This window comes from Scyliorhinus canicula, chromosome 20, assembly GCF_902713615.1.
Source record: "Scyliorhinus canicula chromosome 20, sScyCan1.1, whole genome shotgun sequence".
Taxonomy (NCBI): domain Eukaryota; kingdom Metazoa; phylum Chordata; class Chondrichthyes; order Carcharhiniformes; family Scyliorhinidae; genus Scyliorhinus; species Scyliorhinus canicula.
This window is the reverse complement of record NC_052165.1, coordinates 81,640,894-81,701,841: the sequence shown is the minus strand read 5'-3', so window position 1 is coordinate 81,701,841 and position 60,948 is coordinate 81,640,894. Positions and strand designations below refer to the sequence as shown.

General features: G+C 48.9%; 1 protein-coding gene across 2 annotated transcripts; it reads right to left on the bottom strand.

The window, feature by feature from the left end:
• Nucleotides 1-260: 260 nt before the first annotated feature.
• mrps33 (mitochondrial ribosomal protein S33) lies at nucleotides 261-33,944 on the bottom strand. Of its 2 annotated transcripts, XR_005458345.1 has the most exons (4): nucleotides 33,818-33,944; nucleotides 27,771-28,008; nucleotides 444-2,066; nucleotides 261-405 (listed from the first exon to the last, which is right to left on the bottom strand). XR_005458345.1 is itself a non-coding variant. In XM_038780711.1 (3 exons), exons 2-3 carry the CDS (start codon nucleotides 27,983-27,985, stop codon nucleotides 1,964-1,966), a joined length of 318 nt encoding a protein of 105 aa, XP_038636639.1. In that variant the 5' UTR covers nucleotides 27,986-28,008; nucleotides 33,818-33,944; the 3' UTR covers nucleotides 261-1,963. The 2 variants fall into 2 exon arrangements, 1 of the variants encoding a protein (XP_038636639.1); XM_038780711.1 differs by having other exon boundaries at nucleotides 261-2,066.
• Nucleotides 33,945-60,948: the final 27,004 nt, after the last annotated feature.

Here is a 60,948-nt window from a genome sequence, read left to right as displayed (position 1 = left end):
CCCTGCACTATCCATGGACATTGATCAGGCCCAATCCACCTAATCAGCTTTGGACACTAAGGGGCAATTGATCATGCCAATCCACCGTCATGGTGGCACAGTGGCTAGCACTGCTGTCTCACAGCGCCAGGGACCCAGGCCCAAACCCAGCCTCGGGTAACCACCAATGCGGATTTTACTTGTTCAGATAGATATTTTATAATAGGGTTGAGATTAGGGTTCTTCAGTTTCACAGCAGACAAAGAAATCAGACAGCCCAACACATTTCAGCATTTATTGCAACGGTTTTGAACTGAGGTCAACCATCCATTCTGATCACAATACTGAGTCACACTGTCCGGGAGTCTACCAGTTAATTACACACACGTCTTTAGATGGTGGTTACAAACTCTCATCAATCACCGGCTACGCATGCAATTATTGCATTCAGAACAATTCACAACAGTTAAACCTTCCAATTGAACCCACCTATTGGTTGACGAGCTGCCTGGTGCTCAACTAGTTCAAAAGCACAGCACACAATATTTCTTCAGTATGTCAAACCCGTCATCCTCTCTGCCTTGTGTACCTAATGGTGAAGGGGGACATGGGACTGCCATTTACAGGCCTGAACTGATGCCAGGGCCGGTTAGCTCAGTCGGTTGTTGAATTAGGGTTCAATCCCCTCACCAGCTGAGGTAGTTCTTTGGGCTTGCCTGTTCTGATATCGTGGCATTGTTGAGTCATGATTAGCAACCCTCAGTTAACTAGGATGCTATATGCAGAGAGGGAGAGAGAGAATATATTGTATGGGGAAGACACAGACAATGAAACGGGAAGGTGAGTTTTGTCTTGCCTCCCAAAGTTGCCCAAATGAGATTGGAATGGGAGAACCAGATCAGAATTGCTAGAACCCTGGTGCAGTCAGATTATGCTGCCTCAGGAAGCTTTCATTTTGTTACTGTTATGCTCCACGCACTATCCCCGACATCGATCCATTGCTGCCCCTGGCTGAGTGCAGCCTGATTCTTTAATCTCTTCTAAACCAACCTGGGGTCCTGGCATCGCACCCACCTTACCTCACCGCGAGGTAGTGAGGGTAGTGAATGCTGCTGGGCCAATACGACCATAGGCAGAACCAGACCAATTCTGCCCCACCCCACACTGCTCACTGGTTAGTAATCAGGGGCGTGACCTCTGCCAAATGTCTGCAAAGCCTTGAGGCAAGAGTGCCCTCATCAATGGGCCTGGAGTGAAGTAAAGCTACCCGAGCACAGAAACCTGGCAGTTTCTACTCTCTGTGTTCATTAGCTGCCTGTCCGTATCTCATTATGCGCATGTCTGCGTATCATGACATCTCCCCTTTTGAAATGTTTTTCTGTGGCATATCTGAAAGTATTTACATGTGTAGGCTGAAAAACTAACTTAATTACATACACTGGCAGATGGGAACATATGTTCAAGGCTGTGCAGACATATGTACATATGAAAACAGGTGTCTAATGTGCGAAAACAAAACAAATGTTCATAAGTCCAGTCTCTGGGGCTTGCATCGGGATTGAAGCCGGACTGGTGGCCTCGTGGTTCAAAGTTCAGGAGGTGGCACAATAACAGATGGAAACAACAAAAATGTGGTCGTTAATAACCTGCACCCAAATAACCACCAGGGACAGGGAGAGACCGAGTAGTTTGGCTTGACTTCCTCCTTTATAACCAAGAATTGATCAGGAAATCTGTTGCTTTGAGAACTGCAGATAGAACAGCCCAAGCAATGCAAAGAGAGAGAAAAAAAATGAAAAGTTTGAGCGTGAGGACATGGAGAAAACAAATTCAATTTTATATTTTTACAAATAAATTTCCACTTTGCACGAACAATAAAGTTCTATTATTATTAAAAATACTCAGAAAGGGAGAGATGAGAGAGAGGCAGCCAAGTGTAATTGACCATTGCGAGGGTGAGTCTGTAGCCTGACCAAAGGTGCCTCTATTTCTTCAAGGCTCGCTTCCCTTCTCCTTTCTTTGGCTTCCCTTTGCCTCGCAACTTCCTGAGTCGCCTCATTTCATCTTTGAAATCTTCATGCTCATCTCTGTGGAGACAAAAAGTGAGAGAGATGGGGAGGGAGTTGTCATGTTAAAAGCACACTGAGATAACATGGGCTGCAACTGGATGCAGCTATAACTGAAAATACTCCATACCTTGAAGTTAGTTCAATCTAATTTATTGAAGCTGTCACACAGTTAGCTCATTTCTCTGTGAGTTCGACTCTCTGCTAAACTAAGTGTGATTACTTTGTTTGACTGATCCAGACTAGCTCTTAGCCATGTGCTGTAGGTGTTACGTGATATATACACCCTGACTCACTCTGTAGATGTCCCCAGTGGAAAGAGGCGGAGTGTGCCTCGTGCCTTTTATAGTGGGGAACCACCCCCAAGTGTTCTGCCTGCTGATTGGTTATGTCCTGTTCTCTGTGTTCATTAGCTGCCTGTCTGTATCTCATTATGCGCATGTCTGCATATCATGACATCTCCCCTTTTGAAATGTTTTTCTGTGGCATATCTGAAAGTATTTACATGTGTAGGCCGAAAAACTAACTTAATTACATACACTGGCAGATGGGAACATATGTTCAAGGCTGTGCAGACATATGTACATGTGAAAACAGGTGTCTAATGTGCGAAAACAAAACAAATGTTCATTAGTCCAGTCTCTGGGGCTTGCATCGGGATTGAAGCCGGACTGGTGGCCTCATGGTTCGAAGTATCAGGAGGTGGCACAATAACAGATGGAAACAACGAAAATGTGGTCGTGGACGGGCAATTGTGCGCAGTTTCTCCGCACAACAGAGCCATCAGCCATACGTACAACATATGACCGAGGAGCAGCCTGCCGAACAACAACAGTTGGAGCTGACCAGCCTCCATCAGGTAGCTCGATCGAGTTTCTGCACCTTCTGCAGCACTGGGAGGTGATCCAGATCAGGCAAGTGTATGGCTGGAAGAGTCGTCCGCAGGTCCCTGTTCATCAGGAGTTGAGCCGGTAACATGCCGGTAGACAGAGTGGTTGCCCTTACGCAAGCAGCGCAAGGTTGACGTCAGAAGCAGAATCTGCGGCTTGCAGATGAGCTGCTTCACTATGTGCACCCCTTTCTCAGCCTTCCCGCTGGGCTGGAGGTAATGTGGGCTGGAACTAACATGATGAAATTGATATAACTGGGCAAATCTTGACCACTCTTGGCTGCTGAAGCAAGGACCGTTGTCACTCATGACAGTGAGTGGAATACAATGCCTGGAGAACGTCTCCTTACAGGCCTTGATGACGGTCTTGGATGTGAGATCCGAGAGCTTAATGACGTCTGGGTAGTTGGAAAAATAATCAATGATTAACACATAATCACGACCATTGGCGTGAAAGTGGTCGATGCCCACCTTGGACCACGGGAAGGGCACGATTCCGAGTTGCTGGAACGTCTCCTTGCTCTGTGCCGGCTGGAAGCGCTGACAGGTCGGCCAGTTGAGGACCATATTTGAGATGTCCTGACTAATCCCAGGCTAGTAGACAGCCTGCCTGGCTCTGCGTCTGCACTTCTCGACACCCAGATGTCCCTCGTGGATTTGCCGGAGCACCAAGCTCTGGAGACTGAGTGGAATGGGTCCAGCTTGAGGAGGACACCATCAACCACCGTCAGGTCATCCTTCACGTTGAGGAATTGAGGGCACTGCCCTTTTTGCCAGCCATTGGCGAGGTGACGCATGACACGCTGCAAGAAGAGGGCCTTTGGCTGTCTCGTCGCAAATGCAGATCATCTTTTCATCCGACGCCGGGAGGCTACTGGCCCACAGCTGCACCTGTGATTCGATCTGTTGGATGAATGCCGGCGGGTCAGCGGGCAAGGTTATGGAGTGGGACAAGGCATCCGCAATAATGAGCTCCTTGCCAGGCATGTACAAGAATTCAAAGCCGTACCTTCTGAGTCTGAGGAGGATGTGCTGCAGCTGGGGCATCATGTCGTTCAGGTTCTTGTGGATAATGTGGACCAGAGGCCTGTGGTCCGTCTCGACAGTGAACGTCGGCAGGCCATAGACATAATCGTGGAACTTGAAAATTCCAGTGAGAAGGCCCAGGCATTCCTTTTCAATTTGGGTGTACCCCTGCTCGGTGGGGGTCATCGCCCATGATGCGTAGGCAACTGGTGCCCAGGATGAGGTGTCATTGTGCGGAGCAACACCGCGCCGATACCGCCCAGGCTCGCATCTGTCAGGGTCAAAAAATGCCAATAGAGGTGCAGTGGTGAACTTGGCTTTCAGCTCCAACCAGTCTGCTTGATGAGCTGCCTGCCACTCAAAGGCAGTGGACTTTTTCATCAGGTGTCTGAGGGCCATGGGTGTGAGGCCAGGTTTGGAATAAACTTGCCCAAAAAGTTTACCGTGCCTAGGGAGCGCAGCACCGCCTTCTTGTCTTCAGGGATCTTCATGTCTTTGATCGCCTTGACCCTGTCTGTGTCCGGGCGCACACCCTGCTGAGATATCTGGTCACCTAAGAACTTAAGTGTCGCCATGCCAAAGCAACACTTGGACCTGTTCAGCTTGAGGCCATTGGCATGGACACGGCTGAATACCTGCTGGAGACAAGAGATGTGCTCTTCGGGGGTTATGGACCAAATGATAACGTCGTCCAGATACACACAAACCCCTTCAATGCACTCCATCATCTGCTCCATGATTCTATGGAAGATCACTGAGGCCGAGACAGTGCCAAACGGTGTGTTGAAGGTGCAGAGCCTTCTGCTTTAATTATCTAGCTGGATTTGCCAGAATCCATGTGACGCATATAACTCTGTGAAAAACCGGGCGTATGCCATCTCACTTGTGAGTTCCTCCCGCTTCAGGATGGGGTAGTGTTCCCGCATTATATTCTGGTTGAGATCCTTGGGATCAATACAGATGTGCAGCGCCCCTGAAGGTTTTATTACACAGATCATCGAGGTGACCCAGTCAGTCGGTTCTGTAACTTTAGAGATGATGCCCTGGTCCTGACGATCCTTTAGCTGCGCCTTCAGGCGTTCCTTCAGTGGAGCTGGGACCCGGCGTGGTGCGTGGACCACAGGCGTGGCATCAGGCCGTAGCAGGATTTGTACCGATATGGCAGCGTGCCCATCCCGTCAAACACATCCGGATACTGAGCGAGGATGTCGTCAATGCCGGCTTGAAGATCCACATTGGGGGAGGTCATTGTGTATACCCGCTGCATAAGGTTTAGCTGCTTGCATGCAGGATAGGGAGGCGCGATCTGGCTTAACGATTTCAAACCTTAGCCTTGCGTGAATGCTCCTGTTGGAGACGAGCAGGTGGCAGGATCCCAGTGCGGTGATGGCATTGCCGTTATAGTCCAGGAGCTGGCAGGCTGCTGGAAGGAGCTTGGGCGGCTTCTTGATGCGGTTGAAATCTGCCTGTGACAGGAAATTGGCAGAAGCACCTGTGTCCAGCTTGGACGGGATAGAGCATTAATTTACTTGCATCACCACACACCACAGAATCCACAGTGAGGATGGGCAGGCTCCGTGATGATGCCGGTGAGGCATGTTCACGTGTGGTAGTGATGCCCACATGGTAGGGGGACTCCAAGCACGTCCTCTGGATCCGTAATGCTGCCAGGATCAGAATCCTGTAAACCTTGCAGGACATTCCGAACGTGCCTGCATTGGAATTGGGAGTGCTGGCCCTTGACTGGTGGTGCAGACCTGCACAAGGCTGCATAGTGCCCAGGCTTTCCGCAATTTAAACCTCACCTGCCTCTTGCAGGGCCGTGTTTCTTTAAGTGGGCGGTGCTGCAGTTTGGGCACGTCATGACGTTGTTACGCTCCGTGCGTCGTCGCACATTCGCAGTCCGGTCGGCAGACGTTAGCACCTGCGCAGTGTGGTGATCGGCCGCTTCATTATCCCATTCGCATCGCGCATGCATGGGGCTCCGGGAAGAACACACAAAATGGCTGCTTTCATCAATACTGAGACGCTGCATCCGGGCGATGGCCTGCACACTCTCTGCCTCATGGGAGGCAAGTTTCTCATTTTCAACTGACTTGTATTGGGAATCCCGATTTTTGGGGTGCTCATGCAGTGTACATGTTTCAATCGTGACTGACAGGGTCATATGCTTGATTTTTTTTAAAGCTGCTCTCTCAGAGGATCAGACTGAACTCCAAAAACGATTTGGTCTCTGATCATGGAGTCAGCAATATCACCAAAGTTACAGGACAGCACTAGCAGGCGGAGGTTAGTTAAGAAGGAGTTGAAAGATTCATCTTTACCTTGCAGGCGTTGTTTGAATTTTTAGCGCTCCAAGATTTCATTGGTGTCCACTTCATAATGACAATCAAATTTGTCTAGGATGGTCTGAAACTTTGTCTTGTCCTGGCCTTGGGTGAAGTTAAACGAGTTGAAGAGTTGGGTGGCTTGATCCCCGCAGTTGAGAGGAGAAGCGCAATCTTTCTTGTCTCAGACGCACCCTCGAGGTCTGATGTTTCGATGTACAGCAGAAACCTTTGCTTGAAAGTCTTCCAGTTGACACTGAGATTGCCGGAAGTCCGCAGCTGTTGAGGAGCCTGGATCTTCTCCATGGTGCCGGGATACATTTGCTGGTCGTCGCGGAACAGATTGAGGTAAACCAACTAGGGATAGAAGTCTTCTGGTATCATGTCGTGTTAAGCACACTGAGATAACACGGGCTGCAACTGGATGCAGCTATAACTGAAATATGCTCCAGATTACTTTGTCTGACTGAACCAGGCTAGCTCTTAGCCACGTGCTGTAGGTGTTATGTGATATATACACCTGACTCACTGTAGATGTCCCCATTGGAAACAGGTGGAGTGCCTCATGCCTTTTATAGTGGGAAACCACCCCCAAGTGTTCTGCCTGGTTATGTCCTGTTATCTGTGTTCATTAACTGCCTGTCTGTATCTCATTATGTGCATGTCTGCATATCATGACAGGAGACATGGCATTGTGGCTGAGCAGCAAGCTTTCACTCCAATCCTGTCACGTAATTCCCTGGTCAGAAATCTGGACTCAGTCTATAGTCACTCTGGATTCAGAAATGCCCGGCTTTTGCTGTTACTGTGTTTTTACACCAAAGGCTCCTTCAATTTATACAAGTACATAGAACATACAGTGCAGAAGGAGGCCATTCAGCCCATCGAGTCTGCACCGACCCACTTAAGCTCTCACTTCCACCCTATCCCCGTAACCCAATACCCTTTTTGGATGTGGAGATGCCGGTGTTGGACTGGGGTGAGCACAGTAAGAAGTCTTACAACACCAGGTTACAGTACAACAGGTTTGTTTCTACTAGCTTTCGGAGCACTGCTCCTTCCTCAGGTAAATGAAGTGGTGGCACCACCGACACCTGGCGCTGCCAGTCCTGGAGGTCGACTGTGGTATCGTCCAGGGTCTGAACATTCACAGTGATGGAGCGCAGGGAGTACGCCATCCCTGTCAGGGACTGTGCAACCTCCCTCTGGGCTTGTGCAACGCCATCCAGCACGTGTGCAAGGCCGCCAATGCTCTCAGCGATGGCCTGCTGAGACTGGGCCATGGCCTGCTGAGACTGGGCCATGGCCTGCTGAGACTGGGCCATGGCCTGCTGAGACTGGGCCATGGCCTGCTGAGACTGGGCCATGGCCTGCTGAGACTGGGCCATGGCCTGCTGAGACTGGGCCATGGCCTGCTGAGACTCGGCCAGACCACGGAGTGCGGCGGCAATGTCGAGCTGGCTCTGAGACATGGCAGCCTGTGAGAGAGCAGCCCTGTCCTGGGCCACGGATGACGCGTGCACATGAAGCCCCACGCCTTGCAAAACCTGATCCATGGCCGAAACCGCTGCCCCCATTGCCTCCATCGCAGACGCCACCCGTGCGGTGGCGGCCTGGGTGGCAGCCATGACCTGTACCACACCCTGCTCCTGGACATAGATGGACTCCTCCAACTGCGTCTGCAGATGCTGGAAGGCGGCCGTCATCCCGTTGTCTACCCCCTGGGTTTCCAAACGCATCGGGTCTGTGTGTGGGTCTGGTAAGTCCAGGAACCCGGAAACCATCTGGGCGGCAGCTGGGTGTTGCGGCTGGGCTGCCCTCTGACCGTCCAGCCCCTCCACCTGCTGTACCGGAGCGGCTGTGTGGTGTGCACCAGTCAGTGTCCAAGAAACCTCATCACTAATGTGCCCAACTGAGGTGAGGGTATCTGCGATGGTGTAGGGTGTGTGTGACAGCAGTGAGGCAAGGTCCATGTCCTCATTGGACCCCAATCTGGGGTCTCCTGTCTCCGGCCCATGTGAGGGGCCGTGTCCGGTCTGTCCAACATCTGTTTGGCCGTCCTCTGTGCGTCACTGTCCTGAATCCCCGTCCTCTGTGCGTCACTGTCCTGAATCCCCGTCCTCTGTCCGTCACTGTCCTGGCTCTCCGTCCTCTCTTAGTCCGTTTCATGGCCGTCGTCCTGACTGTCAGTCCTGTGTCCGTCACTGTTGTTTGTGTCGATCCTCTGTGCGTCCGTTTCCTGTGCCCCGGCTTCGGACGAGGTCCCTGCTGTTCGTCATCTTTCCCCTCCCTGGCGTGCTTCCCTGTGGGCGGATGGACGTGGACCTGGCCGGCGGTGGCTCTCTGAGAGGTTCCGGGATGATCGTCGGCTGACCCTGGAATACACAATAAAGCATGTATCATTAGACACACAGAATCGGGTGTGACGGGCTGAAGGGGGCAGTGTGAGGGGTGGAGGCGGCAGTGTGAGGGGATGGTGAAGGGGGAGTTAGGGGGTGGAGGGGGCAGTGTGAGGGGGTGCAGTGTGAGGGAGCGGGGGGGGAGGGGGAAGGTGAGGGGCTGAGGGAGTGTAGCCAGGCAGGGGAGTCTCACTTGGTGCTGCGCCTCTGAACTGGCATGGCGCTACCTCCTGGGTGGTGGCTCCCCCAGCGAGGTCCAAAGCCTTCTGCTCATGGACAGTGAGGGGGTGCAGAACAGGTGATTCCCCCTCCGGTTCTTGCACGCTCACGATGGTTGTGGGCTGTCTTATCCTGGGGTTGGGGGAGAAGCATCAGGGTTAGGCGGTCAGCAGCAAGACGCGCAGAAGTTTATGGCTGGGGAGGGGGGGGGGCACTGGGCACCACGCCACGGCGGCTCACAAGGGGGGGTGCGGTGGCCATATGGGTTGGGTGGAACGTGGTGCCCCCCCCTCCGACGTGGGCGTGGGGGGGCGCAACATGTGGTTGGGAGGGAGGGGGGGGGGGGTGTGGCCCGGGGGAACTCTTGGGGTACTTACCCTGGCTGCCCTTGTGAGGTCATGGAGCTTCTTGCAGCACTGCTCTCCATCACGTGGGGTGTGCCCACAACACGCCAGCTGCGCCTGACTTTGCTGGCCGGGTGCCGGTGGCCATGTCTTGGGCACAGGATCGCTCTCCGCTCTTCCACTGCGTCCAGCAGTGTCTCCAGATATTTGTCCCGGAACCTGGGGTGGCAGGGTGGGCACAGCCATCCCTCTGTGTCGGGGCCTGTGCGCGCATTGCGCACATAAAATGACGCAGTGCTGCATTATCCGGGCGTTGCGCGATGATGGCGCCTCTCTGGCGCCACACCCACCGTTTTTCTCACGGCCCCGCTGTTGCAACGGCGTTCTCGACGGCGCGGACACTCTGACTCGCCATCGGAGAATCCCGCTGCTGGTACTTTGTGCAAACAAGTCACTTTGTTTCATAGGAACAGCAGCAGCCCCTCGGGTCGATTCCACCAATCACTCGGATCAGGACTGATCTGGATTGAAACTCCATCTACCTGCCTTGGTTCGACAACCCCCAATACCCTTGCCTAACAGGAATCTATTGATCTGCAAGGAAATTCCAGCTGCCCTCTTGCCTCAGCAGCATCTTGGGGGACTTGTTCCCAATTCTCACTACACTGTGTGAAGATGGGCTTCCGGTCTTCAGTCCTGAATGGTTTCAACCCCATTTTATGGTTATGCCCTCTTGTTCTGGGGGTCCCTCCCTCCCTCCCCACCCCCACCATGAGGAAATAGTATCTACCCCATCAATCCCTTTCATCATCTTGAACACCTCACAGTTCTCTGTTACTGATGTTTTCCTCGCCTCATCCCTGGGTCTGTTGTGGTCTGATAAGATTATTCTCATTATATCATGTGAGTACCAGGATGGCAGAAGGTGAACTCGATAAAGCTTGGTCATTTTACACCTCACAAACCCTGGGCGGGATTCTCCGATCCCCCACCGGTTCGGAGAATCGCCGGGGATCGGCATGAATCCTGCCCCAGCCGTCCTCCGGATTCTCCAGCCCGCCAAAAATCGCCCCGGCGTGAATCACGCCGCCCGTCTCGGAGAATGGCGAGGACCGGCGCGACTGGGGCCCCCAGAATTATCCGGGCCGCGATGGGCCTAAGTCCCACCTGTTTAACGAGGGTCCCGCTGACGTAAATCAAGGTAGGTCCCTACCGGCGGGACCCAGCTCCATGGGCGGCCTCCGGGGTTCTCGGGGGGAGGGGGCGCAGGGGATCTGGCCCCTGGAGGTGCCCCCACGGTGGCCTGGCCCGCGATCGGGGCCCACTGATCCGCGGGCGGGCCTGTGCTGTGGGGGCACTCTATTCCTCCACATCGGCCGCTGTGCTCCTCCGCCATGGCCGACGCGGAGGCGAACCCTCCCTCGCATGCGCTGGGGATGACGCCAGCACACGCTGGCGCTCCCGCGCATGTGCCAACTCGCGACGGCCGGCGGAGGCCCTTCGGTGCCGGATGCCGTAGCCCCTTTCCTGCTGGCCGGCGGGGCACAAACCACTCCGGGGCAGGCCTAGCCCCTGAAGGTGCGGAGGATTCCACACCTTTGGGGCGGCCCGACGCCGGAGTGGTTCACGCCACTCCTCGGCGCCGGGACCCCCCGCCCCGCTGGGTAGGGGAGAATACCGCCCCCTATGTTTCTGATTTATCTTGGAACAGGGTTCACCGCTTGGGTAAAGCTCCTGTACAACGCTCCCATGGCGAGTGTACAGACCAACAATACCAACTCCCAATACTTCCAGCTGCACAGGGGCACCAGACAAGGATGCCCACTGTCCCCGCTGCTGTTCGCACTAGCAATCGAACCGCTAGCAATCGCGCTCAGGGCAGCAAAAAATTGGAGGGGGATCCGAAGGGGAGGTAGAGAGCACAGAGTCTCACTCTATGCGGATGATCTGCTCCTCTATATCTCGGACCCACAAAGCAGCATGGACGGAATCATCGCGCTCCTGAAAGAGTTTGGAGCCTTCTCGGGCTACAAACTCAACATGAGCAAAAGTGAGATCTTCCCAGTACACCCGCAAGGGGGGGGGGGGGGGGCAGCACTAAAGGGGCTGCCGTTCAATCAAGCCCGACATAAATTCCGCTACCTGGGGATCCAAATAGCCCATGACTGGAAAGGGATCCACAAATGGAACCTCACCAGCCTGACGGAGGAAGTTAAAAAGGACCTGCAAAGATGGAACACACTCCCGCTCTCCCTCGCGGGGAGAGTTCAGACGATCAAAATGAACGTACTGCCCAGGTTCCTCTTCCTGTTTAGATCCATTCCGATCTACATCCCCAAGGCCTTTTTCAAAGCGCTGGACAAACTCATCATGGCGTTCGTATGGGGGGGTAAAAATGCTAGGATCCCAAAGAAGGTCTTACAAAAAACAAAAACCAGGGGAGGGCTAGCCCTCCCGAATCTACAATTCTACCACTGGGCAGCAACAGCCGAGCGAGTAAGGGGATGGATCCAGGAGCCAGAGGCTGAGTGGGTGCGTGCGGAGGAGGCCTCCTGCATGGGAACCTCCCTCCGGGCCCTCGCCACGGCAGCACTCCCATCCCCACCCAAAAAACACTCCAGCAGCCCAGTGGTGACAGCCACCCTCCAATCCTGGAACCAACTGCGGCAGCAACTTGGCCTGACCAAAATGTCGAACAGGGCTCCCATCTGCAACAACCATAGGTTCACACCAGCACTGACTGACGCCACCTTCAAAAGGTGGAGGCAGGACGGGGGGACACTGACAGTCAGGGACCTATACACGGACGACAGGATCGCAACACTGGACGAACTGACAGAGAAGTTTCAGCTAGCTGGGGGGAACGAGCTACGGTACCTGCAGCTCAAAAACTTCCTACGAAAGGAGACAAGGACGTACCCACAACCGCCACGACAGACACTACTGGAAGACCTACTGGACGCAAGTATCCTAGAGAAAGGGAACTGTAGTGACATGTATGACCGACTGGTAGATAGGGACGACACCGTACTGGACGCAACAAGAAGGAAATGGGAGGACGACCTGGGGATGGAGATAGGGTGGGGACTCTGGAGCGAAGCACTGCATAGGGTCAACTCCACCTCCACGTGCGCAAGGCTCAGCCTGACGCAACTAAAAGTGGTACATAGAGCCCACTTAACAAGAACCCGTATGAGTAGGTTCTTCCCGGAGGTGGAAGACAGATGTGAACGGTGCCAAAGAGGCCCGGCCAACCACGCCCACATGTTCTGGTCTTGCCCCAGACTCGTGGAGTACTGGACAGCCTTCTTCGAGGTTATGTCCAAAGTGGTGGGAGTGAGGGTGGAGCCATGCCCGATAGTGGCGGTCTTCGGGGTTTCAGAACAGCCAGATCTATTCCTGGGGAGGAGGGCGGACGCCCTTGCCTTTGCCTCCCTGATCGCCCGCCGTAGAATCCTGTTTGGCTGGCGGTCAGCAGCACCGCCCAGAGCTGCGGACTGGCTGTCCGACCTCTCGGAATCTCTCCAAATGGAGAAAATCAAATTTGCCATCCGAGGGTCGGACGACGGCTTCCACAGAACGTGGGAGCCATTCATGCAACTGTTCCGGGACCTATTTGTGGCCAATGTACAAGAGGAAGAATAGTCGGGGGAAGGTAGCGGGAGGGGGGGGGGGGCTACAGGTTCGGTACGGGGGTTCGATGGCTAGCTAAGGCCCAAAACCAAACTAAATAAACATGTTGAGGGGGGGGGGGGGGGGGGGGGGGCGGGCGCAGTTACTACTACGAAGATGCTTACCTGTAAATATGTATGTTAATTTTTGCGTGTTTGTTTGTTGTTTTTTTTTTGTTCTTTTTCTCTCCTAACAATTTGTAATTTGTTCAACATAAAATATGAAAACTGAATAAAAACATTTATAAAAAAAAAAAAATGTTTCTGATTTATCTTTTCTACCCTCTCTCCCCGAGTGAGAGGTTGACTGCAAAGCCCCAATTGAGACATTGCTTGGACAGGTGGCTTAGCCCAGCCCAGGGACTGAATCTAGTACCCTACAGTCTACGTTGCTCAGCCGCACACTAGCCACTATGTTTATCTGGAAAGACACAAGCTGTAGTCCCTTTAGCACTGAACATGGACCATATTCTTATTTCCTTGCTGTTCAGTGTAAATAAAAATCTGTGACAAATGCATACATTCCAATCACTCCCATTCAGAATCATAGAATCCCTACAGTGCAGAAGGGGACTATTCGGCCCATCGAGTCTGCGCTGACCCTCCCAAAGAGCACTCTACCTAGGCCCCACTTCCCCATCCTATCCCCGCAACCCTGACTAACCTGCACATCTTGAGAAACTAAGGGGCAATTTATCGTGCCCAATTCACCTAACCTCCACGTCTTTGGTCTGTGAGAAGAAACAGCAGCACCCAGAGGAAACCCACGCAGACACGGGAAGAATGTGCAAACACCAGACAGATGAGGGCAGCAGGGTAGCATGGTGGTTAGCATAAATGCTTCACAGCTCCAGGGTCCCAGGTTCGATTCCCGGCTGGGTCACTGTCTGTGTGGAGTCTGCACGTCCTCCCCCTGTGTGCGTGGGTTTCCTCCGGGTGCTCCGGTTTCCTCCCACAGTCCAACGATGCGCGGGTTAGGTGGATTGGCCATGCTAAATTGCCCGTAGTGTCCTAATAAAAGTAAGGTAAAGGGGGGGGTTGTTGGGTTACGGGTATAGGGTGGATACGTGGGTTTGAGTAGGGTGATCATGGCTCGGCACAACATTGAGGGCCGAAGGGCCTGTTCTGTGCTGTACTGTTCTATGTTCTATGTTCTAGATACCCAAGGCCGGAATTGAACCCAGGTCCCTGGCACTGTGAAGCAGCCGTGCTAACCACTGTGCCACCCATCAAACACGACATTGGAAACATAATAGATCTGCATCTAATTTTCCAATGTTGTGTCGAATGAGCAAGAAGCATGATAGGCAGGAAGTCTCATGGCACGGGCAGTTTTGTAAGGACAGTGACAAGGTGTAATATAAAATAGAAAGCGTTATTACTATAAGAAGGCAAAGGGGGGGGGGGATATTAAACGTAGACAGGTGCAGATTCACACTAGGAACAGTAATCTGCCTGTGCAAAGTCTGAGGCTTTCCGCAAAGGCACAAGTCTCTGACAGAAGCCATCTACAGTGATGTGTCAGACACACAAAATAGGGTTAATCCTGGTCTTGTAAATGTTATTTTTTTATGACTGTATTTATCCTATTTCAGTGATGGGCACTCAATTTAGTGTAAGCAGCAGAGTGAAACGATAATGGAAACATTTATTGCAGCATCATGTGCCCAGGTGAAAATCAATTCAAAGCACTCCACCAGGTGACAGGATAAACACGAACATACAGCAAATCTGAAGTCAAGTACAACACAGCAGGTACAAACAGTGTGATCTTTACCACAACAATTAAATAGCAATGACAAACATGCTCAGTGTTACTTGCCATGTAGCAGCACCACCTCAAGTGACGATAGTGCAGGAAATATTAAAATGCTCCCGTTAATGATGTATTTTAAGCTTACTGAGACAGTGGGAGGGTTTTATACAGAATTCCTATAGTGCAGAAGGAGGCCATTTGGCCCATCAAGTTTGCACCAATCCTCTGAAAGAGCACCCTAACTAGGCCCACTTCCCTGCCCTATCCCCGTAACCCCACCTAACCTTTGTTTTATAATTCTAAAGTGCCCAATTATTGGGAGTTACGGGACGCTATCCAATGTTTCCCCGCAACCTGATTTCTCTGTGGCTGGAAGGCTTTCAATGCCGATTGGGCCTTGGGTTGATGGGTCCGATGCCGTGGCGCATGCCATCCCCCGTTCGGCTGTTGGCAGCTTCGCCCTGTGTGACTGGTGAGGGTGTTGGGCCGGACATTATGCTTGGTGGAGTATCTGCCGGCCCGTCCTTGCTTCCCCGTTTGGTGGCGCCTTATCAGAACCAATCTTTATTTTTTGGGGTTTGTTGTCTGTTTAACGGTTTAACAATAGGGATGTTCTTGAAAATACAGAAAAATGTGTCATTTGAAACATGGGAGTCTGGCAATATCTGGTCTGACAGGATACAGGGAAAGATCCCACAAATGTGGTCCCTTTGTTCAAGAAGGGGAGTAGAGATAACCCAGGTAACTATAGGCCTGGTGAGCCTCACGTCTGTTGTGGGTAAAGTCTTGGAGAGGATTATAAGAGATACGATTTATAATTATCTAGATAGGAATAATATGATTAGGGATAGTCAGCATGGTTTTGTGAAGGGTAGGTCATGCCTCACAAACCTTATCGAGTTCTTTGAGAAGGTGATTGAACAGGTAGACGAGTGTAGAGCAGTTGATGTGGTGTATATGGATTTCAGTAAAGCGTTTGATAAGGTTCCCCACGGTCGGCTATTGCAGAAAATACGGAGGCTGGGGATTGAGGGTGATTTAGAGATGTGGATCAGAAATTGGCTGGTTGAAAGAAGACAGAGGGTGGTGGTTGATGGCAAATGTTCAGAATGGAGTTCAGTTACGAGTGGCGTACCACAAGGATCTGTTCTGGGGCCATTGCTGTTTGTCATTTTTATAAATGACCTAGAGGTGGGCACAGAAGGTTGGGTGAGTAAATTTGCAGACGACACTAAAGTCGGTGGAGTTGTAGACAGTGTGGAAGGATGTTGCAGGTTACAGAGGGACATAGATAAGCTGCAGAGCTGGGCTGAGAGGTGGCAAATGGAGTTTAATGTAGAGAAGTGTGAGGTGATTCACTTTGGAAAGAATAACAGGAATGCGGAATATTTGGCTAATGGTAAAATTCTTGGTAGTGTGGATGAGCAGAGGGATCTCGGTGTCCATGTACATAGATCCCTAAAAGTTGCCACCCAGGTTGATAGGGTTGTGAAGAAGGCCTATGGTGTGTTGGCCTTTATTGGTAGAGGGATTGAGTTCCGAAGCCATGAGGTCATGTTGCAGCTGTACAAAACTCTGGTACGGCCGCATTTGGAGTATTGCGTACAGTTCTGGTCGCCTCATTATAGGAAGGACGTGGAAGCTTTGGAACGGGTGCAGAGGAGATTTACCAGGATGTTGCCTGGTATGGAGGGAATATCCTATGAGGAAAGGCTGATGGACTTGAGGTTGTTTTCGTTAGAGAGAAGAAGGTTAAGAGGTGACTTAATAGAGGCATACAAAATGATCAGAGGGTTAGATAGGGTGGACAGTGAGAGCCTTCTCCCGTGGATGGAGGTGGCTAGCACGAGGGGACATAGCCTTAAATTGAGGGGTAATAGATATAGGACAGAGGTCAGAGGTAGGCTTTTTACGCAAAGAGTGGTGAGGCCGTGGAATGCCCTACCTGCAACAGTAGTGAACTCGCCAACATTGAGGGCATTTAAAAGTTTATTGGATAAGCATATGGATGATAATGGCATAGTGTAGGTTAGATGGCCTTTAGTTTTTGACTTCCCATATCGGTGCAACATCGTGGGCCGAACGGCCTGTACTGCGCTGTATCTTTCTATGTTCTAAAAGCAGCTGCAAAGAGCAGGATTATAAAATGCAGATTCTTGCTCACAAGCAGGCTTATCAAACACACAGGTTTCATGTGGTAAGCTAAAACAATGGCTCACAACTTCATGGAATGCTCAGGAAGCATCTGGAAAAGCATGGATGAGAGCTTCAATTGAATTAAGTGACGAATGTTTAAAGCAGGCATGTCTTTCAAGTCATAACCAAGTTAAATTTTAGCATACAGCTAAAAGCAAAGTCTCACACCTTAATTGAAATAAACTCTCTTAGTAAACAGCTGGAAAGGAAAGGATGATGCTCAGTCGAATTTGGTGTCAATTCTAAAGTGTAAAATACTACGAACATCAAGTCAATTAAAAGAAAATTGGAGACGACCTGTCTACAAGAGACAGAATTTAAAGTCAAAATCAAAGGCAAAGTTGTGAGCTGGGGACAATTATAAAATTTAATTATTCGAAAGACAGAAATTAAAAGTAACACCTATTGAAACCAAAGGAACTTTGAACATCACAAAGCATTTTTGTAATCAGATCTGAGAGGTGACGTTATGCCCAAAATGAATAATTAGTTGTATTCAAATGTTTACATCAAAGATACTTTTTAACAGTCAAAGTGAAACAAGCTCATTTACAATAAAGTCGTTAAAACTTAATAACTCTTCAAGAGAATATAAACTAAGGGAGCAGCAACAGAAAAAGAAACAGCAACAGGAGAGAAGTGGAGGAGAACTCAGAGAGAGAGAGAGAGCTCGGTCATGGGAAAGACAAGGCAAGCAGCCGAGTTTAAACAGTTATACATCTAAGGAAGACTAGAATTTAAACAGGAGTCAGAGTCAGCTTAGAGATAGCTAGCAAAGTTAACTCTTATAGCTTAGTACATGGATCAACAAGACACAGCAACAGAGCTAACCAGCGAATACATCCCAAGAAGACCAGATTTTAAAGAAGATTGAGTGTCAAGGTGGGCCTGAAGGTCCCTACAACCAACCAGCAGGATCCAGAAGCAAGATCTTTTTACCTTTCTGTAAAGAAAGTGTTTGCAGCTTTTAAAAGAAAAAATATAATAATAAAATAACTTAACTTAACCTGAAAAAGTGGTTCATTCCTGAAAGTCTACGTTACTTACTTAGCAATGCGGGACCCAGGACATCGATGCTACTAAGTGGTAAGTAGATAAAATCTTCGGTGAAGGTATGGGTTATACCGGGGGATAACTTGAAAATATAGTTTGACCTGAATGGCACCCACCGAAGCCTGCATCAGAGTCAGGGAGTGAGAATCCCTGTTCACCATTTAGAATATTGGCCCTTTTTGGTATTGGGGAAATTCTAAGAATAGTGGTGAGTTTTCAAAAACACCACTATGGGGTTTGCACCCGTTTGGTCCTCTCCTATCCTCTCTTCCTCAATGGTCATCCTTGTGAGGGATTTCGGACTTTGTGGGGGGGGTCGGGTGAGGTGTGTAATAACCTGCACAGGACTCACCCAGCTGGGGATGATTGTTCCCCATGCTCAATTGGACTAAGCACTAGCATAAAAAGCCGGCAGCTGTAGAGCCAGCTAAAAAGGTACGAGGACCCGGTGAAAGGTAACCGGGCCCTGTGCATGCATGATGCTGTTGCTGAAATAAAGGACTTTTAAGAAGCTCTTTGGAGTCCCCTCGCTTTATCACAAGGATGGTATACTGCCTCTCATGCCAAGGTTAAGGGTATCAGTAAGCTGCTGCAGAGCACCCGTAGGGAGGGAGCGGGTGAACAGCAAGAGACTGTGGTCCACATTGGTACCAACGACATATGTAGAAAGAGGGATGACATCCCACGGGCAGATATTAGGGAGAGAGGAAGGAGGCTAGCAAGCAGGCTCTCAGATGTAGTAATCTCCAGATTCTTGCGGTGCCACACACTAATGAGTGTAGGAATAGGAGAATACAGCAGATAAATGGATGTCAGGAGAGAAGACGCAGGAGGGAAAGATTAAAATTCCGGTGGTTTGGGAGACGGGATCCGATGATTGCACTTGAACAAAACCGAGTCAACGTCCTCGCAATACCATTTGCAAGAGCTATTGGGGAAGATTTAAATTAACTTGGTGGACGATAGGAACCAGGAGATAACAATAGGAAGGATAGGCAAGGTGCACAAAGGATTAGGAGAAGCAGATAGCACAAGCATAAGAAATAATAAGGTATTACCTGTGGTCAGAGTAAGGGGAAATGAAAAAGCTGCAGGTACAGAAGTCAAATGGAAATATGATGCGGTGCCAATAACATAGACCTGGCTCACAAAAAGTGGTGAGCACTGCTGCCTCACATAGCTAGGGGCCCGGGTTCGATTCTGACCTCGAGTGACTGTCTGTGCAGAGTTTGCACTTTCTCCCTGTGTCTGCGTGGGTTTCCTCCGGTTTCCTCCCACAGTTCAGAGATGTACAGGGTGGTGAACTGGCTGTACTAATATTGCCCGAAGGTGGGGTTATGGGATAGGAGTGGGGAATGGACCTAGGTAGATGCTCTACTGGAGTAAGGGCCGGGGCAGACTCGATGCGCTGAATGACCGCATTCTGCACTGTAGGGATTCTATGAAACGGTAAGGCTGGGTACTAAATAGTCCTGGATACAAGTGTTCAGGAAAGAAAGGAGGAGCAGAAGTATTGATTGAGGAACATATTAGAGTGCCAGAGAGAGAACGCCCACGAGGAGTCAAGGGCAGAAACAATAGACGTACCATTACACCATTGGGTGTGTTCTGTCGTTCACCAAGTAGATGGGAAAGTTCGAGAGGAATAAATGTGCAGGGAAATTACCAAGAGGTGCAAAAGCTAGAGAGCATTTATAGTGGAGGACTATCCCAATGTAGAGGGATACTGTAAAAGGCAGTGAGGAAGAAGAGTTTCTGAAGTCAATTTTCAAGATCAATACTTTTCTTGCTCAGTAAGGGAATAGTGATAATAGCATCATAACATTGAGGTCAGCAATGGAAAAGGGCAAGGAGAAATCCAAAATAAAAATACTTAACTGGAGGAGGGCAATTTCCATGGGGTGAGGAAAGATCTGGCCCAGTTTTATAAAGGCCACAAAGAGTCCACACCGAGTTTTGGAGAAACGAGAACTTACTCTATTTACAACTATTATTATGTGCAGCTCCAGTAGCTCCCTGCTGGGTCTTCCTTAGTTGGTGCCTTACTGGCCGGCTCTATTTATACAAAGCCAGACATTGTTAGAGGTCCCCATCCCCTTATCGGGGGAGCTCGTATTCTGCAAGGTCCACGGAGTAGTTAATCCCCACCCCATAAGACCCGTGCAGGTTATAATACTCGGGTAAATTGGAATCAAGATTGAAAGGCAAAAGTGCAAATGAACAATGGGATGCTATTAAAGGTGAAATAGTTTGGGGACGGTTGAGGTATATTTCATTGAGGGGCAAAGGAAGAGCAAAAAAATCCAGAGTTCCCTTGATGATGGAAGCGATAAAAGTGAGACAAAACAGAAAAAGAGGAATGTAACGGACGGCAGGTAGATACTACAATTGAGAACCAAGCTCAATACAGAGGGTTTGGAGGGGAAGCGAAAAAAGTAAATAAGAGAAGCAAGGAGAAGTTTGCAAAACGACTATCAGCTAACATTCAAGGGAATCTTTTATTAGAATATTAGAACAGTACAGCACAGAACAGGCCCTTCGGCCCTCGATGTTGTGCCGAGCAATGATCACCCTACTTAAACCCACGTAACCCGTATACCCGTAACCCAACAATCCCCACATTAACCTTACACTACGGGCAATTTAGCATGGCCAATCCACCTAACCCGCACATCTTTGGACTGTGGGAGGAAACCGGAGCACCCGGAGGAAACCCACGCACACACGGGGAGGACGTGCAGACTCCACACAGACAGTGACCCAGCCGGGAATCGAACCTGGGACCCTGGAGCTGTGAAGCATTGACGCTAACCACCATGCTACCGTGAGGCCCCAATCTATAGACATATAAATAGTAAAAACGGTGGCATGAGGATGTTGCCTGGTATGGAGGGCATTAGTTATCAGGAGAGGTTTGATAAACTCGGTCTGTTCTCACTGGAGGGCTTGGCTGAGGCACTAAAGGAATAATTCACTCCTTTCTTTCCCAAGGAAGATGATGTTGCCAAATGTGCGCGTGCGCGCACACACACAAAAACAGACAAAGGATGGGATATAAAAGGATAGAACGTTTCGGAAGGGGACCAGGGATTGGAGGAGCTGGAGCAGCAACAGGGGAGAGGCAGAATCTGTGAGTGGAGGAGCAGTTCCTCACAGATGCGGTCTCCCGTGCTTGCTGCTCTGCCAGGTAATGTCATTGGGTTTTTAGGGATTATTTGTGAGGTTTCCTGGGCTAATTACCCCCACTGCCCCTGTGTATTTTGATCTGTGCTGGTCAGAACGATTTAAGGCATCGCATTAAAAAGGACGTTGTTGCCCTTTGCCGAAGTTGGCTGAGTGACAGGAAGCAGAAAGTGGTGGTGTGCGAGGTTGGAGGAAGATATACACTGGGGTTCTTGGTAGTTGTTAATGGATCACTGCTTTTCTTGATCAATATTAATGCAGTGCACAATTTTAAAACCTGCAGATTGTCATGAAGTTACAGCCCTTTATATTTTTGAAAACATATTTTTTTAAAAACTTTGAACTGAAGTCCTGGAATTTCAATGACACACAGGCCGCTTTATAATGGGACGTCATTTTCCAATGTGAAGGTGAGAAAAGCCAAGGAAGTGTGAAAAGTGTGTGTTCCCCGTGTGTGTGTGCCCCGTGTGTCTCTTTGTCTGTGAGTCTCTGTGTGTGTGTTTGTGTGTGTGTGAGTCTGTGTGTGTGTGAGTCTCTGTGTGTGAGAGTCTCTGTGTGTGAGAGTCTCTGTGTGTGTGAGTCTGTGTGTGTGTGAGTCTGTGTGTGTGAGAGTCTGTGTGTGTGTGAGAGTCTCTGTGTGTGAGAGTCTCTGTGTGTGTGAGTCTGTGTGTATGTGAGTCTGTGTGTATGTGAGTCTCTGTGTCTGTGTCTCTGTGTGTGTGAGTCTCTGTGTCTGTGTGTCTCTGTGTGTGAGTCTCTGTGTGTGTGTCTCTGTGAGTCTGTGTGTGTGAGTCTGTGTGTGTGAGTCTGTGTGTATGTGAGTCTCTGTGTCTGCGTCTCTGTGTGTGTGAGTCTCTGTGTCTGTGTGTCTCTGTGTGTGAGTCTCTGTGTGTGTGAGTCTCTGTGAGTCTGTGTGTGTGAGTCTGTGTGTGTGAGAGTCTCTGTGTGTGAGAGTCTCTGTGTGTGAGAGTCTCTGTGTGTGAGAGTCTCTGTGTGTGAGAGTCTGTGTGTGTGAGTCTCTGTGTGTGAGTCTCTGTGTGTGAGTCTCTGTGACTGTGCGTGTTTCTGCGTGTGGGTGTGTGTGTTTCTGCCTGTGAGTGTATGTTTCTGCATGCGAGTGTGTGTGTTTCTGCATGTGGGTGTGTGTGTTTCTGCATGTAGGTGTGTGTGTTTCTGTGTGTGTGTTTTTGCCTGTGGGTGTATATGTCTCTGCGTGTGTTTGTGTCTATGTGCCTGTGTGTGTATGTGCGTGTATGTGCATAAAATGTTGTACCTTTTATTATTTTTTTCCTCAGATTTAGTCGCTAATAAACGTGCACTTTCCTTGACTCAAGAAAATCTGGTGATTGGCTCCTTATTGATCATGGCAGATAATAAAAAAAGAAACTCGGATTGGGGAAAATGAATTTTAAAAACCTTTTTTGTGGCCAATCGAGGAGGCTGAATAGAAGCAAACCTGTTCACTTCTCCTCACCTCTTTGTAACACAATGAGACACCAAGCGGTATAGTGAACTGTGAGGAAGATAATGATAGACTTTTAGAGGACATTGACAGACTGTTGGAATGGGCGGACATGTCACAGATTAAATTGAACTCAGAAAACAAGGAGAGGCAATATAAATGAAAGGACAATTCAAAAATGGGTGCAGGAGTAGAGAGGGCTGTGGATATAATCACAGGTGCAGGTTGAGAAACTGGTTAAAAAAAGACATTCGGGGGCCTGGGGTGTATAAATAGAGGCGTAAAGTACAAAAGAAAATAAGTCACGGTGAAATGCTGGTTCACCCTCAGCTGGAATATTAGGTCCAATTCTGGTCATCACACTTCAGGAAATGTCATGATGCCTGACCAGACCCCGGGATTGGGGAGAGATCCAGTTAGGAACCAATAACCTTTTGTTTAAAGCTGATAAAGGTTGTGATTCCAGACTCTTGCTTTTGGAATAAAGCTGCAAGCTTCCACGGTTTTTGAACAAACAAAAGACAAACTTTACTGTACAAGTTCAGAAAGATAGAACAATTTACAGTCCGTATCTTAAACTCAGGGTAAGAATGAGGTGGATGTAACAGACAAGCTGCGGTCAAACGCTCCACAGTGTAATTCAAATGTCAGATGCTGTGAAGACAGATCCCACAGATTTGTCAAGAACTCAGGGACACTGTGAGTCACCAAATGTCATTAAAATTCTGTCTCCTTCACAAGGGATTCCAATTCTTTACTTTCAAAGATCTTATGTCGAAACTCTCTCAAAGCTGCTCTGACTCGGACTGCCTGAACTACTGCTCACTTCCCAGGGTTTGAAACTCATTTCCCGAGATTACATTCCCCAGTCTGAACTCCAGCCTTTAATTACTGGTGTAGTTTCAGCTCCCCGGGTCTTCCTCCAAGCCCTCGCTACCTGGAGCCTACCCAACTCACCTCCTCAGAGCTTGTGTGGAACGAGTCATCTTCTTTAACGGCTGCTCCTGACTAACACTTTCACTTAACCTTACTGGAACCCGTTTTGTCCATCTGCCTCTGTGACACTTCTCGCCGCAGACTGTCTCAAAGCTGACTGACGTTGAACTGCTTTCCGCTGACCCTTTGAACTGATCTGTGGAACCTATCAATACGCTCACAGCGGCTCCTACTCTTGTTAATGCCAGGGACCACTGCAACATCATAGAACGTCCTGTCCTTTCAATAGAACATAGAACATAGAACATAGAACGATACAGCGCAGTACAGGCCCTTCGGCCCTCGATGTTGCACCGACATGGGAAGTCAAAAACTAAAGGCCATCTAACCTACACTATGCCCTTATCATCCATATGCTTATCCAATAAATTTTTAAATGTCCTCAATGTCGGCGAGTTCACTACTGTTGCAGGTAGGGCATTCCACGGCCTCACCACTCTTTGCGTAAAAAACCCACGTCTGACCTCTGTCCTATATCTATTACCCCTCAATTTAAGGCTATGTCCCCTCGTGCTAGCCACCTCCATCCGCGGGAGAAGGCTCTCGCTGTCCACCCTATCTAACCCTCTGATCATTTTGTATGCCTCTATTAAGTCACCTCTTAACCTTCTTCGCTCTAACAAAAACAACCTCAAGTCCATCAGCCTTTCCTCATAAGATTTTCCCTCCATACCAGGCAACATCCTGGTAAATCTCCTCTGCACCCGTTCCAAAGCTTCCACGTCCTTCCTATAATGAGGCGACCAGAACTGTACGCAATACTCCAAATGCGGCCGTACTAGAGTTTTGTACAACTGCAACATGACCTCATGGCTCCGGAACTCAATCCCTCTACCAATAAAGGCCAACACACCATAGGCCTTCTTCACAACCCTATCAACCTGGGTGGCAACTTTCAGGGATCTATGTACATGGACACCGAGATCCCTCTGCTCATCCACACTACCAAGAATTTTACCATTAGCCAAATATTCCGCATTCCTGTTATTCTTTCCAAAGTGAATCACCTCACACTTCTCCACATTAAACTCCATTTGCCACCTCTCAGCCCAGCTCTGCAGCTTATCTATGTCCCTCTGTAACCTGGAACATCCTTCCGCACTGTCTACAACTCCACCGACTTTAGTGTCGTCTGCAAATTTACTCACCCATCCTTCTGCGCCCTCCTCTAGGTCATTTATAAAAATGACAAACAGCAACGGCCCCAGAACAGATCCTTGTGGTACGCCACTCGTAACTGAACTCCATTCTGAACATTTCCCATCAACTACCACTCTCTGTCTTCTTTCAACTAGCCAATTTCTGATCCACATCTCTAAATCACCCTCAATCCCCAGCCTCCGTATTTTCTGCAATAGCCGACCGTGGGGAACCTTATCAAACGCCTTACTGAAATCCATATACACCACATCAACTGCTCTACCCTCGTCTACCTGTTCAGTCACCTTCTCAAAGAACTCGATAAGGTTTGTGAGGCATGACCTACCCTTCACAAAACCATGCTGACTGTCCCTAATCATATTATTCCTATCTAGATGATTATAAATCGTATCTTTTATAATCCTCTCCAAGACTTTACCCACCACAGACATTAGGCTCACCGGCCTATAGTTACCGGGGTTATCTCTACTCCCCTTCTTGAACAAAGGAACCACATTTGCTATCCTCCAGTCCTCTGGCACTATTCCTGTAGCCAGTGATGACCTAAAAATCAAAGCCAAAGGCTCAGCAATCTCTTCCCTGGCTTCCCAGAGAATCCTAGGATAAATCCCATCCGGCCCCGGGGACTTATCTATTTTCACCTTGTCCAGAATTGCCAACACTTCTTCCCTACGCACCTCAATGCCATCTATTCTAATAGCCTGGGTCTCAGCATTCTCCTCCACAATATTATCTTTTTCTTGAGTGAATACTGACGAAAAGTATTCATTTAGTATCTCGCTTATCTCCTCAGCCTCCACACACAACTTCCCACCACTGTCCTTGACTGGCCCTACTCTTACCCTAGTCATTCTTTTATTCCTGACATACCTATAGAAAGCTTTTGGGTTTTCCTTGATCCTACCTGCCAAATACTTCTCATGTCCCCTCCTTGCTCGTCTCAGCTCTCTCTTTAGATCCTTACAATGTCCATGGACTACAAACTTACACAGCACGCGCACACACAAACACACACAGATATGACAAACTGAATTCGGAACAGAAGGATGTGAGGGCATTCGAGAGGGTGCAGAAAATATTTACCAGAATGATTCTGGGGCTGAGGAACTTCAGTTAGGTGGATAGATTGGAGAAGCTGAGGTTGCTCTCTTTGGGATAAAGGGTGAGAGATGATTTAATTGAGGTATTCAAAATCGCCTAGACAGTAGATAGGGAGAAACTGTTCCCATTGGTGGAAGGGGCCAGAACAAGAGTACACCCATTAAAGATGAATAGCAAAAGAATCAGACAGCACGAAGGAAATGTTTTCACGCAGCGAGTGGTCAGGATGCACGACCTGAGCAGGTTCAATCAAGACTTTCAGAAGAGAGAACAAGGAGCTGCACAAAAAACTCACAGGGCTAGGGGTAAAGGGAAGGGAGTTAGACCAGCTGAGCTGCTTCTGCAGTGAGCTAGCATGGACATGATGGGACAAATGGCCTCATTCTTTATTGGTCATCTGTCCCAATATCACCGTAGGTGGTTTGGAATTAAACTTTATTTCAAACCTGTGCAGTGGGATGTTGGATATAGCAACTATATAAATACAGGTTTTTGTTATTAGAATTCGATCAGCTATTCTAACAGTGCAGGCTGAATATTATCCCAAGGTGGAAGGAGAGGGCATGAAATTACTGCATGAACTACTGTGCCTTCTTCAACATAGTTCAGCATTAAAGTTGCTTAACTTGCCATAACTTGCTTGGAAGTGGTAATCAGTGTCACATTCACACTCTGTACCAACTTAGCTGTGCCAAATTTCTTCTGTGCCTCCCTCACCTGACTTACCAAACTCAGGTCAGGCGAGATCCAGGCAGCACAGCTGAGACCCAGCGTTGAAGTCTAAGTGAGTTGGAGTGAATGAGGACAGCCCCCTTTTTTGTTGCGGTAGCTACTGTAAAGCAGGTAATTCAACAGTCTGATTGAAAATGACAGGCCAAGGAGAAGGGGAGAGGATAGGATTATCATGGTGGTGGGTGGGTCGGACATTGGGGGAGGAGCGGACATTGGGGGAGGAGCGGACGACATTGGGGGAGGGGTGGATATTGGGGGAAGGGCGGACATTGGGGGAGGGGTGGACATTGGGGGAGGGGCAGACATTGGGGGAAGGGCGGACATTAGGGGAAGGGCGGACATGGGGGGAAGGGCGGACATGGGGGGAAGGGCGGACATGGGGGAGGAGCGGACATTGGGGGAGGGGTGGACATTGGGGGAGGGGCGGACATTGGGGGGGGGGGCGGACGACATTGGGGGAGGGGCAGATATTGGGGGAAGGGCAAAGATTGGGGGAGGGGCGGACATTGGGGGAGGGGCGGTCATTGGGGGAGGGGCGGATATTGGGGGAGGGGCGGACATTGGGGGAGGGTCGGACATTGGGGGAGGGTCGGACATTGGGGGAGGGTCGGACATTGGGGGAGGGTCGGACATTGGGGGAGGGGGCGTCTTTGTGTTGGAGGGTGGAGGTTGCGTCGGGGGGGGGGGTTCCGGTTTTATCGGGAATGAGAGATGAGCCTGGGTTGGTGTGGGGGGGGGGGGGGGGGTCATGTTTGACTGGGGAAAATCCCATGGGGTCAGGATAGTTAGTCAGGGGTGCCCCGTGTGGAGATTAATATGGGTGTTCAAAATAGTTGCCCATAAGTAAAAGGAAGTGTTAATTCTTCTAACTTTTTCAGAGTAATTGTTAGTGTAAACCATCTGAAATTGCGATTTAAATCGCTTGTTTGGATGGGTCCTACCACAGCGCAGGTGCCCAGAGGAAGTGAGCACGTGAGGGCCATTGCAGTGTAAAACCTTTACCTTGGAGGTTCTGAGAGGGACCCCTCCCCCCCACCCTCTTCAAATCCGATGCTGGGGAGCGTGGACATCAAGGTCTGATGTGTTAAATAATCATCTTTAGTCTAACCAGCAGCTGCTGAACGACAAAAAGCACCTGCACACTGAAGCAGGCGCAGAGCTAATCAAGGAAATTATAAAGAGAGAGCAAGAGAGAATGGAGGACAGATACCTGTACAAACCCAGGAGTCGCACCTTCTTCATCAGGCTGTAATATTGGTTGTGTTGTGGGTACCAGTCGTACACCTCTTTCCGCAGTGCCAGCGGCTGCTCGCTGAACAGCTTCACCACCTTCATTGACCGGTCATCAGTAGGTCGGGCGACCTCCTGAAAGATCTGTGCACTGAGCCGCGCCATGCGCCGGGCGTAATTGGACAGCGTCGACATGAGAGCTTCACAGCTGTCAGCACCTGCAGGAGAACCAGCAGAAACATGACAGTGATGCCACCAGTACTGCAGACACATTATACAGTGACAGACCAGTCCCCACCAGTACTGTACCCCAGTGTTATACAGTGACAGACCCGTCCCCACCAGTACTGTACCCCAGTGTTATACAGTGACAGACCTGTCCCCACCAGTACTGTACACCAGTGTTATACAGTGACAGACCCGTCCCCACCAGTACTGTACCCCAGTGTTACACAGTGACAGACCAGTCCCCACCAGTACTGTACCCCAGTGTTACACAGTGACAGACCTGTCCCCACCAGTACTGTACCCCAGTGTTATAGAGGCAGACCTGTCCCCACCAGTACTGTACCCCAGTGTTACAGTGACAGACATGTCCCCACCAGTACTGTACCCCAGTGTTATAGAGGCAGACCTTTCCTCACCAGTACTGTAGCCCAGTGTTATACAGTGACAGACCTGTCCCCACCAGTACTGTACCCCAGTGTTATAGAGGCATACCTGTCCTCACCAGTACTGTACCCCAATGTTACACAGTGACAGACATGTCCGCACTAGTACTGTACCCCAGTGTTATACAGTGACAGACCTGTCCGCACCAGTACAAAGAACAAAGAAAAGTACAGCACAGGAACAGGCCCTTCGGCCCTCCAAACCTGCGCCGATCAAGCTGTCCGTCTAAACTAAAATCTTGTACACTTCCGGGGTCCATATCCCTCTATTCCCATGCTATTCATGTATTTGTCAAGATGCCCCTTAAACATCGTTCTATCGTCCCTGCTTCCACCACCTCCTCCGACAACGAGTTCCAGACACCCACTACCCTTTGTGTAAAAATCTTGCCTCGTACATCTCCTCTAAACCTTGCCCCTCGCATCTTAAACCTATGCCCCCTAGTAATTGACCCCTCTACACTGGGAAAAAGTCTCTTGACTATCCGCTCTGTCTATGCCCCTCATAATTTTGTAGACCTCTATCAGGTCGCCCATCAACCTCCGTCGTTCCAGTGAGAACAAATCGAGTTTATTCAACCCCTCATCATAGCTAATGCCTTCATACCAGGCAACATCCTGGTAAATCTCTTCTGCGTTCTCTCCAAAGCCTCCACATCCTTCTGGTAGCGTGGCGACCAGAGTTGAACACTATTGAACAAAGAAACGTTCAGCATAGGAACAGGCCCTTTGGCCCTCCAAGCCTGCGCCGACCATGCTGCCCGTCAAAACTAAAATCTTCTACACTTCCGGGGTCCGTATCCCTCTATTCCCATGCTATTCATGTATTTGTCAAGATGCCCCTCAAACGTCACTATTGTTTCTGCTTCCACACACCTCCTCCGGAAGCAAGTTCCAGGCAACCACTACCCTCTGTGTAAAAACCCTGTCCCCACCAGTACTGTACCCCAGTGTTATACAGTGACAGACCTGTCCCCACCAGTACTGTATGTCAGTGCTATACAGTGGCAGACCCGTTCCCACCAGTACTGGACCAGGGCACACTTCTTGTAGATCAAAGCCTTCGATTCGCTTCTGTGTTCATTGATCACGCATCAGTATATACAATGGCAGACATACTCCGCCAGTATTGTACCCCAGTGTTATACAGTATTATCAGACCTGTCCCCACCAGCACTGTATCCCAGTATTATACAGTGACAGACCTGACCACACCCGGACTGTACCCCAGTGTTATACAGTGACAGACCCATCCCCACCAGTACTGTACCCCAGTGTTATACAGTGACAGACCTGTCCACACCCGTACTGTATCCCAGTGTTATACAGTGACAGGCCTGTCGCCACCCATACTGTACCACAGTGTTATACAGTATCAGACCTGTCCCCACCAGCACTGTATCCCAGTATTATACAGTGACAGACCTGACCACACCCAGACTGTACCCCAGTGTTATACAGTATCAGACCTGTCCCCACCAGTACTGTACCCCAGTGTTATAGAGTGACAGACCTGTTCACACCCGGACTGGACCCAGTCTTATATAGTGACAGACCCGTCCCCACCAGTACTGTACCCCGGTGTTATACAGTGACAGACCCGTCCCCACCGGTACTGTACCCCAGTGTTATACAGTGACAGACCTGTCCCCACAAGTACTGTACCCCAGTGTTGTACAGTGACAGACCCATCCCCACCCGTACTGTACCCCAGTGTTATACAGTGACAGACACATACCCACCCGTACTGTACCCCAGTGTTATACAGTGACAGACCTGTCCTCACCAGTACTGTACCCCAGTGTTATACAGTGACAGACCCGTCCCCACCAGTACTGTATGTCAGTGTTATACAGTGACAGACCTGTCCTCACCAGTACTGTACACCAGTGTTATACAGTGACAGACCCGTCCCCACCAGTACTATGTCAGTGTTATACAGTGACAGACCTGTCCTCACCAGTACTGTACACCAGTGTTATACAGTGACAGCCCTGTCCTCACCAGTACTGTACTCCAGTGTTATACAGTGACAGACCCGTCCCCACCAGTACTGTACCCCAGTGTTATACAGTGACAGACCTGTCCCCACCAGTACTGTACCCCAGTGTTATACAGTGACTGACCTGTCCCCACCAGTACTGTACCCCAGTGTTATACAGTGACAGACCTGTCCCCACCAGTACTGTACTCCAGTGTTATGCAGTGACAGACCCGTCCCCACCAGTACTGTACCCCAGTTTTATAAAGTGACAGATCAGTCACCACCAGTACTGTACCCCAGTGTTATTGTGACAAACCTGACCCCACCAGTACTGTACCCCAGTGTTATACAGTGACAGAACAGTCACCACCAGTACTGTAGCCCAGTGTTATACAGTGACAGACCTGTCCACACCCGTACTGGACACCGGTGTTATACAGTGACAGACCTGTCCCCACTCGTACTGTACCCCAGTGTTACAGTGACAGACCTGTCCCCACCAGTACTGTACCCCAGTGTTATAGTGACAGACCTGTCCCCACCCGTACTGTACCCCAGTGTTATACAGTGACAGACCTGTCCCCACCCGTACTATACCCCAGTGTTGTACAGTGACAGACATGTCCCCACTCGTACTGTACCCCAGTGTTATACAGTGACAGACCTTTCCTCACCAGTACTGTAGCCCAGTGTTATACAGTGACAGATCCGTCCCCACCAGTACTGTATGTCAGTGTTATACAGTGACAGACCTGTCCCCACAAGTACTGTACCCCAGTGTTGTACAGTGACAGACCCATCCCCACCCGTACTGTACCCCAGTGTTATACAGTGACAGACCCATCCCCACCCGTACTGTACCCCAGTGTTATACAGTGACAGACCTGTCCTCACCAGTACTGTACTCCAGTGTTATACAGTGACAGACCCGTCCCCACCAGTACTGTACCCCAGTGTTATACAGTGACAGACCTGTCCCCACCAGTCCAGTACTGTACCCCAGTGTTATTCAGTGACTGACCTGTCCCCACCAGTACTGTACCCCAGTGTTATACAGTGACAGACCTGTCCCCACCAGTACTGTACCCCAGTGTTATGCAGTGACAGACCCGTCCCCACCAGTACTGTACCCCAGTTTTATAAAGTGACAGATCAGTCACCACCAGTACTGTACCCCAGTGTTATTGTGACAAACCTGACCCCACCAGTACTGTACCCCAGTGTTATACAGTGACAGAACAGTCACCACCAGTACTGTAGCCCAGTGTTATACAGTGACAGACCTGTCCACACCCGTACTGGACACCGGTGTTATACAGTGACAGACCTGTCCCCACTCGTACTGTACCCCAGTGTTACAGTGACAGACCTGTCCCCACCAGTACTGTACCCCAGTGTTATAGTGACAGACCTGTCCCCACCAGTACTGTACCCCAGTGTTATAGTGACAGACCTGTCCCCACCCGTACTGTACCCCAGTGTTATACAGTGACAGACCTGTCCCCACCCGTACTATACCCCAGTGTTGTACAGTGACAGACATGTCCCCACTCGTACTGTACCCCAGTGTTATACAGTGACAGACCTTTCCTCACCAGTACTGTAGCCCAGTGTTATACAGTGACAGACCCGTCCCCACCAGTACTGTATGTCAGTGTTATACAGTGACAGACCTGTCCTCACCAGTACTGTACACCAGTGTTATACAGTGACAGACCCATCCCCGCCAGTACTATGTCAGTGTTATACAGTGACAGACCTGTCCTCACCAGTACTGTACCCCAGTGTTATACAGTGACAGACCTGTCCCCACCAGTACTGTACCCCAGTGTTATACAGTGACAGACCTGTCCCCACCAGTACTGTACCCCAGTGTTATGCAGTGACAGATCAGTCACCACCAGTACTGTACCACAGTGTTATTGTGACAGACCTGACCCCACCAGTACTGTATCCCAGTGTTATACAGTGACAGACCTGTCCACACCCGTACTGGACACCAGTGTTATACAGTGACAGACCTGTCCCCACCAGTACTGTACCCAGTGTTACACAGTGACAGACCTGTCCCCACCAGTACTGTACCTGTGTTATACAGTGACAGACCTGTCCCCACATGTACTGTACCCCAGTGTTATACAGTGACAGACCTGTCCCCAACAGTACTGCACTCCAGTGTTGTGCAGTGACAGACCTGTCCACACCCGTACTGTACCCCGGTGTTATACAGTGACAGGCCTGTCCCCACCCATACTGTACCCCGTGTTATACAGTGATAGACCTGTCCTCACCAGAACTGTACCTAAGTGTTACAGTAACATACCTGTCCCCACCAGTACTGTACCCCAGTGTTACAGTCAGACCTGTCCCCACCAGTACTGTACCCTAGTGTTACAGTGACAGACCTGTCCCCACCAGTACTGTACCCCAGTGTTATAGTGACAGACCTGTCCCCATCCGTACTGTACCCCAGTGTTATACAGTGACAGACCTGTCCCCACCAGTACTGTAGCCCAGTGTTGTACAGTGACAGACCTGTCCCCACCCGTACTGTACCCCAGTGTTATACAGTGACAGACCTGTCCCCATCCGTACTGTACCCCAGTGTTATACAGAGACAGACCTGTCCCCACCAGTACTGTACACCAGTGTTATACACTGACAGATCTGTCCCCACCAGTACTGTACCCCAGTGTTATACACTGACAGATCTGTCCCCACCAGTACTGTACCCCAGTGTTATACAGTGACAGACCCATCCCCACCCGTACTGTACCCCAATGTTATACAGTGACAGACCCGTCCCCACCCGTACTGTACCCCAATGTTATACAGTGACAGCTCTGTCCCCACCAGTACTGTACCCCAGTGTTATACAGTGACAGGCCTGTCCCCACCAGTACTGTATCCCAGTGTTATACAGTGACAGGCCTGTCCCCACCAGTACTGTACCCCAGTGTTATACAGTGACATACCTGTCCCCATCAGCACTGTCCCCAGTGTTATACAGTGACACACCTGTCCCCACCAGTACTGTACCCCAGTGTTATACAGTGACAGACCTGTCCCCACCAGTACTTTACCCCAGTGTTATACAGTGACAGACATGTCCCCACCTGTACTGTACCCCAGTGTTATACAGTGACAGGCCTGTCCCCACCAGTACTTTATCCCAGTGTTATACAGTGACAGACCTGTCCCCACCAGTACTGTACCCCAGTGTTATACAGTGACAGACCTGTCCCCACCAGTACTGTTCCCCAGTGTTATACAGTGACAGACCCATCCCCACCAGTACTGTCCCCAGTGTTAGACAGTGACAGACCTGTCCCCACCAGTACTGTCCCCAGTGTTGGACAGGGACTATTTTACCTTCTCTCTCAAACCTGCCGTGTTTCTCCCGCTTCCTCCATCAGCTGTTGTTTCCGCCGGAAGTGAGTCCGTCGCTGCGGCCGCTCCCCTGTCCCCGGCTCGTGTCCCCGGGCTCTGTGGTCCCCGGGCCCCGGCTCCCATCCTGGGCTGTGTCCCCGGGCCCCGGCTCCCATCCCGGGTTAAGTGAACCCGGGCTCCGCTCTGCCCCATCCCGGGCTCCGCTCTGCCCCTGGGCCTTGCTGCTTCTCTGGGCCTCCTGGGGCTCCGCTGGGTGTGGAGCCGCTCAGTCAGTGTCCAGCCTGCAGCCTCTCCATCAATCCTCAGTGAAAGATCACAGACACTGGCTGGGGTCACACTCAGCAACATTGGGGCTAAGGCAGAGTGTCAGTCACCAAACGACAACATCTGATAATTAGACCCTGGCTTTAACGTTGTAAAATTTCCCTTTTCTCTTTCATGGCATGTGTGCCATAAACCTGGCTTGACCAACATTTATTGCCCTTAAGAAGGTGGTGATGAGCTGCCTCATCAACCTCTTGAACCTCTCCAGTCCCTGTGATGCAGGTACACCCACTGGGCGGTTAGGACGGTCCAGTTTCATCCCTCTTATTGAGGCTTTGCAGCAGTTTGATGGAGCTGAGTAGTTTGCTCGGCCATTTCAGAGGGAGCAGTTACGAGGCGACCACATTGCTGTGGGTCAAATCAGTAAGGACGGCAGATTTCCTTCCCTAAAGGGCGTCAGTGCACCGGATGAGTTTTTACGATAATTGGTGACAGTTGTCACCATGACTGAGGGTACTTTGTATTGCAGTTGAATTTTCATTGAATTTAAATTCCACCAGATTCTGGATTACTAGACTAGTGACATTACCGCTACATCATCTGAATTAAAGAACTTGACAAGACTATGATAAATCAGAGCATGACACTCAGCCAGATGAGGTTATAAGTTCAGACCACCAAAAGCTTGGTCTAAGGTTTGCGTTTTGCAATGTGTCTTAAAGGGGGAAAGCCAGATGAAGATGCGTCGGAAGGACTTTCCAGTGCTTGGCCAGTTTGCATAAGAAGGCACGGGTCACTAATTGTGGGGATGAGGGATGCTGAAGAGGCCGGCATTAGCGGAATGTATCACACGCAGGGCGGGAGAAGGTTGCAGAGATATGGAAGGACATGGCCATTGAGGGATTTGTTTGAAAAACAATGATCAGAATTTTAAAATCAAGAGATTATTGACTGGAAACCTGAATCAAATCAAGTTGTCAAGGCAATATGTTTCTAAAGTGAAACCAGGACCATGTAATCCATATTCCTCCTCTGTCCACTTTAATATGGTAGCTCTCCCAGAATGGCCAGGAGTCAACTGGATAATCAATCATTCCGCCGGAAGTGGGTCCGCTACTGTCCGGGTGCTCTCAGGTCTCCAGGGCCTGCCCTTCCTGGGCTCTGCAACCCCTGTCTCCAGCTCTGTGCCATCCGGGCTCCGGAGGTTCTCTGGGCCTCTCGTCTGGCTCTGATTGGATGAGCAACCACTCAGTCAGTGTTCAGCCAGAAGCCTCTCCCCAGCCAGGGATGGTGGGATTGTCATATAAGGAGAGATTGACTAGGTTGGGATTGTTCTCGCTGGAGTTCAGAAGAATGAGGGGGATCTCATAGAGACTTATAAAATTCTAACAGGACTAGTCATTTCCCCCTATGCTGCCACTTTTAAGGATCTGTGGACCTGCACACCCAGATCTCTCTGTGTGTCTATGCTCCTGATAGTTCTACCATTGATTTTATAGCTCCCATCTGAATTGGATCTACCAAAATGCATCACTTCGCATTTGTCCAGGTTAAATTCCATCTGCCATTTCTCCGCCCAATTTCACAGCCTATCTATATCCTGTTGTATTCTCTGACAATCTTCATTATTATCCGCAACTCCTACAATCTTAGTATCATCCGCAAACTTGCTAATCAGACACGCTACGTTTTCTTCCAAGTCATTTATATATATTACAAAGAGCAGAAGTCCCAGTACTGATCCCTGCGGAACACCACTAGTTACAGACCTCCATTTGGAAAAACACCCTTCCATTGCTACCCTCTGTCTTCTATGGCCAAACCAGTTCTGAATCCATCTAGCTGGTTCACCCCTGACCTCATGTGATTTAATCTTTTGCACCAGTCTGCATGAGGGACCTTATCAAATGTTTCACTAAAGTCCATGTAGACAACATCCACAGCACTTCCCTCATCAATCATTTTTGTCACCTCAAAAAATTAAATTAAATTAGTGAGACATGACCTCCCTCGTACAAAACCATGCTGTCTGTTGCTAATAAGACCTTCACTTCCAAATGTACATAGATCCTATCTCTGCAAATCTTTTCCAATAATTTCACTATCACTGACATCAAGCTCACTGGCCTATAATTACGCGGGTTATCCTTGCAACCCTTAAATAACAGTACAATATTGGCTATCCTCCAATCCTGTGGGATTTCATCTGTGGTCAATGAAGACACAAAAATTTCTTGTCAGAGGCCCACCAATTTCATCTCTTGTCTCCCTCAGTAATCTGGGATAGATGCCATCTGGCCCTGGGGATTTCTTTATTTTAATGCTGTTTAACACACCTAACACTTCCTCCCTCGTAATAACGACGTGTTCGAAAGTGTTTAAACATTCCTCTGAGACACCACCAATGCAATTATTGGGGTTTCAGTACTTCGAGTCACTCATCCATGAAGGGAGGAGAATGAATCAAGGCTGTAGCTGTTTTGTGGAAGCTGTCAATAACAGCCCGCTACTAGAAATGAATGAATGGCTGGCAGCTACAGGATATGAGGAGTTTAAACACAGGTCACAGCTGTTTCCAGGGATGGACAGTGGTGCTTCCAGGTAAGTGTTATAACTAATTTCTGTCACTGCCCCTGTCTGGACTACTCTCTAGGTTCCAGACAGGAGTCTTTCTATTAAGGGGGCCCCGGTGGGGGGAGAGAAGGGCGCGGGGGGGGGGGGGGGGGGGGGGGGGGGGATTCTCTAGTTATGGAGTTCCTGGGGGGGTGCATGGGTTGGGTCACCCCTTACCTGGGGAAAGGGGCATTACCTGGAAAATCCAGGGGTACGGGGCTGGTTTATGATGCCAAGGGAGGGGGGGGGGGTCGGTCTTAGGACCGTTATCGGGCCGTCCGTTCAAAATGGCGGCCAGATAGCGGGATTCCCTTGAGAATCCCTGCTATTCTTCGCCATGCATAACATTGCATTGGAAAGGATACTGAAGTTCTTCCTGATTTGTGCTCCCAGGTGGAAGGTAAATGGGTAGCAATTCTCCTCTCGTGGGAGAACAAAGTCTCCTAAATGGAGAATCTCGCCAGTGTTTATTCCCTTATTTTCCCTTTCTTGTATTTTGCTGTTTTCATAGAATCCCTACAGTGCAGAAGAAGGCTGTTCAGCCCATTGAGCCTGCACCGACCTTTGGAAAGAACACCCTACCTAGGCTCACACCCCCACCCCACCTCATCCCTGTAACCCAACCTTTTTTCCTTCTTTTGGACACTAAGGGGAAATTTAGCCTGGTCAATCCACCTAGCCCGCACATCTGTGGGAGGAAACCAAAGCACCTGAAGGCAACCTATGCAGACACGGGAAGAAAGTGCAAACTCCACACAGGCAGTCACCCGAGGCCGGAATTGAACCCTGGTTCCTGGTGCTGTGAACCAGCGGTGCTAACCACTGTGTCACCGTACCGCCCCGTTTATTTTGCCCCATGGATGATTAACGGACATGTCACTTTGAGGCAAGCAGCCTGTATCTGTAAGGCAAGCGGAAGAATCCGAAAGTTACAGGGGTGATCATTCTTCCAGTTGGTACTGATTTAAACTGGAGCTGCAGACATTTCGGCACCAGTGAGAGAGATGGGGTTAGGACTCGATTGATTCGTTGTTGGCCAAATGAACTGGCCCAAAAGGCTGTGCTCTGCCCAGTGGCAGGTGGTGATTAGATCCTATCCCACTGCAATGCTGTTTAGAGTTCTACCCTTTCAGTTTTGATTCTGGCAGCAAGAAGGACACAAGACTCTGCTAACTCTCCAGAATGGCTGATGACCTGCTAACTCTCTCTCAAAGCCGGCTGTGAATGCTATCTCTCTTCAGAAAACCTGTGGGGGCTGTTTTTCTGAAACTACAGAGGCCTGAACACAAACCACAAACTGAGAGCAAGGTTTGAAGTAAAGTAAGGTGCCTCTCCAGAAAAGTGTAAGTAATGCATTTCAAAACTACAGAAAACCTGAATTAATGAAGCAACAGAGAATTACTGGCTGCAAACCAAAGACTTCAAGCTGCAAGCTTGCTATGAGTAAAAGTGTGCGTGAAAAAAATCATCTGAAACAAAGACTCGTTCTTCCTTTCACTTATGATTTTTACCTCTTTCCACCATTCTGTGTTTATCTGTCTTGTGTGTGTAGAAGGTGGGGAAAGTTAAAGTGGGGATTAGGAATTAGCTCATAGTTAACCAGTTATGCTGTATTTTTCATCAAAGATCTTGTTGTAAATAAATAGTAATTGTGTTTACATTTACAAACCTGTAAGTATTGGGCATCCAAGGGCCTAAGGACTTTGGGTATTTTATAAGAATTATTGATTAATTCACTTGTTTTATGACTCCGGGGAATGTGGGGCTAGAATTGACTGCACACTTGCCCAGGACTTTGTTACAATTCATTCATGGAGTGTGGGTATCGCTGGTAAAGCCAGCATTTATTGCCCATCCATAATTGCCCTTGAACTGAGTGGCTTGCTGGGCCATTTCAGAGGGCAGTTAGAGTCAACCACATTGCTGTGGATCTGGAGTCACATGAAGGCCAGACCAGGTAAGGATGAGGGATTTCCTTCTACGAAAGACATTAGTGAACCAGATAGATTTTTACAACAATCAATGGAAGATTTATGGTTACCATTAGACTTTTAATTCCAGATTTTTTCAAATCTCACCATCTTCTGTGGTGGGATTCGGACCCAGGTCCTCAGAGCATTACCCTGGGCCTCAGAATTACTAGTCCAGTGACAATGCCACTAGGCCACCGCGTCCTCCGTACTCAGAAGGAAGTGATGTGCTTTTCTGTGCAGAAGTGGAGTTTCTGCAGCCTGAAACAAAGATAGAAAACGCTGGGAAATCCCATGTGGTCTGGCACCATCTGCAGGGAGAGAAGACAAAATTAACATTTGAGTCCGTTTGACTCTTATTCACAACTAAAAGAGAAGGAAAATGTGTTGGATAGTTGGATAATACACTGTAGCTGGGAGGCAGATTGTGAACAAGATGTGGTGAACTTCAGAACAAGAGACAGATGGCCTGGGGTTGGGTTTGGCAGGAGGGAGGGTTTTTGCATTGAGACAATTAATGTATGGGATATTTTAAAAAGGGCTAAGATGAAGGAGAAAGGTCACAGTCTGAAGTCGTTAAACTCAATGTTGAAAATGTGCTGCAAATTGACGTGTCCCACGTGACACACACCAAGAACAGAGTTTGTTGGAAATACGCACAATACGTTCGGAATCCTTAAGGGGGAGGGGGAGCAGCCCCAAGTCGTGGTCCACATAGGTACAACAACATAGGTAGGAAAAGGGATAGGGATGTAAGGCAGGAATTCAGGGAGCTAGGGTGGAAACTTAGATCCAGGACAAACAAAGTTATTATCACCCGTGCCACGTGCTCGCGAGTCGAGGAATAGGGAGAGAGAGCAGTTGAACACGTGGCTGCAGGGATGGTGCAGGAGGGAGGGTTTCAGATTCCTGGACAATTGGGGCTCATTCTGGGGTAGGTGGGACCTCTACAAACGGGATGGTCTACACCTGGACCAGAAGGGTACTAATATCCTGGGGGGGGAGGAAGTTTGCTAATGCTCTTCGGGAGGGTTTAAACTAGTTCAGCAGGGGATTGGGAACCTGAATTGTAGCTCCAGTACACAAGAGGCTGAGAGTAGTGAGTTCATGAGTAAGGTTTCAAAGTTGCAGGAGTGTACCGGCAGGAAGGAAGGTGGTTTAAAGTGCGTCTACTTCAATGCCAGGAGCATCCGGAATAAGGTGGGTGAGCTTGCGGCATGGGTTGGTACCTGGGACTTCGATGATGTGGCCATTCCGGAGACATGGATAGAGCAGGGAGAGGAATGGTTGTTGCAGGTGCCGGGGTTTAGATATTTCAGTAAGCTCAGGGAAGGTGGTAAGAGAGGGGGAGGGGTGGCATTGTTAGTCAAGGACAGTATTACAGTGGCTGAAAGGATATTTGATGAGGACTCGACTACTGAGGTAGTATGGGCTGAGTTTAGAAACATGAAAGGAGAGGTCACCCTGTTAGGAGTTTTCTATAGGCCTCTGAAAAGTTCCAGAGATGTAGAGAAAAGGATTGTAAAGATGATTCTGGATAGGAGCGAAAGTAACAGGGTAGTTGTTATGGGGACTAACTTTCCAAATATTGACTGGAAACGCTATAGTTCGAGTACTTTAGATGAGCCTGTTTTTGTCCAATGTGTGCAGGAGGGTTTCCTGATGCAGTATGTAGATAGGCCAACGAGAGGCAAGGCCGTATTGGTTGGTACTGGGTAATGAACCAAGACAAGTGTTAGATTTGGAGGCAGGTGAGCACTTTGGTGATAGTGACCACAATTCGATTACGTTTACTTTAGTGATGGAAAGGGATAGGTATACACCACAGGGCAAGAGTCATATCTGGGAGAAAGGCAATTATGATGCGATGAGGCAAGACTTAGGATGCATCGGCTGGAGAGGAAAACTGCAGGGGATGTGCACAATGACAATGTGGAGCATGTTCAAGGAACAGCAACTGCATGTCCTTGATAAGTATGTACCTGTCAGGCAGGGAGGAAGTGGTCGAGCGAGGGAACCATGGTTTACTAAAGCAGTTGAAACACTTGTCAAGAGGAAGAAGGAAGCTTATGTAATGATGAGACGTGATGGTTCAGTTAGGGCGCTTGAGAGTTACAAGTTAGCTAGGAAGGATCTAAAGAGAGAGCTAAGAAGAGCCAGGAGGGGACATGAGAAGTCTTTGGCAGGTAGGATCAAGGATAACCCTAAAGCTTTCTATAGATATGTCAGGAATAAAATAATGACAAGGGTACGAGTAGGACCAGTCAAGGACAGTAGTGGGAAGTTGTGCGTTGGAGTCTGAGGAGATAGGAGAGGTGCTAAATGAGTATTTTGTGTCCGTATTCATACAGGAAAAAGACAATGTTGTCAAGGAGAATACTGAGATACAGGCTACTAGACTAGAAGGGCTTGAGGTACATATGGAGGAGGTGTTAGCGATTCTGAAAAGTGTTAAAATAGATAAGTCCCCTGGGCTGGATGGGATTTACCCAAGGATTTTCTGGGAAGCTAGGGAGGAGATTGTTGAGCCTTTGTCTTTGATCTTTGTCTTCAGGAATAGTGCCAGAAGACTGGAGGATAGCAAATGTTGTCCCCTTGTTCAAGCAGGGGAGTAGAGACAACCCCGGTAACTATAGACCAGTGAGCCTTACTTCTGTTGTGGGCAAAGTCTTGGAAAGGTTTATAAGAGATAGGATGTATAATCATCTGGAAAGGAATAATTTGATTAGAGATAGTCAACATGGTTTTGTGAAGGGTAGGTCGTGCCTCACAAACCTTATTCAGTTCTTTGAGAAGGTGACCAAAGAGGTGGATGAGGGTAAAGCAGTTGATGTGGTGTATATGGATTTCAGTAAAGCGTTTGATAAGGTTCCCCACGGTAGGCTATTGCAGAAAATACAGAGGCATGAGATTCAGGGTGATTTAGCAGTTTGGATCAGAAAGTGGCTAGCTGGAAGAAGACAAAGGGTGGTGGTTGATGGGAAATGTTCAGACTGGTGTCCAGTTACTAGTGGTGTACCACAAGGATCTGTTTTGGGGCCACTGCTGTTTGTCATTTTTATAAATGACCTGGAGGAGGGCGTAGAAGGATGGGTGAGTAAATTTGCAGATTACACTAAAGTCGGTGGAGTTGTGGACAGTGCAGAAGGATGTTACAAGTTACAGAGGGACATAGATAAGCTGCAGAGCTGGGCTGACAGGTGGCAAATGGAGTTTAATGCAGAAAAGTGTGAGGTGATTCATTTTGGAAGGAATAACACGAAGACAGAGTACTGGGCTAATGGTAAGATTCTTGGTAGGGTTTTCCGGTTGCGGCTATGACCAGCTAAGTCGCACGTTTGGCTGCTCCTGCTACAAAGGTGTTTTCGGGCCGATTGGAGGGCCCCAACGGCGCTGTAAGGACAAATCCCGGTGGGGGAAGGCTCCCTGAAGAGAACCAGACCAACTTTATGGTCGGTACCCGGAGTGGGGTGGTAAAGAAAGCAACAGCAGCTCCCAAAACAAAGCGGGGGAAGAAGACCAAAATGGCGGGCGGTGGTGCACCCGAGGAATGGAGGAAATGGGCGGAGGAGCAGCAGGCCGCTCTCCTGCGCTTCTTTACGGAGCTGAAAATGGAGCTCTTGGAGTCAATGAATGCGACGACCACCAGGCTGATGGGAGCCCAGGCGACCCAAGAGGCGTCGATTCGGGAGCTGCAGCAGGAGATGACTGCGAGGGAGGAGGAGGCCACGGTCCTCGTGGGAAAGGTAGAGGTGCACGAGGCACTCCACCTGAAATGGCAGAGCCGTTTTGAGGAGCTGGATACCCGAATGAGGCGGAAGAACCTGAGGATCTTGGGCCTGGCAGAAGGCCTGGAGGGGTCAGACCTCCCGGGATATGTAGCAGAAATGCTGAGCTCCCTGATGGGGGCAGGGCCCGTCCCTTCGCCCCTGGAGCTGGAAGAGGCCTACAGGGTCATGGCTAGGAGGCCAAGAGCAAATGAGCCCCCGAGGGCGGTGCTGGTGCGGTTCCAGCGACTTAGCGACCGTGAAAGAGTGCTGGAGTGGGCCAAGAGGGAAAGGAGCAGCAAGTGGGAGAATTCGACGGTGAGGGTCTACCAGGACTGGAGTGCGGAGGTGGCAAAGCGGCGGGCCCGGTACAACCGGACGAAGGCGGTGCTACATGCAAAACGGATCAGGTTCGGAATGCTGCAGCCAGCGCGCTTGTGGGTCACCTACAGGAACCAACACCACTATTTTGAGTCCCCAGAGGAGGCGTGGGCCTTTGTACAGGAAGAGAAACTGGACTCGAATTAGACCCAGGGGATACTTGGCGGCCGTAGCCGCTCGGGTACTTTCAGCTGAATTCTTTGTTTGGATTTTGAACTCTTGCTGTGGTTTTTCTTCTGATGTTTTTTCCCCCTTTGCCAACTTCCCTTAGTTATTGTTATTGTGGTTATTCATGGTTATTTATGGTTATTTATGCTGTTTGGTAGAGGGCGACTGTTAAGTACAATGTTATTTGTTATTTATCTGTTATTTATAATGTTAAGTTGGGGAGGCGGGACGGGGGGGGAGAGCAGATCGGGGATATGGGCTCCTAGGGGGGGTTCTTTACAGGCATGGACGGGGACGGGGGTGGAACTGAAGATGGCGGGGTGGGGTGTGGCAGGGCGAAAGCGCGGGCTTTCCTCTGTTTTCCCGCGCGCGGGGCAGAGGAGGGGGGAGGGGAGGAGTGCGGGGCGTGGCTAGCAATGGCGACCTTTCCCGCGCTGGAGCGGGGCCAGGGAGGAGTGGCAAGGGGGGGGAGGCCCCCCCCCCCGAGCCGGGGGGAGTCGGAGTGTGGCAGGAGCAGCCGGGTCAGCGTGAACCAGCTGACTTACGGGAGTACGATGGAGGGTACATCGCGGCTAGGAGGGGTCCTAGCCTGGGGGGGGAGGGGGGTTAGGGAGGGACACCGGGTTGCTGCTGAAAAGACCAGAAACGAGAAGTGGAGGACTGGAGAGGTGGGGGGAGGGGGACATCGCCATGGGGAGCGGGTCAGAAGGGGAGGGTCGACCCGGGGCGAGCAGGGAACAGGACATGGCTAATCGGCAGGGGAGGGGGGCGGGTCGTCCCGCGACCCGGCTGATCACTTGGAACGTGAGGGGGTTGAATGGGCCGGTCAAGAGATCAAGGGTATTCTCACACCTGAAGGGACTGAAGGCTGATGTAGCAATGTTACAGGAGACCCATTTGAAGGTAGTGGACCAGGTTCGCCTGAGAAGGGGGTGGGTGGGACAGGTGTTCCACTCTGGATTGGACGCAAAGAACCGGGGGGTGGCGATTCTGGTGGGAAAGAGGGTGTCGTTCGTGGCGGAGGAGGTGGTGGCGGATAAGGAGGGTAGGTATGTGATGGTGAAGGGTAAGCTGCAGGGGGAGAAAGTGGTGATGATCAACGTATATGCCCCGGACTGGGATGACGCGGGTTTTATGAGGCGCCTATTGGGCCTCATTCCGGGACTGGAGGCAGGGGGCTTGATCATGGGGGGGGACTTTAACACAGTGCTGGACCCCGGGCTAGACAGATCGAGCTCAAGGACCAATAGGAGGCCGGCAGCGGCAGAAGTGCTGAGGGGGTACATGGAGCAGATGGGAGGAGTAGACCCATGGAGGTTTGGTAGGCCGAGGGCGAGGGAGTATTCCTTTTTCTCCCACGTCCATAGAGTGTACTCCAGAATCGATTTCTTCGTGTTGAGCAGGGGGCTGATCCCGAGGGTACGGGAAGCTGAGTACTCGGCCATTGCGATCTCTGATCATGCACCACATTGGGTGGATGTGGAAATGGGGGAGGCGCGGGACCAGCGCCCGCTGTGGCGGCTGGATGTGGGGCTGTTAGCGGACGATGAGGTGTGTAAAAGGGTCCGGAAGAGCATTGAGAGCTATCTGGACTTGAATGACACGGGTGAGGTGCAGGTGGGGATGGTCTGGGAGGCCCTGAAGGCAGTGATCAGGGGAGAGCTGATCTCCATAAGGGCGCACAGAGAAAGAAAGGAGAGGCAGGAGAGGGAGAGGCTGGTGGGGGAGCTATTGGAAGTGGATAGGAGATATGCGGAGGCACCAGAGGAGGGGCTGCTGGGAGAACGGCGCAGCCTGCAGGTCAAGTTCGACCTGCTGACCACCAGGAAGGCAGAGACGCAGTGGAGAAGGGCACAGGGCGCGGTTTATGAGTATGGGGAAAAGGCGAGCAGGATGCTGGCACACCAGCTTCGCAAACGAGATGCGGCTAGGGAGATTGGGGGAGTGAAGGAGAGGGGCGGGAAGGTAGTGCAGAAGGGGCAAGAAGTGAACGGGGTCTTCAGGGATTTTTACAAGGAGTTGTATCGGTCTGAGCTGCCGACGAGGAGAGGGGGAATGGAGGACTTCCTAAACAAATTGAGGTTCCCAAGGGTCCAGGAGGGGCTGGTAGAAGGGCTGGGGGCGCCAATAGGGCTAGAGGAGCTAGTCAAGGGAATAGGTCAGATGCAGGCGGGGAAGGCGCCGGGGCCAGATGGGTTCCCGGTGGAATTCTATAAGAAAAATGTGGACTTGGTGGGACCGGTACTGGTACGAGCCTTTAATGAGGCGCGAGAGGGGGGGGTTCTGCCCCCGACAATGTCGCAGGCTCTGATCTCCCTGATATTGAAGCGGGATAAAGACCCCGTGCAGTGCGGGTCCTACAGGCCTATCTCGCTTCTGAACGTGGATGCCAAGTTGCTGGCAAAGATCCTGGCAGCTAGAATAGAGGATTGTGTGCCAGGGGTAATCCATGAGGACCAGACGGGGTTCGTGAAGGGGCGGCAGCTCAACACGAACGTGCGGAGATTGCTGAATGTAATTATGATGCCGGCAGTGGAGGGGGAGGCTGAGATAGTGGTAGCGCTGGACGCGGAGAAGGCATTCGATAGGGTGGAGTGGGAGTACCTGTGGGAGACGTTGGAACGGTTTGGGTTTGGGGAAGGCTTTATTAAGTGGGTGAAGCTGCTCTACTCGGCCCCGACGGCGAGTGTAGTGACAAACGGGAGGAGGTCGGAGTATTTCGGGCTCCACCGAGGGACCAGGCAGGGATGTCCCCTATCCCCCCTACTTTTCGCACTGGCGATTGAACCGTTGGCGATGGCACTGAGGGGTTCAGGGGGGTGGAGAGGACTGACTAGGGGAGGGGAGGAACATCGAGTATCGCTGTATGCGGATGATCTACTGCTGTACGTGGCAGACCCAGAAGGGGGAATGCCGGAGATAATGGAACTATTAGCAGAGTTTGGGGACTTTTCGGGGTACAAACTAAATTTGGGCAAAAGCGAGGTTTTTGTGATACACCCAAGGGACCAGGGAGAGGGTATTGGGAGACTCCCCTTCAAGCGAGCAGGAAAGAGCTTTAGGTACTTAGGGGTGCAGGTGGCAAGGAACTGGGGGACCCTCCACAAGTTGAACTTTTCCAGGCTGGTGGAACAGATGGAGGAGGAATTTAAGAGGTGGGACATGGTACCGTTGTCGCTGGCGGGGAGGGTGCAGTCAATCAAAATGACGGTCCTCCCAAGGTTCTTGTTTTTATTTCAGTGCTTGCCCATCTTCCTCCCTAGGGCCTTCTTCAAAAAGGTGACGAGTAGCATCATGAGCTACGTGTGGGCGCATGGCACCCCAAGGGTGAGGAGGGTCTTTTTGGAGCGGAGTAGGGACAGTGGAGGGCTGGCACTACCCAATCTTTCGGGGTACTACTGGGCGGCAAATGTGTCAATGGTGCGCAAGTGGATGATGGAAGGGGAGGGGGCAGCTTGGAAACGAATGGAGAGGGCGTCCTGTGGCAACACAAGCCTGGGGGCCCTAGTAACGGCACCATGGCCGCTCCCCCCCACGAGGTACACCACGAGCCCGGTGGTGGCGGCCACCCTCAAGATATGGGGGCAGTGGAGGCGACATAGGGGGGAAATGGGAGGTCTGTTGGCGGCGCCAATAAGAGGGAACCATAGATTCATCCCGGGGAACATCGACGGGGGATTTCAGAGCTGGTACAGGGTGGGCATACGGCAGCTGAAGGACCTGTTTATAGAGGGGAGGTTTGCGAGCCTGGGAGGGCTGGAGGAGAAGTTTGAGCTCCCCCCGGGAAACATGTTCAGATATTTACAAGTGAAGGCATTTGCTAGACGGCAGGTGGAGGGGTTCCCCCTGCTCCCCAGTAAGGGGGCGAGTGATAGGGTGCTCTCGGGGGTCTGGGTCGGAGGGGGGAAGATATCAGACATCTACAAGATAATGCAGGAGGTGGAAGAAGCATCAGGGGAGGAGCTGAAAGCCAAGTGGGAAGGGGAGCTGGGAGAGCAGATAGAAGACGGGACGTGGGCGGATGCACTGGAGAAGGTCAATTCTTCCTGGGCGGGGCCTCGTTGGGGCCTCACGGTAGCATGGTGGTTAGCATCAATGCTTCACAGCTCCAGGGTCCCAGGTTCAATTCCCGGCTGGGTCACTGTCTGTGCGGAGTCTGCACGTCCTCCCCGTGTGTGCGTGGGTTTCCTCCGGGTGCTCCGGTTTCCTCCCACAGTCCAAAGATGTGCGGGTTAGGTGGATTGGCCATGCTAAATTGCCCGTAGTGTAAGGTTAATGGGGGGATTGTTGGGTTACGGGTATACCGGTTACGTGGGTTAAGTAGGGTGATCATTGCTCGGCACAACATCGAGGGCCGAAGGGCCTGTTCTGTGCTGTACTGTTCTATGTTCTATGTTCTATGTTCCTCCTCGTGTGCGAGGCTGAGCCTCATTCAATTTAAGGTGCTGCATAGAGCTCACATGACGGGGACAAGGATGAGCCGGTTCTTTGGGGGTGAGGACAGGTGTGTCAGATGTCTGGGAAGCCCAGCGAACCATGTGCATATGTTCTGGGCATGTCCGGTGCTGGAAGGGTTCTGGAAGGGGGTGGCAAGGACGGTGTCGAAGGTGGTGGGGTCCAGGGTCAAACCAGGATGGGGGCTTGCGATCTTTGGGGTCGGGGTAGAACCGGGGGTACAGGAGGCTAGGGAGGCCGGAATACTGGCCTTTGCGTCCCTAGTGGCTCGACGAAGGATATTAATTCAATGGAAGGACGCGAGGCCTCCAAGCGTTGAAACTTGGATTAACGATATGGCTAGCTATATTCAGCTAGAAAGGATCAAATTTGCCCTGAGAGGGTCGGTACAGGGATTCTCCAGGCGGGTGGCAACCTTTCCTTGACTTTTTAGATCAGAGATAGACGTTCGGGGTCGTGGCAGCAGCAACCCGGGGAGGGGGGGGGGGGGGGGGGGGGGGGCAGCAAGGGTCGTGGGGGGACATGCACGACTGTAACGCGGGCAAGTCTGCTCGCTGCTCATGTCTGAAACTGTAGGCTGCCTTGTTTGTTAAGGTTGCCTGGGGGGGGGGGGGGGGGGGAGGACTGGTGCGCGCGAGAGGGCGGGCGAGGGAGGGACATTTGCCTAGAGGGATTGTGTTGTAAATAATTTAAAAATTAGTAGGGGTAAATGTTTGTATGGAAAAACTCTTTCAATAAAAATTATTTAAAAAAAAAAAAAAAAAAAAGATTCTTGGTAGTGTGCATGAGCAGAGAGATCTCGGTGTCCATGTCTATAGATCCCTGAAAGTTGCCACCCAGGTTGAGAGGGTTGTTAAGAAGGCGTACGGTGTGTTAGCTTTTATTGGTAGAGGAATTGAGTTTCGGAGCCATGAGGTCATGTTGCAGCTGTACAAAACTCTGGTGCGGCCGCATTTGGAGTATTGCGTGCAGTTCTGGTCGCCTCATTATAGGAAGGACGTGGAAGCTTTGGAACGGGTGCAGAGGAAATTTACCAGGATGTTGCCTGGTATAGGGGGAAGATCTTATGAGGAAAGGCTGAGGGACAAGGCTGTTTTCGTTAGAGAGAAGAAGGTTAAGAGGTGACTTAATTGAGGCATACAAGATGATCAGAGGATTAGATAGGGTGGACAGTGAGAGCCTTTTTCCTCGGATGGTGATGTCTAGCACGAGGGGACGTAGCTTTAAATTGAGGGGAGATAGATATAGGACAGATGTCAGAGGTAGGTTCTTTACTCAGAGAGTAGTAAGTGTGTGGAGTGCCCTGCCTACAACAGTAGTGGACTCGCCAACACTAAACGCATTCAAATGGTCATTGGATCGACATATGGATGATAAGGGAATAGTGTAGATGGGCTTTAGAGTGGTTTCACAGGTCGGCGCAACATCGAGGGCCAAAGGGCCTGTACTGTGCTGTAATGTTCTATGTCCTATGTTTGTCCTGAGAGAAGGGCATTCCAGTTTCCCGAAGTGCTTTCTCTGGCCACCAAGAGGTGGATGGCAATTCCAGTAGACTCTCGGCCATTCCACGCGGGTTGGCAATCCTATCGTTGAATCAAGGATTTCCATGGTTTTGTATGTTTTCCTTTTCTTCACTGTGACTTTTGATGGCACTGGTTTCATGCTCCCTTTCAACTTCTTCCATTCATTCTCTTCTGCAGTGATTAACGATGCTGAGTTTTGACACACAGTGGGTTGTATTTCCTAACAGTGGAATGTCCTACTGTTTTACAGATGTGCGCTGGGCCTCTCGCCTAATGACAGGCATCAATCTAGCTGCAGCTCCCACAACTAACAGCTGGCAAGGATTCATTGAGCTCATAATGTCATAAGAACATAAGAACTAGGAGCAGAAATAGGCGATTTGGCCCCTCGAGCCTGCTCCGCCATTCAATAAGATCATGGCTGATCTTTTTGTGGACTCAGCTCCACTTACCCACCCTATCCCCATATCGCCCTATCGCCATAACCCTTTACTGTTCAAAAATCTATCTAACTTTGCCTTAAAAACATTTAACGAGGTAGCCTCAACTGCTTCACTGGGCAGGAAGTCTTTACCCCTCTCTCTGGATCTGTAAAGACTTAATTACCTGCAAAGACTTGCATTCAAAGTATCGTCTTGCATCTTTGACTTTGTCTATATATATGTTTCTGGAACCTACCTCTTCATTCATCGGAGGAAGGAGCAGTGGTCCGAAAGCTAGTGATTTGAAACAAACCTGTTGGACTTTAATCTAGTGTTGTAGGACTTCTTACTGAGCTCATCGTAGTGTCATCTGCGAACTTTGGCACATTATACTTGGTCTCCAACTCCTGATTATCTATGTAAATTGTAAACAATTGCGGATCCAACACTGATCCCTGAGGCATACCACTAGCCACTGATTGCCAACCTGAAAAACAAACATTTATCCCCACTCTTTGTTTTCTGTTAGTTAACCAATCCTTTATCCATGTTAAAGCATTACCCTTTAACCGTGCACCTTAATCTTATGCAGCAGCCTTTTATGCGGTACCTTATCGAATGCCTCTGGAAATTCAGATCCACCACGATCATAATATCCTCAAAGAATTCCACTAAATTAGTCAAACATGACCTGCCTTTCATGAACCCAGGCTGTGTCTGCCCAATGGGATCATTTCTATCCAGATGTCTCGCTATTTCTTCCTTAATGATAGATTCAAGCATTTTCCCCTAACCGGCCTTTTGTTTACTTCTATTTTTAAACAGTGGCATCACATTTTTTCCAATCTGCCGGAAGTGCCCCGGAGTCCAGCGAATTTTGGTAAATTACCACGAGGTCATTTGCTGTTTCTCCCACCACCTCTTTTAATACCCTGATATGCATTCCATCAGGGCTAGGAGACTTGTCTATCTTTAGCCCATTAGCTTGCCCAACACCAACTCCTTAGTAATAATCATTGTTTCTAGGTTCTCACCTGCCATAGCCTCCTTGCCAATAGTTTTTGGCATGTTATTTGTGTCTTGCATTGTGAAGACCGACACAAAATACCTGTTAAATGCCGCAGCTATTTCCTCATTTCCCAAATGCACCTTCTCATCGTCTAAAGAACCAATGTGTACCTTAGCTACTCTTTTTTGTTTTAGATATTTGTAGAAACTTTTGCTATCTGCTTTTACATTCTGAGCTAGTATACCCTCATAATCTATCTTACTCTTCTTTCTAGCTTTTTTTGTGGCTTTCTGTTGGTCTTTAAATATTTCCCAATCCTCTGTTTCCCATTAACCTTTGCAACTTTGTATGCCTTTTCTTTCAATTTGATATCCTCCATTTCCTTAGATATCCATGCCTGATTATCCTACAGTCCTTTTTATTGGTACATACTTTTTCTGAGCACTGTGAAAAATCTCTTTGAAAGTCCTTCACTGTTCCTTAATTATCCCAATCTATCCTAGCCAACTCTACACTCATCCCATTGTAGTCTCCTTTTTTTTAAGTACAAGTACAAGATTGGATCTTACCTTCTCACACTCCATCTGTATTTTAAATTCAACCAAACTATGATCGCTTATTCCGAGAGGTTCCCTAACTATGAGATCATTAATCATTTCTGTGTCATTACACAGGATCAGATCAAGGATAGCTTGCTCCCTCATAGGTTCTATTACATACTGTTTGAGGAAACTGTATGGAGATGAGCTATGTATTGATTAAGTCATGCGAGGGAACCCTTTCTGCTGCTGGGGTCAGTTCACAAGTCATCTCCAAAGTCAATACTTCCACAAAAAAAATCACTTCCACAACTAGGGCCTCTCTCTTCCACATGCCTGCTTGAAATCCAATGTGTGTCACATGGGGTTGCGCTTCCTATCTGACCTACTACTAGACCAAGGGCTCCTCCTCCAGTTTGGAATCACACAAGCTCCTCACCTAGAAGTTTCCAATTCCAGGTCCATTGTTCTTGCTTGTGATGAGCAAATGCTTCTCTTACACAGCTCCACAAAAAGGGCCCGCCTTCCTTGAGGTTGCCAGCACCTATCAAATCCATTGCTTATCTGTCACATCCTAATTTTACTTTACCAATGAAGTAGATGGCAGGTTCAACTGAGACATTCAGAAGGGAATTAGATTGTTATTTGAAAAGGAAGAATGTGCAGGCTTACAGGGAGAAGGAGGGGAAAAGTCTTGAGGTGAATTTCATCTTGGAAAGCCAAACAGGATGGGCCAAATGGGCCACCTTAGGCAGTGTAACAATTTGGCGATTTTCAGATGCAGGCAGTGAGAGTAGGTTTTTGGTGTACAGAGTGACACACACTTAGTGAGATCGTAATGTGGTCTCTACACTGGGGAGACCAAACGCATAATAGGTGACTGCTTTGTGAAACACCTCAGTTGAGTCCACAGGCGTGACCCCTGAACTTCCATTTCCATGCCGGTGATTTTAAGCCGCCACCTTGCTCCCACTCTGATCTTTCTCCCCTTGATCTGCTGCAGGATTCCAAATGAAGCTCAAGAACTTCATCGCTCGCTGGTCATTTTACAGCCTCTGGACTCAACACTAAGACCATCTATTCTAGATCATAACCTCTGCTCCTATCTTGTTTTATTTATCTTTGGTAGGTTAGACTTTTTTTCTCTCTTGTTTCCCTCTTTTTTTTTAATTTAGAGTACCCAATTATTTTTTTTTCCAATTAAAGGGAAATTTAGTGTGGCCAATCCACTCTACCCTGTTCTTTTTTTAGGCTGTGGGGGCGAGACCCACGCAGACACAGGGAGATTGTGCAAACTCCACACGGTCAGTGACCCAGGGCGGGGATCGATCTGGGACCTCAGCACGTGAAGCAGCAGTGCTAACCACTGCGCCACCTTGCCGCTCCTTTGTTTCCCTCTGATTTCCTTTAGGATGCCAGATGTTCATGACTCTGCCATTCACACCTCCTCTGGACATATCTGTGGTTTCTTTACTTGTCTGTTTATCACTCTCTTTGGCCTTGCATCATTAACTCTTTGGTCATTTAATCACCCGCCCTTGTCTAATCAGCCTTTTTTCCCCCTATCTCTCTCTCTCTCTTTCTCCGCAGTTGCTGCCAGACCTGCTGAGATCTCCGACAATTTGCTTTTTTATTGTAGTAATTAGCTAACTGGGTTAGCCAGGAGGTATTGATAACATGAGTGGATGAATCGAAAATAATTAATCTTGGTGATTTGCATGAAACGGGAAGTCCTGAGAAGGTGACACTCAGAATTATTGATTGGGTGACTTTATGAAGAAGGAATTATTAATTACATAATGGGATAAAACAGGAAGTATTAGTTAGGTGTCAGGGTGATTTGGGAAGTATTGATTATGTGACAGGATGAATCGGGAACTATTGACTGGTGACTGTGAGTCAGGTGTTATCAGGTGAATCATGAAAAATCCTCAGCTGACAGGATGAATCAGAATATATTGATTACAGTTTGAATCAGGAAATCATAGAGTTATTATGGCATGGAAGGAGGTCATTCAGTTCATTAAATTAATGCTAGCTCTCTGAAAAGCGATCCATTCAGTCCCAACCCCAGCTTCGCTAACCTAACGAGGTACCTAAAATCCCTCATCCCTGGAACCACTCTGGGAAATCTCCTCTAAACCCTAGGATGCTAACCATCTGGGCTCCGGAGATGTATCCATAGTAAACCTAGTCAGCCTATCCTGCCTAGTAAGTTTCACCCCACCTATTTACCTATCCCATCGCCACTTCCACTGGTTGTATTTCTTTATGCAATAGGGGCTAGTTTAGCTCAGTGGGCTAGACAGCTGGTTTGTGATGCAGAACAAGGCCAGCAGCGCAGGTTCAATTCCTGTACCAGCTGAGAATTCTGAATTCTCCCTCTGTGTACCCGAACAGGCGCCGTAATGTGGCGACCACGGGCTTTCACAGTAACTTCATTGCAGTGTTAATATTAGCCTACCTGTGACAATAAAGATTATTTTTATTTTTCTATTAGTAACTACTGACATAGTTGTGCTCATTACGTTTTTTAGACTTGTCCTGCGCCTCTCAGCACAGATCACCTTCCTTCCCCAAATGGGAAACAGGCGCTGTTTTACTCCTGATAATCAGTTAGAAAAGGAAGAAACCAGGGCCAATCTTTGTTTGGAGTAGATTTATTCACAGAGTAAAACATTACAGTTATATACATAGAACATAGAACATAGAACAGTACAGCACAGGACAGGCCCTTCGGCCCTCGATGTTGTGCCGAGCCATGATCACCCTACTCAAACCCACGTATCCACCCTATACCCGTAACCCAACATCCCCCCTTAACCTTACTTTTTAGGACACTACGGGCAATTTACCATGGCCAATCCACCTAACCCGCACATCTTTGGACTGTGGGAGGAAACCGGAGCACCCGGAGGAAACCCACGCACACACGGGGAGGACGTGCAGACTCCACACAGACAGTGACCCAGCCGGGAATCGAACCTGGGACCTTGGAGCTGTGAAGCATTTATGCTAACCACCATGCTACCGTGCTGCCCTCCTAACTTGACTCAGCACCCCTGTGTCAGTAGGTGTCTCTTTATATTAATTCAAGTCACCATCCAATGACCTCCACCTCATACATAACCTCAATTGATACAATTAACTGGCTCCTTTCTTTCTCTTTATAATTTAACAGTTATTATGCAGAAAAAAATGTCAAAACAAGTCAAGGAAGATTTTTGCTTCCATATTCTGTTCAAAGCGTTACATTTTGAGACATCTCTCTTCTAAGACAACCATTTTGTATCCAGATCTTTCCATTCCCACGAGCAATGCACCAAATTTCCTACATACAATCTATGGTGTTGTACAATGCCTTACAGTTCTCTGAATTTTCTCCGAGACCTCAGCCTTCAAGTTCTTCCAGCATGTAAAGGTTCAAATGCACAGAAAAACAATACTCATTGTGGTATCTTGAAGAGCAAGGGAACTACCTTCCAACACTTCAGATAATTTGGGATTACCCCATGGACTAATTGATAGGGACAAACCATCTGAAGTAAATTCTTTGCATGAACTGTCCATGCCAGTGCAGTGGTCAACTTGTAGTTAGATTGTTCATCTGAGATTTTTTAATGCACCATTTAGAATCATAAGAACATAGGAATTAGGAACAGAAATAGGCAATTCAGTCCGACGAGCCTGCTCTGCCATTCAATCAGATCATGGTTGATTTTGTTCCTGGTCTCAAAGCCACCTCCCTACCTGTTCCTCACATCTCTAACCCATTTCTAACTCAGAAATGTATCTATCTCCCCCTTGAAACCATTTAATGATTCGGATTCCAACGCACTATGGGGAAGCGAATTCCACAAATTCACAACCCTCTACGAGAAGTAGTTCCTCCTCATCTCAGTTTTAGATCTGCCGCCTCTCAACCTATATCTGTGACCTCTTGTTCTAGATTTCCCCACAAGGGGAAACATTTGGTCTACATTTACTTTATCAATCCCCTTTAGTATTTTATATACCTCCGATCAGAACCCTCTCATCCTTCTAAACTCCAGCGAGTATAAACCCAAACTGTTTCATCTGTCCTCATATGTCATAAGACCATGAGACGTAGAAGCAGAAGTAGGCCATTCAGCCCATAGAGTCTGCCCCATCATTCAATGAGATTACGACTGATCTGATATGATAATTGTGTATTGTACTTGCTGGATAAAAGAATGGAAATGCTGAAGCACGTGGGTTGAATGCGACAATCAACAGAGGTTTATCAGATGGATGTGAACTGTACTGTGGTGATATGCCTGTAAGCAATATTGTGGATGGCTGGTGGTGCAACCTCCAACCAGCAGGTGGTGGTACAGACCTACATGCAGTCTCAAGACAGGGGTCATGTGCCAAGGCACTCAGATATAAGTGCAGGCACATCCGGTGGTCAAGGGATGGTTAGAAGATGTACAAGAGAACATACGTGCACTAGGGGTAGTTCCAGGGGAGTACCAAGAAACTCCATGATAACTTGTTCTGTAACAGACTGCTATCTTACCAAGTGTGATTTAATAAAGATCTTGGTTTGGAGAAGTCACAAGTCGTTTGGTAGGTTCCTTCCTAGATATTGAACACCGAACACAACATGTACAAAAGCTTGATTTAGACTGAGAAAAAGCCTGAGAAGCAGTCAATGAAGCTCATTCTCCCTGTGTCTGCGTGGCTTTCACCCCCACAACCCAAAGATGTGCAGGTTAGGTGGATTGGCCACGCTAAATTGCCCCTTATTTGGAAAATAAATAATTGGGTACTCTAAATTTATTTAAAAAAACATTAATTCCCTTACTGAGTCATAATCTGACTATCTCAGCTTTGGACATACTTAACGACCCAGCCTCTACACCTCTCTGCCGTAAAGAATTTCACAGATGCACTACCCTCAGAGAGAAGAAATTCCTCCTCATCTCTGTCATAAAAAGGCGACCCCTTACTCTGATATTATGCCCTCTGGTACCAGACTCTCCCACAAAGGGAATCAACCTCTCAACATCTACGCTGTCAAGTCCCTTAGAATCCTATATATCCTAACATGGTCACCTCTCATTCTTCTAAACTCCACAGGCCCAATCTACGCAACCTCTCCTCATAAGTTAATCCCTCCATATCCGGGATCAACATAGTGAACCTTCTCTGGACTGCCTCTTTCCTTAGAAAAGGGGACCAAAACTGTTCACAGTATTCCAGGTTCACAGGTAATTAATTGAGCACCGCATGATTCGTTTTCATACAATTTTCTAAGCTCATCATTCACAATTTCTCCTCCACTATCGGTCAGAAACCTAGCTGGTGCCCTATCAATTTCTTCATGACTTTATCTACAATCACCCTTTTGTCCTTGCGATGCATATTTGTGGAAAGACTAAATCTAGTTGCCATGACTATAAAGTGAAGAATGAATTTGTTTCAGTCATTGTCCCATACGTTTAGATCCACAGCAACCTCCGCATTAAAGTCACGTGCCAATAGAGAGTTTACAAGAGGATGTGGCTGAATCCTCTGACACCTTTTGCAGATTTCACACTTTGCACTAATCCCTTCTATAACCTCCTGTCCTCATGAGCAACCATGTGATTTGATTGAGTTATTGATTTGATCTATTGTCATGTGTACCGCAGTACAGTGAAAAGTATTGTTCTGTGTACAGTTCAGACAGATCGTTCCATACATGAAAAAACATAGGACATGCATAAATACGCAAAGTAAATACATAGACACATGCATCGGGTGAGCATAGGGAGGGTAGTACCACTTAGCAGAGAAGACGCGTGAAGAAATCAATTCAGCCCATAAGAGGTTCATTCAGCAGTCTGGTAACAGCAGGAAGAAGCAGCTATCTGCATCATTTACCAGCATTTTTGACCTTTGATACAAAGAGTGAGCATATTTTCAGTGTAACTTTTACAAAGAACAAAGAAAATTACAGCACAGGAACAGGCCCTTTGGCCCTCCCAGCCTGCGCCGATCCAGATCCTTTATCTAAACCTGTCTCCTATTTTCCAAGGTCTACTTCCCTCTTGTAAGACAACTTACTATTTTTACTCTGACTTAAAAGATGATGCCACTAATGCTCTCTAACACTCTGATCAGAAATATCAGATATTGTATGCAATGATACCCTGATGACGTAAACTGCAGATCCACTGACTTTCCAAAAAAGCTATACCTTTGCACTCCATGCTCAGTTTCAATTTTGTCTTTTCCTTCAGCAGGAAGGGTGAGCAGAATTTTCCCATATTTTTTCAGAATGTCAGGCTCTGACTGAAATCCAACATGTAGCATTCCTGTTGCATGTTGTAATCCAGATTTTCAACTATTCTGGAAAAAGATATTCAGGGGGTGTGGTTTACACTGACACTGGGGCAGGGCTGAATAGCATTGGCAACACAGGTTCCATGGAGATGGGGGGTAGCCCTTAAAAAGAGCATCCCGATCAGTAAAGAAAATAAACCCCCCTCCCAGCATTTCCCCATGGACGGGAGGATCCCTCCTCCAAGCATTGGGATCTCTCAACTCCCCTCCAACACCACAAGCATTGGCATCGAAGGCTCCTCCCTCTAACAAACATAAACAAACCCCATCCCCAATGTGTAATGCCACTAGAGGGCATTACACAACCACTAGAAAAGCACGGTTCACACAAGCCCCGGCCCACACTCACCCAGCAGAGACTGGAGGAACAACAGGAGTGTAGCATAGATCTTAATCACGCCACCACATGCGGCCTAGATAAAGTTTGTACAGCTAGTCATGTTCTCTGTGTTACTACAGTTAGATCAGCAGAGTGTCGAACTCAACTAATAGCTTTGTCATTACTAAATAAAGACTTTCAACTTACTTTGAGGACTGGAGTATCTTTCAACATTGTCTACGGTTAGTAGCGACTTACGTTACTTAAATAAAATAACATAATACAATGGAGCTCCTCAGAGGGTCCGCTAGACACTTCCTCCTGGCACAGATTGGCACTACCAAGTTGACAGTGCCAACATGGCAATTCCAACCTGGGCCAGGGCTGCCGGGCATGTCCCTCTCCCCACAGGGGCTTTGTGCTGCTGGGGAATCCCCTCGATGATCCATGTTTTCTGAACCTGTTGTAAACCTCGCCAACGTGACAACACATCGGCAAGTTTTGAATAATTAGTGAGGCGGATGCTCGGTAATGAGATTAAAATTTATGTAAATCTATCCATTACATCACTGGCGAGGGGCGTGGAAAATCAGGAAACGAGTCCACGCCGGTGAGAATCTCGTTTCCCGATTCCCGCAAGGTTTAGCACCGTGTCGCTGTTCTCGCTGACAATAGACGTGGGTGCAGAATTGCCCCCAAATCGAACTAGACACTGAATCAGTACAGGTAAAGTGGATTACTCCAATGTTACAGTCCACATAGAAACCTACAATAAGTCCCTGAATGACCCCCAATGGAACAAACTGAATAACAAGATTTCACTTCAACAATCAAATCCAAATCAACATGAAGTAAACGTGAAATAACAGGCAAATTTTGTTCAGTAGAAATTATGTATTACACTTTAAATATCTCATACAAAGATGGATTTACTGACAGACCACTTCGCAGATATTGGGCACCACGTTCAGTCACAAAGTCTCTCACAATTCTGGCTTCCTTGGGTGGAGTTCAGTTCCTTCTCAGCAGGCTAGTAATATAAAGGAAGATAGGAAGAGTGTTTTTCAATATATAAAAGGTAAGGGATAGGCAAACATAGACATTGGACCACTGGAAAATAAGGTTGGAGAAGTAATAATAGGAAACAAAGAAGTGGCTTACTCACTTTTCCAACTTCTTCCATCAGGCAGGAGATACAGAAGTCTGAGAACACGCACGAACAGACTCAAAAACAGCTTCTTCCCCACTGTCACCAGACTCCTAAATGACCCTCCACCCTGTATGCTTCAACCGATGCCAATGCTTATGTAGTTACAGTGTATATCTTGTGTTGCCCTATTATGTATTTTCTTGAATTTTGTTTAATTCCCTTTTCTTCCCCTTTTCTTCCCATGTACTGCTAAGGTTGAGCTGCTTGCAGAAGAATACTTTTCACTGTACCTCAGTACACGTGACAATAAACAAATCCAATCCAATCCAATCCAAATGGCAGAGGAACTGAATAGTTACTTCACGGTGGAAGATATCAGTGGGATGCCAGAGCTCCAGGAGAATCCGGGGGACAGAGGTGAGTGCAGTGACCATCACTAAGGAGAAGGTTCTGGGGAAACTGAAAGGTCTGAAGGTGGATCAGTCACCTGACCCGGATGAACTACACCCCAGGGTTCTAAAAGAGATAGCTGAGGAAATTGTGGAGGCATTGGTGGTGATCTTTCAGGAATCACTGGAGGCAGCAAGGATTCCAGAGGACTGGAAAGTGACTAATGTAACACCCCTGTTTAAGAAGGGAGGGAGGGAGAAGACGGGAAATTATAGGCCAGTTAGCCTGACTTCAGTCATTGGTAAGCTTTTAGAGTCCATTATCAAAGATGAAAATCGTTCATCTTACCTGCTTCTACTATCTGGGGGATCTCAAAATGTGATCTCAGAATGTGACAATCATTGAGTTTTCTATTGTATGAGCAGGTCAACATGCCTTTGTTAAAGTGAAATCTTGTTTAACAAATTTATATAAGGCCATGAAGGAGTCCACACCAAGTAGTTCAAAGAAACATAGTTTATTTACAATAACTGGTTTATACATCACATGGTAGACGGTAGCACGGTAGCATTGTGGATAGCACAATCGCTTCACAGCGCCAGGGTCCCAGGTTCGATTCCGGCTTGGGTCACTGTCTGTGCGGAGTCCGCACATCCTCCCCGTGCGTGCGTGGGTTTCCTCCGGGTGCTCCGGTTTCCTCCCACAGTCCAAAGATGTGCAGGTTAGGTGGATTGGCTATGATAAATTGCCCTTAGTGTCCAAAATTGCCCTTAGTGTTGGGTGGGGTTACTGGGTTATGGGGATGGGGTGGAGGTGTTGACCTTGGGTAGGCGGTGGGGTGCTCTTTCCAGGAGCCGGTGCAGACTCGATGGGCTGAATGGCCTCCTTCTGCACTGTAAATTCTATGTAAATAATCCCAATGGGGACTGCCTTGCCGATGCCTAATTGGCAGGCTTTATATACCCTGCAACTATATATTATTTTGAGGTCCCTCACCCCCTTAATGTGGGAAGCTCATATTCTGCAAGGTCCCCAGGGAAGTTAATTGTTCCCATCCCGTAAGGTGCTTGCAGGTGATAACACAAATATATTGGAGTTTATTGAGGATGTCACTAGCAAGGTGGATAAAGGAGAACCAGTAGATTAGTGTACCTGGATTTCCAAAAGGCATTTGATAAAGTTCCACACAAAATGTTAATTATTAAGATAAGGGGGCATGGAATTGGGGTTAATATATTATCTAGGTGGAAAGGTAAGCTATGGGGAGGATACAGAGAGGTTGCAATAAGATGCAGACAAGTTAGGTCAATGGGAAACAAGGTGGCAGATCGAGCATAATGTAGGGAATTTGAAATTATTTAGTTTGGTTGAAAAAATAGAAAAGCAGAATATTATTTAAAAGGTGTGAAACTTGCAAGTGTCAATGTTCAAAGAATCTTGGGAGTGCTGCTCTAAGGAACGCAGAAACTTAGCATGAGGGTGCAGCAAAAGGTAGGAAAGCAAATGGCATGTTAACCAGCACGGTAGCCTTGTGGATAGCACAATTGCTTCATAGCTCCAGGATTCCAGGTTCAATTCCGGCTTGGATCACTGTCTGTGTGGAGTCTGCACATCCTCCCCGTGTGTGCGTAGGTTTCCTCCGGGTGCTCCGGTTTCCTCCCACAGTCCAAAGATGTGCAGGTTAGGTGGATTGGCCATGATAAATTGCCCTTAGTGTCCAAAATTGCCCTTAGTGTTGGGTGGGGTTACTGGGTTATGGGGATAAGGTGGAGGTGTTGACCTTGGGTAGGGT

Bases quoted from the DNA above. Each gene is read 5' to 3' on its own strand.
- mrps33 (XM_038780711.1), bottom strand. From the start codon at position 27,985: ATGTCGACGCTGTCCAATTACGCCCGGCGCATGGCGCGGCTCAGTGCA. The intron at 2,067-27,770 runs GTATCTGTCCTC...TTGTCTCCACAG, and splicing joins CGACTCCTGGGTTTGTACAG to AGATGAGCATGAAGATTTCA.